Source organism: Vigna unguiculata, chromosome 7 (genome assembly GCF_004118075.2).
Source record: "Vigna unguiculata cultivar IT97K-499-35 chromosome 7, ASM411807v1, whole genome shotgun sequence".
Taxonomy (NCBI): domain Eukaryota; kingdom Viridiplantae; phylum Streptophyta; class Magnoliopsida; order Fabales; family Fabaceae; genus Vigna; species Vigna unguiculata.
In genome coordinates this window covers 21,334,695-21,390,180 of record NC_040285.1, presented here as the reverse complement: position 1 = coordinate 21,390,180, position 55,486 = coordinate 21,334,695, and the positions used below count along the sequence as shown (strand labels likewise).

The 55,486-nt window shown below is 31.1% G+C and overlaps 4 protein-coding genes across 5 annotated transcripts; 2 read left to right on the top strand and 2 right to left on the bottom strand.

Annotated features, from left to right (window-relative positions):
* Positions 1-1,470: 1,470 nt before the first annotated feature.
* LOC114189522 (RNA-binding protein BRN1) lies at positions 1,471-5,973 on the top strand. 2 transcript variants are annotated; one of them, XM_028078113.1, is made up of 9 exons: positions 1,471-1,872; positions 1,958-2,040; positions 2,969-3,020; positions 3,134-3,259; positions 3,356-3,435; positions 4,603-4,782; positions 5,008-5,284; positions 5,448-5,591; positions 5,667-5,973. In XM_028078113.1, the coding sequence occupies exons 1-9, from the start codon at positions 1,701-1,703 to the stop codon at positions 5,792-5,794; spliced, it is 1,242 nt and encodes a 413-aa protein (XP_027933914.1). In that variant the 5' UTR covers positions 1,471-1,700; the 3' UTR covers positions 5,795-5,973. The 2 variants fall into 2 exon arrangements, with proteins under 2 accessions (XP_027933914.1, XP_027933913.1); XM_028078112.1 differs by having other exon boundaries at positions 1,472-1,872; positions 4,960-5,284.
* A 10,358-nt stretch (positions 5,974-16,331) lies between these two features.
* LOC114191285 lies at positions 16,332-32,183 on the bottom strand. Its single transcript, XM_028080455.1, has 2 exons — positions 31,703-32,183; positions 16,332-16,438 (listed from the first exon to the last, which is right to left on the bottom strand). The coding sequence occupies exons 1-2, from the start codon at positions 32,181-32,183 to the stop codon at positions 16,332-16,334; spliced, it is 588 nt and encodes a 195-aa protein (XP_027936256.1).
* Positions 32,184-38,547: 6,364 nt separating this feature from the next.
* LOC114191284 lies at positions 38,548-39,006 on the top strand. The gene has a single exon (XM_028080454.1). The coding sequence runs from the start codon at positions 38,548-38,550 to the stop codon at positions 39,004-39,006; it is 459 nt and encodes a 152-aa protein (XP_027936255.1).
* Positions 39,007-51,088: 12,082 nt separating this feature from the next.
* Positions 51,089-54,070, bottom strand: LOC114189981 (rho GTPase-activating protein 2-like). The gene is made up of 4 exons (XM_028078713.1): positions 53,584-54,070; positions 52,798-52,918; positions 52,349-52,699; positions 51,089-51,933 (listed from the first exon to the last, which is right to left on the bottom strand). Exons 1-4 carry the CDS (start codon positions 53,907-53,909, stop codon positions 51,367-51,369), a joined length of 1,365 nt encoding a protein of 454 aa, XP_027934514.1. The 5' UTR covers positions 53,910-54,070; the 3' UTR covers positions 51,089-51,366.
* Between the last annotated feature and the right edge of the window lie 1,416 nt (positions 54,071-55,486).

Here is a 55,486-nt window from a genome sequence, read left to right as displayed (position 1 = left end):
ATTAATCCAGTTATGATTAGGCTATTTTTTTATTTATTAAAAGTTAGTTTTGTAATTTTGAAGTTTTATTTAATTTGTGCAAATTAGTTTTTATTTTATACTAATATAAGATAAAAAAACATTTTGTTAATGAATAAGTAACTGTTTGTTTAGTAGGATTTTATATTTATTACGCTTATATCATTAAATGGTTATCTGAAATGTAATAAATATGGCTAAAGTAAGATACTTTGTAGCATTAAATTAAATCATGAAATATTAAAACAAATGAAAAAAAAAAAACAATTTTAAGTCTATAGTTGAAACTATAGACTTTATAACAACAATTTAATTAGTTTGTTTTATATTATGGGATTCATCATCAATTGGCTTCAACAAAGTTTGGAACTTCTACTCCTTATTTGATAAAAACGAAAATAAGGAAGAAAATATGAAAATAGTGTGGAAGATAAAATTTGAATTGCTACCTGTGACGAATTAGATAGGAGAGAAGATAAAAGTGATGGTCCCATAGTAAAATCATATTATTTAAATAGGCTGAGTTAGATTAAAAAAACAATAATTTGAACCAAATAATTTTAATTTAATTTACTCCGCAGTTCAAATAGATTTAAGTGAAGTTATGTTTTTAGAAGTAATGATTATAATTAAAACAAATAAAATAATACATTTTTTATTTTACACATCAAACTTTTATATATAGGTTGAAATAAACTTCATGACTGAATTTGTTTTTTATTTTTTCTCTAAATTTAAAGTTAAAATTACATTTTTAATTTCTTAAGATCAGATGAAAACGATTCCAACATTGTTTTGACCTATTTAAAAAAATAGGTCTAACCCGACAAAAAATTTGAAAACACTATTTAACATACGTATACTATAAGTAAATATTTTACAGGATATATTATATCACAAAGAAATAGCAACATTTCACTAAAAGATTCTGTTAAACTGAAAAAAAAAACTGTTGTTAATTAATCTATAAGAGTTAAAAGTATTGAAAAATAAATTTTGTATTTGATCTATTATCAATTTATCCGATCCCTTTATTCCGCTACACAAAAACCTATACATTAGGCGATAACACGGTGTATTATTATTATTGTTATTCACGTGATTGTTTGGAGAGTGGTATTATTATTAGGAAGAAAATGATTAGCATTTGGATTAGATTAAATGATTAGATTAGAAGTTTGATTAATAAGTTGAGTGAGAATAAAGATTGAAGAATGAAGGGCACCCACCCCACCAGCAGCACCCACTACGCCACTACCACCACCACCACGAACCAACAAGCCCACTTCATCAACAGCTGTACCTCGTGGCATCTTCGTAAAATTCTCCACATTCCAGCCCTTACTCAAACCATTATTCACTCTTAACAATGCCATCGTATTTTATTTTCTAATTTCAAAATAACTATTATTTATTAATAATAATAATAATAATAATATTATGGAAGATCTAAGTTCGCGTTTGCTATTCCTATTGCAATTGCTGTTGCTATTTCCCTGCGACCACTCCAATCCAAACCAAATCACACGACACGTAGAGGCACAGGCGCCCAAATTTTCGAAGCTACACGCCAAGGTTTTGGAGAAAGAAGCGTAGCGGAAGAAGAGAAGCAAGAGAGAGTGTTACTCGGAGAAAACCAGAGAGAGAGAGAGAGAGATTGGTGGTGGTTGTGGCTGTCATTAATGGCGGAGGTGAAGGAAGAGAGTAAATCGAGTAGCGAGGAGAGTGTGAAGCTGTTCGTAGGTCAAGTGCCGAAGCGCATGACGGAGGATGAAGTGCTTGCAATGTTCAAGGAGTTCGCGTTGGTTGACGAGGTCAACATCATCAGAGACAAAGTTTCTCGTGCCTCCCGAGGTAGTAACCGTCCCAAACTCCAATTTCAGTTCAAATTCAAATGTGCGTGGTCGCATGCTTCGGATTTGTGTTTGTTTGCTCGCAGGATGCTGCTTTCTGATTTGTCCGTCCAGGGAAGAAGCGGATAAGGCGGTCAATGCCTGTCACAACAAGAAAACGCTGCCTGGGGTGAGTGGGCTTCCACCGAGCATCTTCGTTTTTCCTCTTCTTCTTGTTGTCTGCTCTTTGAGAGTGTTCACAGTGGAATGTTTTGATGGCATGGAATTTGAATCCTAGTGTGGAATAAGTGGCTGCTTCTATAAAAGTCGCTGATGCTGACCACCACCTCTTGATTTGCCCACTACATCTCTCTATTTTTAGCAATTTGTATCTATCTATTTATCTAGCACTTGCTATGTTTGATATTTGGGCATCCTACGCACACTATCACGGTTTAACTAAACACCTAATATTATTAGGGTAGGCCTCAATCTATGCTAACTTTGAGAGATCGAATAGAAATCTAAATAAGATTTTTTTTATAATTTATTTTTATCATTATGAAATACATGCCCGTTAAACTGATTTAAGCGTAGGGAAGATTGGTCGTCGAAAGGTTTGCACTTTGCAACTAGAAGTTGGAGTCAGTCGTGTAATTATTTATAGTTGTTCTGAGATTATATGCACACAGGTCAAATTTGTTTTCAAAGTTGCGGTCCGGTGAGCAATACGTGTTCATTATTTGCGAGTCCATGTTTGTTGTTTTTCTGTAAACTGAAAAGGTAAAAGTAAGTGTTAATGAATTGTCAATGATGTCTTTTAGAAAACATGCTTTTATGCATCTTTGATATTTTTAATGGGCAAAGGTCCTTCCACTTTCAGTTGGTTGCTTAGGCATCCAGGCTGGGTATCTACTATTCTGTTTAATTCTTGGTCCAGATTGTTGCGATTGAAACATGCATTACAAGCTGAATCAAATTTAAAATATTTGAATTTTTGACTGGCCGCACGAGTGCAATTGATGACAAATGACATTTTTACTTTAGTTACTACGATCTGACGATAATACTATTCTCCTTCTGATTGGTAAGCATCCTATTTCTTGTGTCCAATTCAGGCTTCCAGTCCGTTGCAAGTGAAGTATGCTGATGGCGAATTGGAAAGATTAGGTTTGATATATCTTCATGTTGTAGTCAAATATTTTGTTCCGCAACTCCTTTGTTATGCACTATGTAGACGAGTATAGTGTCTCCATAAATAATATTCTGTTATCTGTGTCCAGAACACAAACTCTTTATTGGCATGCTTCCAAAGAATATTTCTGAAGATGAGGTCTCGGATCTTTTCTCAAAGTATGGAAACATAAAGGATTTACAGATTTTAAGAGGTTCCCAGCAGACAAGTAAAGGTGCCTAATGTTACAGATGAAGCTATCCTTTGTTCCTTTTGGGATTTGGTGCTTCTTAATAGCAAAGCTTTATTGTAGCTGTATTCCTTTGTGTAGGGTGTGCATTTTTGAAGTATGAAACCAAAGAACAGGCCGTAGCTGCTCTTGAGGCCATCAATGGAAAGCATACAATGGAGGTTGGGGTTTGTTAAAACCATCACATGAATATTTCACAGTATTTATTGATTTGGTTACTGGTACTAGTGGAACACGTGTGTAATATTATGAGTGTTTAGGCATTTTTCGTTGATTACTATGTGATAGTTATGTAGGGAACGTGAGAAATTGATTTAATGCACCTTGTGAATGCAACTATATGGTCAGTTAATTGATGATAATGTCCAATTTGGAGACAGTATTTCAATTTTGCCCATACTGTCGGCTAAATTGTAAATTAGAACTGACTAATATTCAGCTTAATGGATTGGACATTATTAGTCATTCTTCTCATTGGGAGCTGTTTTAGATTCATGAGCATATTTGTTGTTCCTAATGTCGTAAAATGGAAAAATGCATGCTCTAAAACTAAGTTACAATTTTAGTGTTAAATGGTTATTGCAGCACCCTTCAAGCAGCTTCTAGCCACAAAATCCTGTTGGTGAGGAATGTGAACATTTAATTATGTGTCTCAAATTTTGCTGCTGGAGCCCAGTACTTGGTTTATTATTCTATTTTTTTGTCCCTTCTCTTGATTTAGTAGTGTAGAGCTGGTTTTGGGCCCAGCAATTTTATGAAAGGGAAACAAGCCTACATTTAGTTTGTGTAAGATCATTTGTAGGCTTAGGTTGACTCGATGTTTATATGATGGGGTTGGACAGAATTCAAGCTTGGCAAATCAGAAAATTCAAGCCCTGGCCTGTTAGGCTTGCTATATGTTTGCATTAAAAGAGTCCTATCTGAATGTAGCTGAAACTTGGGATTGTTATATAGAAACACACTTGTGCTCATATGCAATCACACGTATGACGTGATAAATATACAGAAGAAGCTAACACACTTGCAAACTAGCATTGTGGTGGAGCTATACGTGCATTTCATTCATTCAGAACTAATTGGCATATGATGTACTTCAAATTTACATTTCCACTCCACCGCCACTAATGTTTCAGACGTTGACTAATGAAATATTATCTTCATTTAGAACCTAATTATATTTTACCATGTTACCACAAACAATAGAACTTTTCTTCCTTAGTGGTTGATATTTTTGCTACTCATACATGGTGAAAATTGTCAATGAAATGGCTAACTGAATTAAATGAATTCAGACAATTGGAATGTGATGATTATTTTTCCTTCTGCAGGGTTCAAGTGTTCCTTTGGTTGTTAAATGGGCAGATACTGAAAAGGAAAGACAAACTCGAAGGGCTCAAAAAGCGCAGTCCCAAGTTGCTAACATGCCTCATGCTGATCCTCAACAACCCTCATTATATGGAGCCGTGCCAATGGGTTATGTTCCTCCATATAATGGATATGGTTATCAGGTTAGTTTTGTTGCAATGCGCTAGTAGAATATGTTCATTTTTCCCCCAGTGAGCTTTCTTCAGTTTAATCACAATGCCTTATCTGATATTATTACATTTATGAATTAATGTTTGCTATTTGCCATGCCTAACATCTTGATGAAGGTATTTGTTTGAATAATCATGTTTTCTTAATAGGCTCCTGGGGGTTATGGGCTCATGCCATACCGTTTTCCACCAATGCAGAATCAACCAGGTTTTCATAATATGAACATGAACCAAGTAAATGCAGTGAGGCCTGAACTTGGTCACAGTATGAACCCTAGAAATTATCCTGCCCCTCCTGCAAGTTACATGGGCTCATATCCTGCCATGCCAGGTATACAGCATCCAATGGTATATCCCAGAGGAATGGCAAGTCCGAGGCCAGTGAGTAGTTCTCTTGGTTCTGTTTCACCTGGAGGTGGGAATAGCAACTACTCATCTTCAGGTGCCAGCAAAAGTTCCAATGGTCAGATTGAAGGTTGTTATTATCTATATTTTTTTGTTGTGCACGTTGTGTGTACATAACATGCATGCATTTGTATGAACATATGATAGGCCTTTTCCTTATGTCTTTCCTTAGAGCGGGAAATGTTAGTTCCCTTGATAATTGAATTTATTTTCATTATTTCAAATTTTCTTAGGACCACCCGGTGCCAATTTATTTATTTATCACATTCCTCAAGAATACGGAGATCAAGAGCTGGCAGATGCATTTCAGCAGTTTGGTAGAGTTTTGAGTGCTAAAATTTTTGTTGATAAAGCGACTGGTGTAAGCAAATGTTTTGGTAAGACTGTTAGGCCTGTTAATGAATTTGATGAGTTTTGGGTGGAGCTTGTATCTTATTAGCTCCCGTTTGCAGGGTTTGTTAGTTACGATACTCCAGAAGCTGCTCAATCTGCCATTAGTATGATGAACGGTTGCCAATTAGGTGGTAAGAAATTAAAGGTTCAGCTTAAGAGGGACAACAAACAGAGTAAGCTTTACTGATGATGATGATGGATAATAGAAAGCTGTATAATTCTCATTTCTCCTGACCCATCTGTTGTCAATACAATTTGTAATTTTCTGTAACATGGAAAATTCATTTAGACATTGATTATTAATTTATTGATTTTTCCCATAGAACACATATTGATTATATTAGAAGTTCATTTCTTTATTGGTTTCATCCGGTATGAGAATATCAATATTCTGGGTCTCGCATAGACACAAAACAGTAGTATGTTTCTGTGTTGCGCTTAGTTCACTGCTATTTCTTTTCAGTGTTTACCATGTAGGAAGCATGAACTATTGTTTTCACCTTCCATTATTTGCTAATTATTTCCAGCTGGATCAGGTTAGTGGCACAGTAGTCGACGGGGTGAGGGATTCGGGTTGGTAATTTTTTTTACTCTTATTATTGCTTCCATTCTACTATATTGATATTAATTGTTAATGCATGCAGGTTAATGAATACTTTGATTGAAGTAAAATGTTATTCCATTCAGACTAGAACAATCTTATTTAATCTCATTCTTTGTGCTACATTATATAGTCATTATTAAATAGGAAATACGTAAAAAGAGAATTAATGATATTTTAGTTAGAGTTGAACACCTGATCAGCTTGACAAAATAAAAATTGAACAGAACAAAAATTAATAAGTTGGATTGAGTTGAGAGGTGAAAGTTAGGTTTCCCCCTTTTTTTTCAATTTAGCCATTTTGATTAAGTCATGGGTTAAAAGAACGAAAGTTGGATCTGACCTGGTTGTTCTTTAAATCAGAAGAAAATTTACATGCAGCATTATAAAAGTTATGGGTGTTCTCTAATTAGATTTAGAATTTCATTTCGACAACAAGTAATGACATTTAATGAATGTCTTTATGTTATACTTGATTTTTATTTAGTTTAAATATTTCTTCACCGAATAGGAAGGAGGAAATATGATAAAACCATTATTTTTTCCTTTGTTTCGATTGATTCCTTAGAAAATAGAAATGAGAAAAAAAAAAAAAGGTTACGCCCTAAATTTAAAATCTTTGCAAAACGTAAAGTAGGGGAGGAAGAAGACAGTTTAATCATTAAATACCTAAAACAGCCTTACTTATGCGTATACTTTTCGTACAAAAGGGTATGGATAATGTTTCACAGGCATATTTAACTTTACTTTCTTTCATTTTTTTTACTAAATAACTTCAGAAAAGCCATCTCTTGTTCTTTTTTCTTCTTCTTAAACTAAACATAGTACGTGAGGCTATGAATATTTGGTAAATATTGGAATTGAAGTGGACTAGACTATTTTACCCCATTGAAACCTTGGCTTGAGAGCTGAAACCTATCAAATCAGGTGAATTCAGATTAAGAAAAAAAAGTTAATGTCAATAATTAAAAAAAAAAAAACTAAAATACAAAATATAAGGAATGAAAACCATGTTGTTATTGTGGCAACGAAATATGCCTACTTAAAGTAATAACTAGGGATGGCAACGGGGCGGGGATGGGTTTCACTATCCCATACCCATCCCCGCATAAAAAATTCATCCCCATACCCAAACCCAAACCCAACGGGTATCAAACTTTTTTCCCATCCCCATCCCCACCGGGTAACGGGTATAATCTCGTACCCATACCCGTATCCATGTTCTAACTACTTCAATATTAATTTTTATAAAAGAAAAAAAATTACGGTAAAGAAAACATAATATTATGAAATATTCAATATTAGGAGGATTTTCTTCGATGCCAAATACAATAAAATAAATTATAATTGTTTATATTTTATATTAGAATACCAAATAAAATTTCATGTGAACCAAAACATTTATTAAATTTGCAAACTACAACATTGATGAACTTAGTTGATAAAATTAAAAAATATTTCAAAAAAATATAAAAGGAAAACAAATATTCAAATTAAAATATATTTTAAATGTTTGTTTACTTCAATTTTTTAAATTCTAATGAATTTCTTTTTTATACACTAATAAAAGTTATAATATATCACTTGATCAAAATGATACAAAGAACAAATATTCAAATTAAAATATATTTTAAATATTTGTTTACTTCAATTTTTTAAATTATAATGAATCTCTTTTTTATACACTAATAAAAAGTTATAATACATCACTTGATCAAAATAACACAAAAAACAAATAATAAACATAATAATAAAATTTTGACATAGATTTTGTATCTTTTGAACTTCAATATATGTTGCATAGTGACAAAAAAATATTCATAGAAATTACATTAAATTTGTATATTGTAGTAAATAAAAGTTATTTATACAATTAAAGTAAAAAAAAATTACAGTATGATTAATAGTGAGTTATAAAATAACAAATAATTAGATAGAATATATCGAAATATTTTATTCTACATGATGAAAATAAACAATAAATAAAAATATTAAAAAACTAACAAATGTGTGTTTTAGAAATAATTTGAGAGACTATCGAAAGAAATCGCACAAAGGAAATCAAATGTATTATTAAGGTATGATAAAATGAAAAAAACCTTAGAGAACTAATTATTAAATTATGTTTGAAGTGGTTAAAAATAAATAGAAATATCATTAGTGACCAAAAAATTTGTCATTAAATTACAAATAAATTAGTAATTAAATTGGTCACTAAATCAAGTACCGATTCGATCATTGAATCAGTCACTAATTTAGACAATAAATCAACTACTACCACCAATGACGAAAAATAGTGACTGATATGGGTTACTGACTAAATCAGTCACCATTTCATTTTTTCTTGTAGTGAATTATCATATACTATTCCTAAATATCATTATATATATATATATATATATATATATATATATAAAATTTTAACCACTTCAAACAGAATTTAAAGTGAAACAATTACATTATGATATATTATTCTACATGATGAAAATAAAAACAATAAATAAAAATATTAAAAAACTAACAAATGTGTGTTTCAGAAATAATTTGAGAGACTATCGAAAAAAATCACACAAAGGAAATCAAATGTATAACTAAGGTATGATAAGGCGAAAAATATCTCAGAGAACTAAGAAAACTTTTCAAATATCAACATATATACTTAATGGTTGAAAAATAACGAAAATTATTTTAATGAAACAAAAGAGTTCTTCAAATTAAACAAAAATTAATAATAATAATAATAATAAGTAAAGAATTTTTTTTATATTACCTTAAATTGAGAGTATAAACATTCTCATGTGAAAGGAAAATTTATAATAAATAAAAATATTAAAAAATAATATAAATATTCAAATGTAAGGCATAATTTTTTTTTTATTAACATACATTATTTTAACATAATTACATAAAGGTTATGATAAGATAAAAAATATATTGGATATGAGAATGAGTTTAATGACAAATGAAATAATTAAAAGAAATAAAAAATAGAATATATATATATATATATATATATATATATATATATATATATATATATATATATATATATATATATATATATATATATATATATATATATATATGGGTTACTTGATTAATTGTGAATATTTTAATAATTTAAACGAGAATAAAGATATGGCGGGTATATGTACATCCCCATACCCATCCCCATACCCAATTGAAAAAGTCGGGGATTCCCCATACCCATACCCATACCCAGTCAATGCGGGGATTTCCCGTCAAAACGGGGACGGGTTCGGATAATACTCACGGGGACGGGTTTATTTGCCATCTCTAGTAATAACATAAAAATACTTTCTTTATATCATTATTAACAAAATTATTCTTCTTTTAACCCGCCTAAACAAGACGCTATGACGCTATAATATTGTAATATGATTAAATTAATATATAAGTAAATATATATATTAAAAATAAAATTGAATAAATGAAGAAAAAAGAAAAAATAATTGTTAATGAATTTGAAAAAAATAACGGTTAGAATAATTTTATAAAAAACATGTAAAAATAATGGTTAGTCTTTAAAAAATAAATAAATATTTATATTGTAAAGGGTAAATAAGGAATAAATAAGTGTATACATAAAAGAAAAAATTATCTTTATATATAATTATAGAAGTAAATTTATATTTATTAAAGATAAAGTGAAAATAATGAAGAAAAAAAAATAATTGTTAATAAATAAAAAAACCATCAGAATAATTTTAAAAAAAATTTAAGAATAATTATTAGTCTTTAAAAATACAAATAAAGAATTATTTATAAAAAGTAAATTAGAAATAAATAATTGTTAACATAAAAAGAGAATCTACTTTATTAGACTAATCATAGAATATAGTTACTTAACACAGGAAAACCACCCGTACAAAATTAAAATAATTTTATTTAATAAAATTGATTAAAAGTCATGATAATATTAACAAGTTATTTTAAATATATATGTTTATTGGTAGTTTATCATGAGAAATATGTTTAAGATTTAAAGTATGTCAACAGTAAATCTTCAAATTTAGTTGACTATTTTCAGTGAAGTTTCGTTCTCATTTTAATTATCCACGATATTTAAATATAAATCTTATTCAAAGGAATCAAGTCAATTACCGCTCAAATTATTATATAATTTTATAAAGTTAGAAGCAAAATATGTCAAAAAATATAAATGAATGTAAAACTTTCAAACGAATAATAAATAGATTGGGGGAAATATAATTAAGTTGAAAACTGTTCTGAATTATTAAAATATAGTTGAAATAACGGACACGTAAACATAGTGCATATCCTTAATAATTAGTAATCTCTCGGCATTGGCGGCTACTTTTTGGAGTTTGGCGTCCACTGCCCTATTCTACGCATGCATTCCATAAACTATGATTAGCTATGATTGCAAATCTTTTATATCTATGGATAATGTAGTACTTTAAACATAAATTTAATAAATAATTCTCTATAAACTCTAAATTAAGTTTTAAGTTTATAATTTTAATAGAATTTTTATTAATTTTTACTTGGTTTCAAATTTTTATATTCTCGATTGGGTTTTTATTTTTATTTATTTTTGGAGATTTAGTGTTATGTTATTTTATTTTATTTTTTACGAATTAATATGTGGGATTTTCTAATTAATAAAATAATATTGTTGGATAATGTAAAATTATTAGTAGTTTTTATTATTTTAAAATTTACAAAATCTTATAATTTTTAACATGGATTAATATAAAATGATTAATAATTTTTATTATTTTAATATTATATTTTATTAATTACAAAATTCCATTTTTATTAATATGTGGAGTTAAGGACATAAAAATGGCAGAGTAAGCTATAGTCACATAATTTGAAAAAAAAATAAAAATTAAAAGTACAAACTCAATTGAAAAATATAAAATTTTTGAATGACAGTTAATGTACTTCTTGTATAATTAGTAGTTGGTAGTTATAGTCTTTAACTCATGTAGTTATACCTGCATGCATGGTTATATATTGTTTTTCCTTTCTTTGTAATTACAAATAGTCTTTTATTATGATAACATTTTCGCTTTTCTCTCTTCATCTTTCTCGACATGCTTAACCATCCACTACAATATATATATATATATATATATATATATATATATATATATATATATATAAATATATAAATGTTACAATTTGCGAAGTTAATATTTATACACATATTGTTTAAATAGCATGTTACCAATTAACATTTTTAGATATGTTACCAATTAACATTTTTACTGACATTTAAAAAGTGTTATGAATTTAATTTTTTTTGTAACATTTGAAAATGTTACCTATACATTTTTTAACATTTAAAGAAAATGTTATTGGTGTATTTTTTATCGTTTTACTGAATATTATCAATTATCTTATTTTGTAATAATTAAGAAATGTTACTAATTGTTTTTTTTAACATTTTTAAATTGTTACCTATTTATCTATCTAGAAATAAGAATAATATTTTGTGAAATTCAAACAATCCTTAGACAAGATTTAGGTAAAAATCAATTTTATTATACCATAAAATCTTCATACAATTCTAGTGCTTAGCGGGAGGAAGTTATTGTTTTATTAGAAAAACATTGGCCAAGTGGTGTTAACTTCATTGTATGTTACTTCTTGTAGTATTTGAGTACCAAAGAACAAAACAAAGAATATTTTCAGATAAACAAGTATCCATCAAAATACAATATATTATTCCAAGCAAATAACATATAGGATATCTATATTTTAAAAACGTTTGCCCCAGGAAAAAATTAAATGAGTTTAGCATGCAAATTTTTTATCAATTGATTCAATTAATGGAATTAAGCATGATACTTGTAATGATTTTCTTCTTGTGCTTGCAAGGAATATATATAAATATATATAAAATACATTTAATAAACAAGAAATTTTAAAGAAAAAAAATTCTTACCAATAAATTTTGGGATTTCATGTCCCCATGACAAACTCCAATCACGACGTGATGCAAATAATTTAAACCCCGATATATCTACAAGAGTTTTAGCATGATCATTCAATAAAAGTACAAAAAAAATAAGCTCAAAGCAAATAATTGAATACTACACTCAAAGAAATTCATAACCAAAATTTAACAGAAAAGGTCAATGAATAACTTCAATTCTATTTCCTAAAACAGATTGCTACCTGTTATGCTTCCTCTGCATTTTCTTGTTTTACTATTGCTCCATTTCTCTCTCGATAGTTTCGTGAAATGGAAATAAAACTAACTATTGAAAATTATGCAGAAATTTAAAATCATCATTTGCACCACTCGATAAACTAATCTAGAACACTACTAAAATGAGTATTTAAAACTGAAACAAGCCTAATACTATTAGAATTAACTAGAAACAACAACTAAAAAATGTCAATTTCATCTACTAAACAACTTTGTTGGTATTTATAAAATTAAAACTGAAATGCAAACATTTACTATATATGCCTAGAATTATACTACAAAAACAAAACAAATTTAAGGTAAAATTAATAGAAAAATAAAACAGAACATAATAACAGGAACAAACTAAATTTTCCAAAACCAACTGTTTTGTTATACACGAAGATTTATAATTGGCAGGGCTACTTTATTTAAGGTTTCATTATTCGAATCATATTCATTTTGGTTCGAAAATTTCAAAATGGTACCACTTTGAACTTTGTCTCAATTTAGTATCCAATTTTGATTATTGCATCAATGTAGTACCCTCCGTTAAGTCTTCACAAACGGCGTTAACTACCTTGTCACGTGTCAGCCTCCGGATTTTTAAATTTTTTTGAATTTTTTTTTGAATTTTTTTTGAATTTTTTTTGAATTTTGAATTTTTTTTTTGAATTTTTTTTTAAATTTTTTTTGTCACGTGTCAAATCCTTGATGTGACACGTGGCAAGGTATCGCCACGTGTCAAGGTACTTGGCAAGTGTCATTGTCTTCAGAGGTGCGGAGTTTTCTGGGTTTGACAGGGTATTATCGACGGTTTGTGGAGGGTTTCTCCAAGATGGTGAGTCCTCTTACACAACTTACGAGAAAGGACCAACCTTTCTCCTGGACAGATGGATGTGAAGCTTGCTTTGAGGATATGAAGAAAAGACTGACCACCGCACCAATATTGGCAATCCCTGACACGAATAAAACATTTGAGGTGTACTGTGATGCCTCGTATCAGGGGTTAGGTTGTGTGCTGATGCAGGATAAACGGCCTGTCGCTTATGCATCGAGACAGTTGAAGGTGCATGAGAAGAATTACCCGACACACGACTTGGAGTTAGCGGCAGTCGTGTTTGCTCTTAAGACATAGAGGCATTACCTGTATGGAGCACAGTTCCAGGTATTCAGCGATCATAAGAGTTTGAAATACTTGTTTGATCAGAAAGAGCTGAACATGAGACAGAGGCGTTGGATGGAGTACTTAAAGGACTACGACTTTGAGCTATTGTACCATCCTGGTAAAGCTAACGTCGTAGCGGATGCCTTAAGTAGGAAGAGAATTCATGTATCAGCTATGATGATTAGAGAGTTGGAGCTGATAGAACAGTTGAGGGACATGAATCTGGGGATGGATATGGGGCCTGGACAGATACGATGCAGTATGTTGAGGATCACGAATGAGTTCCTAGATGAGCTCCGTGTGAAACAGGGTAAGGATCAGGAGCTGCAGTTGATAATTGGTGAGTTGGGCACTGAGAAGAGGAAGGATTTTCGGATGGGCAGAGATGGGATTCTACGGTTCAGGGAGAGAGTGTGTGTTCCTAACAGCAAGGTTCTGAGGAAGATGCTCCTAGATGAGGGGCATAAGAGTCGTCTTAGCATACACCCGGGTATGACTAAGATGTACAAGGATGTGAAAGCCTCTTTCTGGTGGACGGGTATAAAGACGGATGTGGCTGATTATGTCGCTTCTTGCTTGGTATGTCAGAAAGCGAAGATAGAACATCAGCGACCGGGTGGTATGTTAGAACCCCTGGACATTCCACAGTGGAAATGGGACAGCATTTCCATGGATTTCATCACTCACCAGCCGAGATCAGTGAGAGTGCACGACTCAATATGGGTGATAGTAGACATGTTGACGAAGTGTGCTCATTTTCTGCCGATTAATCAGAAGATGAATATGGATAGGCTGGCGGATTTGTATGTGCGAGAGATTGTCAGATTACATGGAGTACCGACGAGTATTGTGTCAGACAGAGACCCGAGGTTCACATCGAGGTTCTGGCAGTCGTTGCAGAACGCTTTGGGTACTCAGCTTAGGATGAGCTCCGCCTACCATCCTCAGACGGATGGACAGTCTGAGCGGACTATACAATCATTGGAGGACCTGTTGAGAACATGTGTTTTACACCATCTGGGTACATGGAGTGATGTGTTGCCATTGGTAGAATTCACGTATAATAACAGTTATCATACTAGTATTGGAATGGCTCCCTACGAGGCCCTGTATTGTAGGAGATGTAGGACGCCATTGTGTTGGCAGCAGGATGGCGAGGCAGTGGTTCTTGGACCAGAATTCTTACAGCAGACCACCGAGAAGGTGAGGGTGATTCAGGATCGGATGCGCGTGACTCAGAGCAGGCAGAAGTCGTACGCGGACAAGAGGAGGAGGCCGCTTGAGTTTGAAGCACGGGACCACGTATTTCTCAGAGTTACCCCTACTGCAGGTATTGGCAGGGCACTTAAATCGGGGAAGCTGACACCTCGATTCATCAGACCATATCAGATCATGAGGAGGATTGGTCCTGCAGCGTACGAGATGGCATTGCCACCACACTTGGGAAACTTGCATAATGTTTTCCATGTGTCACAGTTGAGAAAATACATAGCTGATCCTACACATGTCCTGGAGGATGACGATGTGCAGATACGGGAGGACTTAACCATTGGAGCCGGACCAGTAAGAATCTTGGATTCTCAAACAAAACAGCTCAGAGGGAAGGAAATCAAAACCGTGAAAGTCCTATGGGATGAGGCAACTCAAGAAATGACATGGGAGATGGATGATGTCATGAGGCGGTCCTATCCTCATCTCTTCACTGGTAAGTTCTCTTTTTCGAGGACGAAAAATTTTAAAAGGGAGGAGTATTGTAAGACCCGTAGAATTTAATTAATTAAATAATTAATTAATTAATAAATACGGGAGGAGAAATAATTATAATATTAATTATGGTTGGTATAATGTGGAAAAGTGCTAGCTCATGTGGTAGAGAGCACTTTGATTGTGCAAAAGGACTTGGGTTCGAGTCCTATGTATGCTAACTTTTGATGATTATGGTTTTATTATTTAAATCTATGAAAACAGGTTCTTCTATATTATGATAATTGAATTGTGATTTCTAGCATGAAATATGAATTGGCATGATGGTTTGATATTGATTTGGCAATTGCATGGTTATGGGTTCAAGCCTTGGAGAACTTACATTAAACTTTATATTTTTGGCATTTTTGGTTTTGACGTGAATATGGAAAGGTGGGAAGGAAACCTAAGTGAGTGGGCAGCCAAAGGAGACTGGAAGGGCAGCCATAGGGAGGGATTGAATGGCACATTATGTCTTATTCAATGCCATTTTCGTTTTGGTAATTAATCACTTAGTTTAGGCACACTTTAAAAAGGAAAATTAGGTTAAGGACTAAGGTTTGATAAGCTGGGAAACTATACCTAAAGAGAGAGCGAAAATCTGAGAGAGTGTGAGAGGTTCTGGTGTGATTTTGCGTTGCCGAATAGTGAGGAAGCAAGGAAGGTGGGTGATCAAGGGGGAATCTTACAAATTGTCAAGCTTAAGCGAATGAGAACCAGGTTAGGGGAGCTGGACTCCGTTGTTTTATTTTAAATAATGATAATATGTGATGTATGTTAAATTGAATGTCTATCTGCTGATGTGTTCATGAATTTTTGCATTTCTGGAAAATTTCCAGAAATCGCCTGGCGGGTGATGAACCACCGCCAGGCGACTCATCTGTGTAAGCTGGTTTTGGGGTTCTGGAAGGGAAACCACCTGGCGGCACAATCCCGGCCGCCAGGCGACGTATGGCGTTCCTATCATTTTCTGGGTTTTGGGATGAAGAGCCTGGCAGTGTTGATCCATCCGCCAGGCGACGCAAGCGTTAGGTCTCGAATTTCATAATTTTGGGGGTTCTGGGTGATTTCCAAACGGGGAAAACTCTAGGATAAGTCATAGAGAATGATTGGATGTCGAAATTCTTGTTGAATGCTGTGATATAAAAGTTTAATCGAATAGAACAGTACAACTAGGTATTAAGGTTGAAAGATTGGGAAAATTTGGTACTGTGAAGTGCGGGTGAGTGAAAATTCTGAAAGGAAAATTTATGGAGTAGGTACAGTCAGATAAAAGGCTTTATATATGTGAGATTGTGAGGACAGAGTGTGGTCTGGAGTCCGAATGGTGTATTGCAGAAATCTGGAAATTTCCAGATCTGATGCACCGCCTGGCGGCATGAAACTTGCCGCCAGGCGACGGCGATGGTAGTGCAGGAGTGGCGTTTTCCTGGTTGAAGGGGGGGAGCTGAAGGTTAAAGGAAGTTTTGTATGATAATGAGTTCAGTTAGAAGACAATTGGAGTCACTGGGGATGGAGAGTTTTTATGAAATGAAATTTACCTAGATGGTGGGTAGGTTATGTGAAAAGGAGTACATGAGAATAACAGAGAACCAAAGTAAATTAGATCGTGATATGAGTTAAAATTGGTGTGATGGTAATAGGTGATTTTGAGTTAAATAAGTTAGAATTCTGTTCTATGTGCGACAAGTTGAATTGTTGATGAAGGATTAACTTGTTCCTTTTTTAAGATTATTGAATATGGTGTGAGTTGATTAAGAAAGCTAAGTGAAATCCCCACTGGACATTAAGATAGCAAGCTATCTAGATGTGAAGGTTCCTTTCACAAAGCTCAAGAGAAGAAGATGATGGATTGATTCAAAACAAAAAGGAAATGGAAAGCACATAAACCATAGAAAACCAAGAACAATTAAAGGAAGAAGAAAACATAAAATGGAAAGGAAAGAAATGGTAAAAATGTGAGAAGCACGCCACTACAAGGTTAGGCTAGAAGCCATGGCAACCTTGAAGATGAGTGGATGTGTGCCGCCACTTGCTATGCAAGATAAGGCTTAAAAGTATTCACTCCCTAGGGAGGAAACTCTCACAAATGGTTGAGACACAAGAGTGTTTTTACTTCAAAATCTTCAACCCTTTTACATGTCTAGGAGCACCCCTTATATAGAAGAGTTTAGGGGTCTCTAAGCAAATTAAAGATACCTAAGGATGTCTCTACAAAAACCTAACCCTAGCTTCTAGTAACTAGGTCAAATAAGGTTACAAAAATGAGAGACAAAAGAGCTAACTATGGTGTGTGCAAGGCTAATTTCGTTCTAGCACAAAAGGAGACAAAGAATGTGTCTCATATGTCTCCAAAAAGTGGTCAAAGTGTGCTAAAAACAAAGGAGACCAAAGGTACATAGGTACACTTGCTTCATGCCTTTTACTTTATGCTTTATGCCTTTGCTTTACTCTCTCTTCCACATCATTTATGCTCCCCAATCACCATGCGCCACCTAGCATTGCTTTCTTACTCCTAATTAACCTACAAAGCAAATAAACATAGATTAGCATGTTGGCTTAAGTCAAGTCAAACCTAGTCAAAGGTCAACAAGTCAACTAAAGTTGATTCAACTAAGTCAACTTTGGGAATCAAAAATAATAAACACAAATGAAAAAGGGATGAAGGATTAATGAACTTCCTTTCTAAACATGCTTAGTCTTCTTAAGCATGTGCCTTCATCCTTGGTTGGGGTCAATCCTTCATCATCCTCCCCTTCTTGGAGAGAATTTGACCACAAATTCTTGAAGCCTTTGTGGATGGAAGTTGACTTGATTTGGGGGAGGATTTGCACCTCCCTTTTATGAGCTTTTGTTCCATCCTTTCTAAGGGTATTACCCCTAGCTTTGGTTAGGCCATCTTTATTTTCTAGACTACTCTTCCTCTCTTGCTTATGCTTTGGGCTTTCCTTTTTGGCTTGGGAAGAGAAGGAAGAGTGATGCACATCTTGCTTTGGAAGAATTTTTTTGTAGGCAAGTAAAACCTTGGTGAAAGCTTGCCCCTTTTCTTTTTCTTCTTTATCTTTTCTTATTATATTTCTATCCTTATTAACTTCTTGAGGTGATAGAGGTAGTAAAGTTGTCTTTTTCCCATTTTTGAAGAAAATGTATTGGTTGGTATAGCCATCATGTAAAGTTTGTTTATCAAATTGCCATGGCCTACCTAGTAAGATATGTGTGACTTCCATGGGAACAACATCACATAGCACCTCATCTTTGTAGCTTCCTATAGAGAAGTTAATTAGGACTTGTTTATTGACATTTATTTCTCCCTCTTTACTTATCCAAGCAAGCTTGTAGGGCTTAGCATGAGGAATGGTCTCTAAGCTAAGCTTTTCCACCAACCTTGTGCTAGCTACATTGGTACTACTTCCTCCATCAATAATTAGAGAGCAAACCCATTGGTGCTAGATTGAAAAATGTTTTCTCTTTGAGTTGGTTCAAGCTCACTTTGATCTTGACCTATCATGCGCCTTAATAACATAGGGTCTTTCTCAAAAATTTTAGTTTTACTAGAGGAAGAAGATTCTTTTGAAAGAGAATGGGGAGATGAGTGTTCACTTTCAACATCATTACTCTTCTTTAAGATCATGGTCCTCTTGGTTGGGCAATTTAAAGCAATGTGATTATAACCCAAACATTTAAAACATTTAATGGAACTTGATCTTGAAGAAGTGGAATGGTGAATGTGATCACTTGGAGACTTACTTTTACTTGGTGGTTCTTGATGAAAGTTAGAAGGGAACTTATCATGTTTCTTTTTATCCTTTCCCTTCCATGAGTGACTAAAGTAGTGGTTGGGTGAGTAACTCTTCCTTGCCCTTCTTTTTCTTTTCAATTGAATTTCAATCCCAAGGGCAAGTGTGAAAACATTTTCAAGAGTGGAGTACTCATACAACTCTACTTGGTCTTGTATGTCTCTCCTAAGACCACTCACAAATCTTTTTATTTTCTCTTTGTTAGTCTTTTTTATTTCAACCCTACGCATTTGAGACTCTAATTCTTTAAAGTACTCACTCACACTCATAGAACCTTGGTGAAGCCTTTGAAGCTTCAAAAGAAGTTCCTTCCTATAGGAGGGAGGAACAAATCTAGCGCGCATAAGAGTTTTAATGTCCATCCAAGAAGCCGCGGGTGGCCCTTGGTCATAATTCTTACAAACTTTATGCCACCAAGTATTGGCATACTCCAAAAATCCTAAAACTACTAGATCAACTTGTGTTTGATCCTTTACATCATTTTCATTGAAAATTTGATCAACTTTAGCTTCCCAATCAAGGAAGACTTTGGGATCACTTCCTCCATAGAACTTAGGAATCTTTGGAGTTTCCATCTCTTGTGATGGGTTGCGCCTAGAATGCCCTCTTTTCCTAGCCTCTCTTTCTTGCTCTTTAGCTTCAAGCCTTTTAATGTGCTCTTGGATTCTTATGTCACTTTGCTCCTTGTCTTTTCTCAATTGTTCAAAGGACTCCTTCCTAGACAACTCCAAATCCCGAAGCAATCTCATCAATGTATTATTTTTGTTTGGAGTAGGTGCATTTGATGAACTTGCCATGATTCCTACAACAAAAACACTCAAATCTGAGACAAAATAAATGGATTAGAGGTTAGAAAACATGAAAACCGAGACCAAATCCAACCCAAAATTGCAACCCAAGTGTTTAGATCACTCTCCCAAAGTAACAAGGCAAGGCTAGCACTCAAAATCCACCAAAGGAGTGAAGCAAACACTTTTAAAAACTTGTTCAAAACCTTTCAAATGCAAGACAAGTGATTCGGCCACAACATCCCAAGAGTTTCAAGAAAAGAAAACTACTAAGACACAACAAAGAACACCTAGTGACAAGCAAGAAAAGCACAAAAACAAGAAAGTTTAACTTCTAAGGAAATTTTGTTTTAAAGACAAAACTTGAACAAGACTAAAGCAATGAAAAACACTTTTAAAGACTCTATGGAAAGCATTTGAAACAAGCCAAGATTATACCTCAATTTATGCATACACCAAGAAAGATCATAACCAAGTTAAAGCATGGAACTAATTTGTCAATATCACCCAAAATCCAAGTATAAAATTTGGTAGCATAACACCTAGTAAAAATGGCCAAATGGATTCACCAAGCAACACATTAGCTCTCGGCCAAACTGTTTTTGGTCATGAAAATAATTTTTCTTTTCAAAACTAGGTACTTAAGATGATGAGAAGGATATTTTAGGGTGTCTTGAACACTTAGTTCCTTAAAAATTAGGTCAAAATCAATTTCAAGGAGCATGCTACAACAAAAGACATAGATCTCATGCAATAGCTCAAATACTTAGAAACAAGAATAAGAAAACTCAAAGAACAATATGACATGACTCAAGCAAAAGTTAGACACATTTAAAGACTCAACATGACATACACAAAGACACAAACATGTAGCTATCATGCATTTAAACTCATGGATTTAAGGCTCAAAGACTAAGCATCCAAAGACATGTTATTCAACCACATTTAGGAGTAAGAAGAGTAACAAAAACAGTAGCCAAAACTGCCCAACATAACCTGAAAAACGTTGATTCGCGGTGATCTCGGCAGCTCTGACCTTTGCTCACTATTTCAATCATAACTCTCTCCACAAAACTCCAAATGCATTGGTTCTTTTTTTGTTAGAAACTAGACTAACAGAGCTTTCTTTTGACATCAAGAACGTAATTTTTGGATCACTGAGCAAGTGCAGTTTAATCTTTTAAAATCGTGAACAGTTTCTACCAGCATTGTTTTTCTGTACAATGGAAGTAGATTTGAACCATACAAAGATAGCTACAACAAGACAAGGTTAGCACATGAAAAACACCATATTCAAGATAACCTAGGCTCTAGATACCAAATGATGAAGGATTAACTTGTTCCTTTTTTAAGATTATTGAATATGGTGTGAGTTGATTAAGAAAGCTAAGTGAAATCCCCACTGGACATTAAGATAGCAAGCTATCTAGATGTGAAGGTTCCTTTCACAAAGCTCAAGAGAAGAAGATGATGGATTGATTCAAAACAAAAAGGAAATGGAAAGCACATAAACCATAGAAAACCAAGAACAATTAAAGGAAGAAGAAAACATAAAATGGAAAGGAAAGAAATGGTAAAAATGTGAGAAGCACGCCACTACAAGGCTAGGCTAGAAGCCATGGCAACCTTGAAGATGAGTGGATGTGTGCCGCCACTTGCTATGCAAGATAAAGCTTAAAAGTATTCACTCCCTAGGGAGGAAACTCTCACAAATGGTTGAGACACAAGAGCGTTTTTACTTCAAAATCTTCAACCCTTTTACATGTCTAGGAGCACCCCTTATATAGAAGAGTTTAGGGGTCTCTAAGCAAATTAAAGATACCTAAGGATGTCTCTACAAAAACCTAACCCTAGCTTCTAGTAACTAGGTCAAATAAGGTTACAAAAATGAGAGACAAAAGAGCTAACTATGGTGTGTGCAAGGCTAATTTCGTTCTAGCACAAAAGGAGACAAAGAATGTGTCTCATATGTCTCCAAAAAGTGGTCAAAGTGTGCTAAAAACAAAGGAGACCAAAGGTACATAGGTACACTTGCTTCATGCCTTTTACTTTATGCTTTATGCCTTTGCTTTACTCTCTCTTCCACATCATTTATGCTCCCCAATCACCATGCGCCACCTAGCATTGCTTTCTTACTCCTAATTAACCTACAAAGCAAATAAACATAGATTAGCATGTTGGCTTAAGTCAAGTCAAACCTAGTCAAAGGTCAACAAGTCAACTAAAGTTGATTCAACTAAGTCAACTTTGGGAATCAAAAATAATAAACACAAATGAAAAGGGATGAAGGATTAGTGAACTTCCTTTCTAAACATGCTTAGTCTTCTTAAGCATGTGCCTTCATCCTTGGTTGGGGTCAATCCTTCATCAATTGTGAAAGCTTAGGGGTAATTGGTACTCTCAAGTAGAGATTTAGGACAAGGATGGTAAGTTGTAATGGTGAATTATATTAGCCTTGGTGACATTTTAGTTTGTTTTGAGGATATGTGGAAAAGGATTGGAGAGAAATTATAGGGTGAGGTTTGGGGAAATTGAGTCATATAGTCTGGTTTGACTGGTTGGAACTCGTGCTGTGCAGCTACTGGTATGGCGCCTGGCGGCAGGGTTGAGACCGCCAGGCGATAGTCATCAATACAGAGGACCACTGGAATGAGTGGTGCCTGGCAGAGAGGTAAATTCCGCCAGGCGGACGGAGCAGTGACAGTGGGGAACGGAAGCGTCGGCGCCAGGCGGTAGTGATTGACCCGCCAGGCGGTTGCGACTGAGGTTACGTGTTTTGACGCACTTGGCGCCTGGCGGTACGCGACACCCGCCAGGCGATCTGGGAGCTGGCAGTGCTTGGCGGCACGTGTCACCCGCCAAGCGATTTATACTGCTGCAGCTTTGAGTTTTATTTATGAATTTGTGATCTACGGTGCGTCTAGTAATGCTTTAAGGGTGAGATTGCTGGTGTTCCTTGAGTTGTGGCTCGGAACGTATCCCTTGAGTTGTGGCTCAGGATAGGGGTTAAGCACGTGATATTCCTTGAGTTGTGGCTCGGAATAGCATCTCTTGAGTTGTGGCTCGAGATGGCGGATGAACACGAGGAACCCTTGAGTTGTGGCTCGGGTTGGCGAGTGTTGCTGGTGTGAGTGTGCTGGTTGTGGCCAGTACGGATGGGTCCAGAGAGATTGCCCTCCTCAGTTGTTGGCTGACGAGTTTGGTAGTCTTGGGACGATACGGACTGTGTTCGTATACGGGAACTCTACTTGGCGTTGCAGTGTATGATCTGTAGCATGTTTTTCCCGCACGTGCTCTATCGGTTGTGGCCGATAGGTATGGCAGCAAGTCACCTTGAAGTAATCATTAGACGATGTAGAACACGAATAAACTGATTGGGGGTCGGATTGCAAGAATAAAAATATAGGGCAATGTGGAAGTTAAGTTAAGTGTTGTGATATGTATGCATGTTTATATATATGTTTATAGCATTGTATATATATATGATTTATCTGATAAGCTCACCCTATCTGATTGTGTGTGGCGATGATCGTGTACGCGGTACACGGGAGCAGATGTTGATGATGCAGGTGGCTCTGGTGTAGCTTAGTCGCGGAGAGGGGTTCAACTTGGGGAACTCTTATGTTTATCTATTATTTTTGAAAACATTTGTAAACCCTGATGGGTGACTTGATAATATTGAGGTTTTGGTTTTGTAATGGAAGTTGTAAACTTTATCCGCTCATTTAATAAAGTTTTAAATTTTCCCGCGTTTTGGGAAAATGAGGTATTATTAAACGCGCTATGTTATTTATTTCATTTATTTATTTATAAATCAGTAATATCTTGGCGGGATGTTACATAAGGGATATGTTTGTTTGCACCCATCTAAAAAAATATATATTTCTAGGAATGTTCTCTTTAATGAACAAATTTTTTCTTAGAAACACAATCCTAATTCGTTTAAGCAGCATTCACCATCCACTAAGACATCTACCTCCATCTTTTCTCCTCTTTTGATTCTTCCCCCTTTATCTAATCCAGATATTTCACATTATACTTCTTCAACCTCTAATATACCTACTACCACTCCTTCTACCCATCCCACTTCTTCTCCCTTTCATATACATGAATCCTCATCCATCATCCCTCTCCCTACTACTACACATTCTAATATACCTCAACCTTTATCTACTATTCATGTCCCTATATCTTCTTCATCTATAAATTCCCTTCAAAATGTTCACCCTATGAAAACACGTGCAAAATCTAAAATTTCAAAACCTAAAATGTGGACCTATGTTCTTGTAGATATTTTTCCATCCACTGTTAATGATGCTCTCGCCACTCCCGAACAAAACGATGCTACACAACTCAAATATAATGCTTTGCTTACCAACAACATGTCGCACCTTATTGATCCTCCTCCTCATTCTCACATAATTGGATGCAAATGGGATTTCAAGAATAAATTTCATAAAGATGGTTCTCTAACGGAGAAAGGCTCGTTTAGGGGCTTGTGGATATAGTCAAATTAAAGTCATTGATTATTTTGAAACTTTTAGCCTCGTGGTGAAGCCTAAATGATACATGTTGTTCTTGTGAGTAATGAAATGGTAGTTTAAGCCAAGAAGGGAGGGGACGGGGTCGGTTGAATTGACTATATAAAAATAAAATCAATAGGTTAATATGTTCATACATTATGAATCAACAGATTAAAATATGAAATCAATAGGTTAAAATACTAAGAAATGATGCAAAATGCAGAATTCACGAATCTCACTCAAACAAGATGCTTTCTTAATCAAGAAACGTTCCAATCAATATATCTAACTAGATAACACTTCCAGATAACAAAAAAAAACACATGCAAACTAAACAAAGATTGATTTGCTTGATTTTCTTGAGATTTTAAGGTTGATTAAGATGAGAGAAATAAAATTGCACGATTGTTTTTTATACTGGTACACTCAATCACAAAACTACATCAAATTTACCAAGACAATCTAAGTCTGGTTTCCACTATTATCAAAAGTTTTACAAAACTCACACCAACATTACACTTTTGAACAATAGAAACACACTAAAACACAATAAGAGGCACAAGAATTACAAAACCTGATGGTGACTCTTCCTAACCAACCAAAATCGAGTTCTTCAAGCTCCAACCAAGCCAAAATGCCTCCAAGATAAACCAAAATCTTCAAACAACCACTTGCAACTGTGTGATTCAGAGAAAGAAAGAGTTTTCTAGAGATGAATGATTATTTTTCACGCTTAAAAACTCTAAATTGTGTCTCATCTCTCTGAAAACTAGCTTATATAGTTTGGTCTTAAGTGAATTCAACAGGTTAATTTGTTGATTTCACTTGACTTAAGTGAAATCAGTTGATTAAAAAATAATTCAATTAATTGAATACATTCATACAAAAAACTGTATACAATAAGTCTTTTAACTTATTAAAACTCACTTTTAATAGATTGAAAAGGACACACTAAGATTAAAAATACATCTAACCTTTGTCATATAGCCTACGAATATAATACAAGATGTAAACTTCATAATCTTCACTTTATTTCCAGATTTAACACAACAGAAACATGATCATAAATGGATCTTCATCAATCTTCATCAACTACATGTGATCTCGTACACTTTGCTTTATCAAATCCTTGCAACAAGGTTGTTGTTTGTGCTAATAGTTCTTTCTATTACTGAACAAGATTTCATGGAACAACCTCCCAGTTTCTCTACTAATACAAATCATGTTTGTTGTCTCTATAAAGTGATCTACAGTCTCAAGCAAGTATCTACTATCAAAAACTCAACAACACCATGGTTAAACTAGCTTTCTCTGCCACTATTAGTAATCATTATCTCTTCACTCAATTTATTGATAATTCCGTTTTATTTGTGTTAATTTACGTAGATGATATTCTTGTTACAAACTCTTCCAAACATACTATTTAGAATCTCATTACCACTCACAATCAAACTTTTTATTTCAAAGATCACGGGGTTTAATTCTCTATATTTTAGGTCTTTGAAGCAACTTGGTCTTTTGATGGTGCTCTTCAGCTTACTCAAACTAAATAAATCAACCAAATTCTACACAATGCACAAATGGTTGACGCTAAACCTCATCCAACTCCCTTCATTACCCCACCTTCATGAGCTAGATATCGGATACTGAGTTAATAAAGTTTGTGAGTACATGCAGAATCCTCAGTTTCATCAACTGATGCAGACTAGGGGCTTGATTCCTAATTATTGTAAGTCCACTATAGGCTACTACATATTTCTTGGTTCTAACCAAAGAAACAAAAAGGTGGTACCACGAAGTAGCACCAAAATCAAGTATAATTGTGTTACCTTTGCTGCCACTAAAATCTCCTAGTTTCTCTCTCTTCATCTTATTCAACAGACAATAAACATTTTTTTAATAAGGATTCAATTAAAAAGTATGAGAATCATAATTTGATTAAACTTTACATAAATATATGCATCTCGTAATATATTGAGTTTAAAAGAAAAAAGTAATTTATTTCTAAAAAATTAAATAAATTAATAATATATGATTTAGATCCAAAATTTTAGTTCAACTTTGGTTCTAATATTAACTTGACTAAAATGGAATTATTGTTAGAATGACTATTCATTATTGATATTAATCAAAATTTTCTTCTAAAAGATGTTATTTTATTATTGAAATTATTATAACTTTTTTTAATTACTATTGTTTATATTTGATATAAGTTAGGGTTTTATTATTGGATAAACTATTTTTTATATGTAAATTAGATTTCCTTAATTAATATTTGATATAATTATCTTTTTATTGATATCAATAAAGATTATTATTTTTTAATATAAATAAAAATATTGTTTTTTCAATCAATATTGCATAGAAATAATTATTTAGCTGATATTAATAAAAAAATTAGAAAAAAACATCAATTATCAATATCATAAAATTAACATTAATAGATGTTAACATAAATAATTAGAATTAACATCTAGTGTAAACTTGGTTAACTATCAATAAAAAGATTACAAATATCAATTATCGGTTTTACTAACTTTGACTAAAAAGTAAAATAAAATAAAAAATCTATTAAAACAATTAGTTGTGACTAAAATAGAAAACTAGAAAAAATATTTATTATTGTTATAAAATAAAGGTAATAAGAGAGACAAAGGAGAGGAAGAATAGAGAATGAGAGAGTAGGGAGCAACTTCTGGTTTTTATGTGTGTCAAATTACTGATAGGACGAGTCCTATTTATAGGTACAATATGGTAACCCAGAAAGGATATAAAATCAAATAGTAAATACAAAATATTACATCATAAAGAGTAATGAATAATATGATTATCAATCATATGAGTAATTGTATAAATCAATGGACGACCATTAATTCATAACACTCCCCCTTGGGTGTCCATTGATAAAAGAATGTGCCTCGTTAAAACCTTACTAGGAAAAACCCTTTGGGATAAAAACCTAGTGAAGGAAAAAGAGTACATCATTCTATATAATATTGTTCTTTGCATCTTCTAATTTCTCCCCCTCATGTAAACTTACATCATTAAGATGGCGGAGTCCAATCCTATGAACCAATTGCTCAAAAGTTCTCCTTGGCAAAGACTTTGTAAATAAATCTGCTAGATTTTCACATGAGCGAATCTTTTGGATCTCTACATCACCATTTCTTTGAAGATCATGAGTGAAAAAGAATTTTGGAAGAATATGTTTTGTTCTGTCTCCTTTAATATATCCTTCTTTCAATTGAGCAATGCATGCACTATTGTCTTCATATATCGTTGTTGGTTTCATTTTTCCCAAGGATAAACCACAAGTTTGTCGCACATGTTGAATTATAGACCTTAACCAAACGCATTCACGACTTGCCTCATGTAATGCTAAAATTTCTGCATGATTTGACGATGTTGCTGTTATTGTTTGTTTCACAGATCGCCATGAAATCGCTGTGCCACCACATGTGAACAAATATCCTGTTTGTGATCGACCATTATGAGGATCTGATAAATAACCTGCATCTGCATAACCCATTAGATCTAATTTTGAATCATTTGGGTAAAACAAGCCCATATTCATAGTGCCTTTAAGGTAACGGAGTATTTGTTTTACTCCATTCCAATGTCTTCTTGTTGGTGAAGAACTATATCTTGCTAACAAATTTACAGCAAATGCTATATCGGGTCGAGTATAATTAGCAAGATACATTAGTGCTCCTATAGCACTAAGATATGGTACTTCAGGACCAAGTAGTTCTTCATCTTTTTCTTGAGGTCTAAAAGGGTCTTTATCAACATCTAATGACCTCACCACCATTGGAGTGCATAGTGAATGTGATTTGTCCATATAGAACTTTTTAAGAACTTTCGTTATATAAGCTTCTTGATGTACAAGAACACCTTTGTTTAAATACTCAATTTGTAATCCCAAACAAAACTTTGTCCTTCCAAGATCCTTCATCTCAAATTCTTTCTTTAAACAATCAATTGCCTTTGTGAGCTCATTAGGAGTTCCAACTATGTTTATGTCATCTACATAAACAGCAATTATGGCAAATTCATTCTCGGATCTTTTCATATAAATACAAGGACAAATAGGGTCATTTTTATACCCTTCCTTTAATAAGTACTCACTTAGACGGTTATACCACATACGTCCTGATTGTTTCAATCCATAAAGGGACTTATTCAATTTTATTGAATAATCCTTTTTAGAATTTGCTTTGTTGGGCACATTAAATCCTTCAGGGAGTTTCATATAAATATCATTTTCCAAAGAGCCATACAAATAGGCTGTAACAACATCCATGAGGTGCAGATTCAAACCTTCTTGTGCAACAAGGCTAATTAAATATCTAAATGTTGTTGCATCCAATACTGGAGAATATGTCTCCTCAAAATCAATACCAGGTCTTTGTGAAAAACCTTGAGCAACTAACCGTGCTTTGTATCTAACAATTTCACCATTCTCATTTCGTTTTTGTACAAAAACCCATCTGTACCCAATAGGTTTTACACCCTCAGGTGTGCGAACTACAGGTCCAAAAACCTTTCGTTTAGCAAGCGAATCTAATTCTGCTTGGATTGCATCTTTCCATTTTGGCCAATCATTTCTTTGCCGACAATCTTCAATTGTCATTGGTTCTTGATCATCATTGTCACTTATGACATCCTTTGCTACATTATATGCAAAAACCTCGTCAATATTGACTTTATTTCGATTCTATATTTTATGATTCATGACATAATTTATTGAGATCTCATCATTTTCAACAATTTCAGGTACCTGAGGTTCTTCTGGAACCGAATCATTGATTATGTTAAAAGAATCTTTTGGGACTTTTACCCCCTCGATTAGGCCATCTTGCCTTTTTTCCCTTTTTCTCACACGAGGATTTTTATCTTTGGAACCCAAAGCCTACCACGCTTTAGGCGTGTTTGAGATTCATTTGCTATATTAGATTGTCCAACAGGAATATCAATTCTGATTGGAGTATTAGCAGCGGGTATATGCGACTTAGTTACCCTTTTTGTGTCAGTAAAAGCATCTGGTAATTGGTTGGCCAATTTTTGTAAATGAATTATCCGTTGAACTTCTAGTTCACACTCTTTTGTACGAGGATCAAGATGAGATAATGATAATTCATTCCAACCAATATCTTTTTCCAGTTTCTTTCTTTCTCCCCCTAACGTTGGAAAAATTGATTCATCAAAATGACTATAGCAAATCGAGCTGTAAATAAGTCACCTGTTGATGGTTCAAGATATTTTATTATCGATGGAGAATCATATCCAACATATATTCCCAAACGTCTTTGAGGACCCATCATAGTCCTTTTTGGTGGGGAAATTGGGACATATACAGCACACCCAAAAATTCTTAAATGAGAAATATTTGGTTGTTGACCAAAAACCAACTGTAAAGGAGAGTATTTGTGATAACTTGTTGGTCTGATGCGAATCAATACTGCAGCATGCAGAATTGCATATCCCCAAGTAGTCATTGGAAGATTAGCTTTCATAAGTAAAGGTCGTGCAATCAATTTTAGACGTTTTATCAATGATTCTGCAAGTCCATTTTGAGTATGAACATGTGCTACTGGATGTTCAACTTCAATTCCAATTGACATACAATACTCATTAAAAGCATGAGATGTAAATTCACCAGCATTATCAAGACGAATTTTCTTAATTGGATAATCTGGGAAGTGGGCTCTTAACTTGATCAATTGTGCTAATAACTTAGCAAATGCTTGATTTCGAGTTGATAGTAAACAAATATGTGACCATCTAGTGGACGCATCAATTAATACCATGAAATATCTAAATGATCCACATGGTGGGTGTATTGGACCACAAATATCACCTTGTATTCGTTCTAAAAATGAGATTGACTCATTTCTAATTTTTTCTGGTGATGGTCTTATTATCAATTTTCCCTGCGAACATGCAGTACATGAGAAATCATTGGACTGAAGAAGCTTTTGACTTTTAAGTGGATGTCCACATGAGTTTTCAGCTATTTTTCGCATCATGATATATCCAGGATGACCCAACCGATCATGCCAAACATGAAATTCATTCTTATTTGTAAGCTTCTGGCTTACAATAACATGCGTCTCAATCGCATTAATATATGTGTAGTACAAGCCATAAGAGAAGGCTGATAATTTCTCCAATACACATTTTTTATTTGACTCAATTTGAGTGATATAAAGATATTCAACATCTCCTTCATTATTTGTCTCAATATGATATCCATTTAGACGAATATCCTTGAAACTTAATAAGTTTCTATTGGACTTAGGAGAATAAAATGCATTTTTAATATGCAATCTTGTACCTCTTGGCAGAAGTACTGTAGCTCTTCCAGAGCCTTCAATTATATTTGTAGTACCAGAAATAGTACTAACATTGACTTCTCGCATTACCAAAGTAGAGAAAAATTTATTACTCTTGAGAATTGTATGAGTTGTTGCACTATCAGCAAGGCACAGATCCTCATCATTGGTGTTAATGCCAATATTCATTCTTCATATAAACATAAATATCAATATTAGAGATTACTTTGTAAGAGGAGAGAAAGAAAAAAAAAATAAAATAAAATAGAGGATTTTATTCATAAAAACATAAAAACTTGTACATATAAAAGCAACATGAATTAAATATAAAACATTGTCTTAAAAATTAATCATAAAATAAAATTATTTTCTAACACTCCCATCACCAATAAGGTGATCAATGCTTCCATCGGGTTTAGAAAAGAAATCACTAATATCAAGATGAGTAGTATCCATATGACCATAATCAGAATCACCATCTTCATAAGCAAAGTGTGTTTCTACATTCTTCTTTTTAAGTGATTCTTGGTAGAGTTCAACAAGATGCTTTGGTGTATAACAGGCACGGGTCCAATGACCTTTACTACCACAACGGTAACATATATTTTCAGCCTTTTTGCCATTATTTTCACCCCTTTCTTTTTCCTTTTTCGCATTCTTGTTCCACTTCTGTTGATGAAGTTTCTCTTTGAAATTTCCTTTATAACCATGTCCACGACCATGATTAATAGCACGACCACGACCACGACCATGGCTACGACCACGGCCAAAATTACGACCACGATTATTATTATGGTCTTGACCTCGTCCATGATTATATGGATCAGATGTTGCTGCATTCACTTCTGGGAATGGAGCAGAACCAGTTGGTCGGGCCTCATGATTTTTCATCAAGAGCTCATTATTTTGTTCAGCCACAAGAAGGCATGAAATCAATTCAGAATATTTGTGAAAACCTTTTTCACGATACTGTTGTTGCAAAAGCAAATTAGTTGCATGAAAAGTTGAGAATGTTTTTTCCAACATATCTTCATCAGTAATTCTTTCTCCACATAGAGTCAATTGAGAAGTAATTCTAAACATTGCAGAATTATATTCACTTACAGTTTTAAAATCTTGCAACCGTAAATGCATCCAATCATAACGAGCTTTTGGCAAAATCACGGTCTTTTGATGGTCATATCTTTCTTTTAAATTTTTCCATAGTACAGAAGGGTCTTTTATAGTAAGGTATTCAATTTTCAACCCTTCATGAAGATGGCGACGAAGGAAAATCATAGCTTTAGCTTTATCTTGTTCAGATGCTTTATTTCCTTCTTTAATAGCATCACCCAGACCCATTGCATCTAGATGAATCTCAGCATCTAAAATCCATGATAAATAATTGTCCCCCGAAATATCAAGGGCCGCAAATTCAAGCTTTGCAAGATTTGACATGTTTTAGAACTAGCACATAAAATATTAATATAATCAAATTTCATGTATGAAATTATTAAAATCAAATAATAATAATAATAATAATAATATGACAGAGAAAAATAAATCAAACAATTATCATTACACAAAAAAAAAAAAATGAGATAAAGTTTGTGAATGAGAAAAAGATTAGAAAGAACCTCGATTAAGGAATATAGAGCGTTGTTCTTAGGGAGAAAGAAAAAAAAATATGCCTTCACGCTCAGTTGGATAACCCTCGTGCTGATAACGTGTTATAAAATAAAGGTAATAAGAGAGACAAAGGAGAGGAAGAATAGAGAATGAGAGAGTAGGGAGCAACTTCTGGTTTTTATGTGTGTCAAATTACTGATAGGACGAGTCCTATTTATAGGTACAATATGGTAACCCAGAAAGGATATAAAATCAAATAGTAAATACAAAATATTACATCATAAAGAGTAATGAATAATATGATTATCAATCATATGAGTAATTGTATAAATCAATGGACGACCATTAATTCATAACAATTATAGTTATATCGTGGGTTTTATTACCTTCTTTAAATTTGACATTGTGAGTTGAATATGAACCTAACTTTCCCTATTGTTAAATCATGCACCTACCAAAGTAAAACCACTAAAGTAATCGACTATTAATTAAGCCACGTATGAGATCGACTTGTTTTTATTTATATTGAGTTACGAAAGATTGTCCATTGTTATAAGCCTATTTATGAAAATTTAATTTGTTTTTCATATTCATCATGATTTAGGTCTTTTCTTCCTTCATAATATTTGCAGCAAATGTGGTTGAGGGTAGGGATGAGAAAGAAAATTGTATATTTTGTATGTTTGGGATAAAATATATGTGATCAGATACTAAATAAATATTTTAAGTAAACATATTTAAATAGATGTTTGCAAATAATTAGTATGTTTTATTGATGAAGTGGATATGGATATCATATCCAATACGTGAATATCCGCTATCCATTTAATAATAATTATTAAAATGTATTTAGATGTTTTTTTTTTAAATTCAAGTGATAAAGAATAGAATTATTATTGAAAATATTAATCATACAATAATGGTTTAAAATTTATCTTTATATACTTTTTTATTTAAATTTATGAAATTAAAATTATTTTTTAAATTTATAATTTGGTGCAACGAATTTATTTACATTGATATTTTATTAAATTATTGACTTAAATACTGATTTGGTGCTAATATCTACTCAATTTTTTTAAATTTAGTTCAAATATTTTTTTTTCAATTTGATCTTAATATTCTTCAATTTTTTTCAATTTGGTTCTTTTGCTAACATCATTAAAATATTTAACGGAGTATCAACCGTGACTGTCACCACATGTTATTTCATGTTTTTTTTGTTTTTTTTTTAAATTAATTATTATTTTTAATTTTTTTATCTTAAAAAATGTCCATGTGTCAAGCTAATATTATGTCACATGTCAGAGTCATTTTTTTGTATTCAATTGGATCATGATATTCGACATTTTTGTTCAATTTGGTTATTTTTTTTTAATTAAGCAATTTTGTCTTTTTCCAATTTGAGACAAAATTTAATTTTTAGAACCTAAACATAATATAAAGTAATATAACTGATTAGTACAATGGTTATGTGATTTGTAATACTTTATGTGATTTTTAACCTTTTAAATTTTTAAACCAATGTTGTTATTCTCTACTTTTAAGATTTTCGTTCTAATTTTAAACCTTCTCTAACCTTAAACAAAAAATATTTAATAAAATATATGAATTTAAAATAAAATATCAATATAATATTCATATAAAAATTAAATTTGGTCTCAATTTGGAGAAATACAAAATTGTTTAATTTTAAAAAAAATGGAACAAAATTGAACAAAAATAACATACCAAATCAAATATGGAAAACTGACTCAAACACGTGATATGATATTGGTTTGACACATGGACATTTTTGTAAATAAAAAAATTTTAAAAATCACAAAATGATAGGTGACATAATCCTTTAACTATTTTAACAATGTTAGGAAAAAAAACCAAATTGAACAAAATTGACGAATTTTGAGACAAAATTGAACAAAAATAAAATATTAGGATCAAATTGAAAAAACTGATTGAATATTAGGACCAAATGAATATTTAAATCTAAATTATTTTATCTAGATTGCATTTAAAAATTATTTTTATCTAAATTTATATTCTAAATATTTATTTTTAAAATTAAAAAATATAAAATATAAAAACATCTGTAAATATACCGGAGTATAGTAAATATAAAAAAATATGTAATTTTTTTTATGGATATCCAATGACAGGACAAGAAACGAAGTATTTTTTTTTTAAACATACGAGCAATAGATAAATATTATTTATATTTTATCCGATCCATTGTGATTCTTATTTGAGATCATTACTTTAATGAAAATAATAAATTTTTACTAAAGTATAAGCAATATTTATAAGAAAAATAATAATAATACTTGTATGTTGATTAATTTTTATTTTTTTTCAATACTAATTATTAGAATAATGATAATTTTGTTTTAGATATGTGGTGTTGAGTATTTTTATAGATAAAATAACAGCAACATCTTATTTAATGTGCGAAATTGGTAAAAGCACATGTTCATGTGTTGGAGAATGGTACCTAAAATCTCAAGCTAAATTGGTAAAAACCTGACAAAAGTAAAATAAAATAATTAAAAATATTAATTTTAATGTAAAATTTCGTCCATTTTGAAAATCTAATTATGATTTATCAAATAAAAAAATGTTTAGAATGATATTATATTTGTATCTTAAACTATTTAAAACAGAAGAAATATTTTTTACAATCTAGTTACAATCTTATATTTTTTACAAACCTTCCTAAACCCTAAACAGAAGAAGATGTACTTTTACTATCTTGTTACAACTTCATTTAATTTATCAATTATCTATCTGCATAACCTTTATATATTAATAAGAATTAAATATCTAGTTAATGTTTCTACCAACCACAAAGAAAACTATAAAATGCGATTCTTCTTTCTTGTCATATAAGATTAGAAAACAAAACCACCTAGGGATATATCAAATTTCAGACCTAATTAATTTATCAAGTTGGAATAACCTTATTTTAATTCACTCGTGGCCATAATTTAACCTCAAAATGTGTACATCAAATGCAATATTTATGAAACAAAGTAAAGTATTACTGGTAAAAGTTTAATATTTATAAACTATAGCCGTTTTCCTAAAAAAATAGCAGTTAAGTTATAAAATACTTTTCCATGTTTTAACGATAAAATAATATATTAATTATTTATTGTCATAATAAAAAAGGTTAAAGATTTGAATATTTAATTTAAAATATTTGTAAACCCTTTTACAACGTATTTTACAATTTTTTTTAAAAAATAAATGTGTTTGGAAAATGGTAGAGTCGTAATTGTAAGTAACGTTGAACCAAAGAAGACGCGTGCAAGTGTGCAAAGAAGCATTACAAAAACATGTTGTTTTCATCTTATCTCCTTTCAACCACGTAAAACACGTTGCGGTAAACTAAATATCGCCAATTTTCTTGAAAAATTGGGATCGCCAGAAATTACACATTAAACATGTTTAAGGCAAGTTAAAAGAATTTAGCCTTCTTTTATACGATAATTTTAAAATTTTTTGAGTTAAATAGATAAATGCTATCGATTTTTTTTTCTTTCATCAGAAATGCTACCGAATATACTTTTTTTTCAGAAAACATAAATTATTGTTTTTTAATAAATGGATCAAGTTAATTAGACAAAGGTGAAAAACAAGTTATCATTTTAAATATTAATAATTTTCATCAAAAGAGTAATCTAGTCGTATTAAAATATTTTCTGTTAAAATACTTTTTAACTATTCACATTAAATAAATTATTCACAAACTTTTCTCTCATTTATTTATTATTTTCTTTCTCTTAATTCAAATAATTTTCTTTTCTTTTCCCTTCTTCAAAATCCGTCATTTTCCACCTTTTAATATCCGTCTTCCGATCTAAAAAAAGTCTTATGCTTATTATTAGCAGCAGATGTTGCTAAAATATAATAGGAATGCATTTTTTTTTTATTTTTTATAAATGTATACAAATTTGAAATTGAAAAAGAAAAATTTGCCTTTGTCTTTCTCTATGGTTTCGGCTTTCCTTGAAGGACTTGTATTCTACTATTGGCTTCAATGATGAAGTAAGATATAAATAAGTGAAAAAGCCCTAAGAGAGGTATCCCAAAATTTTTCTACCTTCCTCCAACGTTTCGTGCAGCCCATAACTTTGCTTTACACTTCCAACACGAAACTCCACAAACTTTTTTACATCTCATGTAATCAACCTAACATTTATCCTTCCTATTAATTTAAACAAAACCATCTTCTTCTAAGTGCTAACACTTGTAATTGTTACGTATACCTAAAACAAACTCTATTTTAGTAATTACCAAAGTTATCAATAGTTTATTCATCGGCTGAATTATTTTTCTTCCACGTATATATTTCATCATTTTACTTTACATGTAAATAAAATATGTAGAATATTATTCTTAATCACCAACAAAATATTACAAATTATATATCTAACCATAGTTATCAAACTTATTAAACTTTACTTTTACTTAACAAAAGTATGTATACAACTTTTGTCCAATTAAATGAGAAAAAAAAATGAACAAGTTTAATTTTTTATTATTTCATACATGTATCTCGATTAGTTGACCCACCGCTTGAATCAATTAAGAGAATATTTTTGAAAAAATATCTATACTTTTTTTTTCAGTTAATTTGAGTGTCCAAATTAATTTTCAGTTTTAAACATTTTGTTTATATTTTCACATTTCTTATATTTAACTAAAAACAAATTTCACTTTCAAACTCTAACTAATTTAAAAGATACTTTTTTCAGTGATAACCTTTTCAGTTTTACTTAACTTCAATATAACTTAATTATTTAATTAAAGCTCAACACATACACACAATATTTAAATGTAACTTTTTTATTTAAATATATAATTTGTAAAACATAGAGACACACCAATAACCTTAAGGACTCTAATATTAGGATAACTCATAAAGACTCACCTAATATTAGTATTCAAGTTCAATTATACTAACAACAAAGTAATCCATAAAAGAAATAAGGGTTAACTTCAGAAGTGACTTCCTGAAAATAGAATGCACATAAAGAGATCCAACTTCTAACTAACATTTAATTTGGTTTTTGATAGATTATTATTCAAGTAGACATCAACGAAAATTGCTACACAATTGAATACCTTCTGAATTTTTCTTTTTTTATATATATATATATATATATATAATATCATTTATCCATTAGATTTACCATTCTACATTGATTTGTTCGTAACTTTTTGCATAATATAAATTTAGTATATATAAAATGATGATAACCTGTATCTTAAGAAATAATTAATGATATTTAATTTCATCCAATTTTTAAATTTTTTTTAAGTAATATCTCTCTTAAAAAAAATAAAAATTTTAAAATTTTAATCAAAAATATTTGTGGAGATACAAGTTTAAATTGAGTATATTATTTAAAAGTTTCGATAATTAAATTTTTATATTATTAACTTTATATCTTTATAATTAATAATTTTATATATTAAAATATAATCTGCTTCTTTAATATATTTTGTTAATTTAAATTTTTTATATTTAATTATATTTTATTTTTAATAATATTAAAATATAATATTTTATTATTTTTAAATTTTTAAATTTTTTATTAATGTACATTAAATAAAATATTAAATACAATTATACAACTGTCAAAATTTATTTAATATAATAATTAACTATAATTAATTTTTTAAATTTAATACATATTATCGTGACTATATGAAATACTTAAAAAAGTAATATTAGGTCGTTTTCACTGGTACAGCAGACACCTAGGACACAACAAAACCAACAAATGAAAAAACAACATTCTAGAATACGAGGGGTCTCTTTTAACCATCACGCACACCACCCAACCGGTACAAATCACCTCAATGAACATAATGAAGATAAGTCTTGTTTGACATTTAATGATAGAGTATTGTTCTAGAAGTGGGTTCAAAAACAAAAGAAATGAAAGAAAAAAAAAATCCTTATCGTCTTGTATTGCTTTTGGGCATGCGGCATGCATTAGTTTACTCAGTTACTGTGCTTCTAGAAGACCATCACAACACAATTAGAAACACAAGCTTATTTGAGGCACCACCTTCCTCTTTCAATAATGACAACTTCCATTTTGGAGAGGCAAACGCTGCAAAGATTGGCCACCCTCTGTCACCAAAAGTGTCAATCTAAAGACCCCACCTTTTCTTCCTCTGTGAAATGCCCTTTTTCTTAGGATCTCATCTCATCGATATCGGAACGATAAAGCACAGAAACAACCCTCCTTTTCTTACTGGGGCTGCCATGGAGAGGAAGGAGCCTCTGGATTTCTCTTCTTACTTTTGTTTCGAAGCCTCCGGCGACTCTGAAGAAGCTGACCCTCATGAAATCACCAGAGCATATGGTGGTGGTGATGATGATAATGATGATGCTCTGTCTTGCAACTACGAAGGATCTGGTGCTGCGTTGGACGGGGAAGAGGATGAGTGTTGTGACGATGAGATTGCGAAGGTGGGGGAGGATGAGAAAAGTGGCGTTTATGGAATGTCGTATTGTGAAGATGATGATGAGATGGAAGAAGAACACGTGAAGTCCCATGTTTCTTTCGATTCAGCCCAGGAGTTTGTGGATGAGATGGAAAAGAACAGGCTCTTCTGGGAAGCTTGCTTGGCATCTTGATCATTGTGTTTCTTAATTTGTTCAACTTTGTTCCTTTTTTTTTTCTAGATCACTCATGTACCTTAGATTTTTATTTGATTTGTTAATGTTATGTAAATATTGAACCGAAGGGTTTGGTAGGTATGTTACAATAAATTTTACGAACCGAATGTAGATGTGTAAGTTTCTGTGCACTGCTTCAATGATTCTATGTATAAGAAGGAGTTACTTTTAATTTAAAAAAAAATTACTTATATATGATTATTGATTAAAAAATGATTTTGAAGGAGAGAAAAGAGGTGGGTGGTAAGAGGAAAAGGATTAGTGATTAAAGATGTGTTTGGTTCCACGTTGGCTGCTGTATAATATGTGAGTTTGACCCGTGTGTGTGGTCCTTCGTTTCGGTCCCAGTGGCTGTCAGCACTTTGGTTAGGTCAATTGCTTCATACAATCATTTGTTTTTATCAAAAACTCACATGCGTTTCATAAAAATAAACATGTTAATTTTTCGCTTATTTAATTAAAGGTGGTTGATTAAATAATAACTTTTAACTGCTTCTTTATAAAGTTTTAGCTTATGAAGCGGGACCAGTCTTGCAGACCCACTAGTGCCAAAAAAAAATTATAATAATTTTTTATGCCTATTATAATCCATTCTTAATCACATTTTTAGTCCCTTAATTTAATAAAAATTAGAATTAACTTTTTTTTTAACTTTGATTTAATTTAATTCTTTAATTTTAGAACTGAAAATTATGGTCCGGTAAGCCGGCCCTTAAATAATGTGTGAGGCAGAGATATTGAACATTCAAGTTCACTAAATTTCACAATCCGTGCATGCCGGTTCGTAACCCGCATAAAAAAAACGTGGACATGTGTATATGGATTATTTTCTTTCTAGACTCCTGTAAGAACGTTTCAAATTATTGTATGACTGAAAAAGATAAATGTTATGTATTTTTAAATGTGTTAAAATTTGAAGAATACATCGTGTATGTCAAAGTACGAATATGAATATCATGAAAACGTTGAATTATCAATTTATCATTTAACTCCTCAAAATCTTTGCTTACTTTTATGAACTTGTTAAAATTTTCCAATTTGTTGAATATTGAAAGTTTTATCATAAGAATTAAAAAATAAATAAAAGTGAGCTGACCTGCGAGCCCGTGAGCTCGCACTTATGTAGGGCGGACCAGGTCTAAATGGGTTGGGCCGACTCGCATTGTCACCCCTATTTAGAACTACATGGATTTGGTCATTTTAACCAATTTTTTTAAAGTTTATTTGATGTTTCAAATGCGTTTCATGATTGCATTTGAGTTATTTACAACGTTTGATACATTTTTTGTTTAATGTGAATTGAGAAACACATTTGAAATGTCAAATAAACTTAGCAAAATTTAGTTAAAAGGACTAAATTCATACAGTTCTAAAATTGAGGGACTAAATTCAGCCAAAGTTTCGAAGAGAGACTAATTTCAATTTTTACTAAAAGTTAAGAGACCTAAGACTAGGGATGTCAACGAGACGGTTAGGGGACGAATAGTAGCTCCCTCGTACTCTACCCGCTGGATAAATATTTATCCCGTACTCGTACTCATATTCGTCGGGTATCCGTTGTGCGAGTACCCGCCTATTTTTTTCATATCTGCGGATATCCACGAGTATTTACAAAATTATTTAAATAACAAATATTTAATCATAAATTCAAATAAAATAAAATAAAATATATCATTGTCATAAATTTTAAATAACATTCAAATAAACTCAAGTTCATACAAGTCCAAATAATTATAAAAAAAATATATAGAATGACATTCAACACAATAGAAATTCTTTAATTAGTATTTTGATCAACAAGTTCACTTTCTCCAATTGATTCCTGAAAAAAAAACAAAATAAACAAATAATAAACCTCAATTGTCATGTGCCAAGTATTCTTATTTTGATTGCATCATTTGACAACAAGCATACCATAAACGTCACTGCCTATATAGGGTTTGATGTATATGACCAATTTCAAAGAAAGGAAAGAGAAGAATGTCAAGAGGTGTACCTGGAATAAGACAACGTACCAATACTTGGAGCTGGAAGAATGAAGACAAAAGACAAGACACGATGTGCAACTTATAAAAAATTAGGTCAGAATGTTTTTTATTAATATATATATATATATAATATATGAGGGAATTTTTGTGAAATAAAGTTTAGCGGGTACGGGTATCCATGGGTACAGATAATATAATACCCGTACCCGTCCCGTTAACATGCAGGTATAAAAAATACTCGTACCTACGGGTAGCGAGCATCCATTATTAATATCCGTTTCCTACCCGCTGTGGGTTTTATCCGCGAATTCTAGCGGGTACGAATTTTTTTAACATCCCTACCTAAGACATATTTAACCCTATATAAAAAGTGGTGCAGTAGTATAAAAAAGAACATTCTATACCGATTTTAGTTTCAATCGGTATAAAAGTAATTTCTTATATTTTTAATCAAAAAAAGTAATATATAAGTTAAACCTTGTAATCGGTATAATATGTTTTATTTCATACACTACAAGAAAATGCTTTATTAGTAACCAAAAGTTGTTAGTCACTATAGTAACAAATTTATATACCAATTTATAAAATAAAAAATTATTAATTACTAAAATTAGTAATTATTATAAATAAAAAGTTATAATTAATCACTAAATTATGAATATTGGTCACCACTTCACTTTCTATACTGATTATAGGTCTAAACAGTATAGAAAGTCTTCCACTCAATTACCATAATGTCACCGAGAATGTTACCACACCAACTCTCGGTATAAAAAGTCTTCTTATCTCGATTCTTAGTTTAATTGTTTATAATACTAGTAAACCCTCTCATCACCCCTAAAATCTTTATGACAAAATCAATTATATAAAAACCATAATTTCACTTGTTCTGATTCTTACAAATTTTGCTAATAAACCTTAAACGGATTATACATTTCATTCTTTCATATATATATATATATATATATATATATATATATATATATATATATATATATATATATATATATATATATATATATATATATAATTTATTGATTGAGCGAAAGAGAAAAATAACGATTTACTAATGCTTTTTTTTTCTTATTCATTTTGTAAATCGGAGTATTTAGCACAAAATGGGAATATTAACTATACTTACGATTTATTTATTAATTGCTTGAACTAGTAATTATTAATATATAATGAATATTTAGTAATTTATAAATTAGATTTAATCTATAACAGAAAATTATTTTTAATCTAGTTTTATTTGAATAAAACTACTATTATATATATATACCTATTCATTTTGTTTTTATTATATTTTTTTTAAAATAAAATTAAAATTATTATTACACTTTATTTTATTACTTAATTACATCTTTTGGTTGTTAATTTAACTTTATTTACAATTTTTATTTTATTTGTTGATTAAACTATTAATTATTAATTGAAATTATTAGTGTTATTATAATTAATATTTAGTAATATATAAGTTAGTTTAATCTTTTAATTTAATTTTGTTTGAATGGAATTATTATTAATTACATATCTATTAATTCTAATTTTATTGTATTTTTTTATAAAATTAAATTAAAACTATTATCATAAATTAATTTGTTTTTGGTTGAAAATATTAACTATATTTACAATTTTTATTTTATTTTTCAATTAAATTATTAATTAAAGAAATTTGAAGGGATATGTTTTTGAACTTTTTGTGATTAGGAAGTATCATGTGTAAAAAATTATTATTTGTGCTTCCTAATTTATTACATTTATAAATAGAAATTATAATGTTAGTTGTTTACTTACTTATTCCAAAACTCAGTCCTTTTTTCAAAACTATTTTTCTCTATAATTTCTTAGTCTTCTGTCTACGCTTCTGAAATTGGTTTTAAATAATATGTATACTCAGTAGGTATACTGTCAAACAAACCCAGTATTATGTGAAGTTTTAGTTTATATGTTTAAACTTAAAACTAATCCTCAATAAATAAATAAATAAATATATATATATATATATATATATATTCGTATCTTTCATTTGTGGTAGTTAGTGGGTGTAATCTTGATATGATTTTTATTTTTATTTTTTATATTGAAATGAAACAAATGATCATACGTACCGGCACTAGAGCTGGAGAAAATTTATAGATATTCTGACGTACTTTTGACTTTATTATATGTTGACTATGCTGTAAGCAGTTTATATGTAATTTATATGAATAAACGCATCTTTGAGGATGTTACAATATCAATATTTAGCGATATTTATGACTCCTAAATATAAAATTGTCAATAATTTACTAAATAATATGCACTATCAAGTACATGGCATTTGACCATATTTAAAATCACGGAGTTGAATAAACAAAGATTGTATTTTTCATTAGTTTGGTATGGTTTTGTTTTGTTTTGTTTTTTTTATAAAGAAAAAAAATATCATATTAACATAGTAAACCGTAGCATAAGTCATACCAAACTTATATAAAAAGAATTTTTACGATATTGGTTTAAGCTTAGATTCTTGAACATATAATCTTTATTACTTTGGTTTGATTTTTCTATTGGGCATTATTAATTTTGCTTAAGCTTTTTTTGTATGTGATGTTATGCAAATTGTTTTCGCGAAGAATTTCAAAGATGGGTTTTTTACGATGTTATTGGCATACTTAATTTCCTATTTAAATCTCTAACCTGTTACTTTTTAACAAAATTATCTCTGATGAAAACAGGATTTGTTTTATTTCTTAAATAATACAAAGTAATTAAATTTAGATAATATTTTTGAATTAAAAGCAATTTAGACTGTGATTTCAATAAAAATCAATTTAGAAAAATCTAAATCATTTAAAATAAAAACCATCCAAACACACTTTCTTGGATCGTGATGAATTTTGGAAGCTATGTATTGTGTTCCATATTTTTAGATGTGAATATGTTAGTTAGTATTTCATCACAACGTTAAAGATTTAAATATATAACAATTATACTTTTTTTTTCTTATTATAATAAGAAGATTCCACTACCAACAAAAATTGTCTCAAATCAAATTATATTTGCTAACTTTTCATAACTTGCAAAAGTGTCTTTGTTAAACTTTTATTTAAATACAGAACTTTAAAAATTCAATAATTTCAACAAATTGCAATACTGATACTTTCTAATAGTTTAAAAATTGCCGATTAACTCATTATTTACAATAATTTTTTTAATATAACTAATTAACAAGTTTTTATTGCTATCATAACTATTGCTATTTTTTCTTGAGCTCAAAACGAGCCTTTAGACATGTGGTAATATCTTGACAACTTGATGAATCACTCAAGTCAGTAAGAGAGTAAGGATTTTTTAGAAGAAATAAGTTTGACGATTGTTTCAGAATAAGTATTCCACAAATGATATTATGTGTATTTATAGGATCTTTCTGAACCTTAGACCCATATGATAAATAGGGTAATATTAACAATATAATAGTTTACTGGATATATTACTTAAAATAAATATAATAATAAGGTGATATATTATCCTATATATTAAATATTTTGTTAATATTTATTATAAAGAAATATTAAAATGTAGTATGTTAATATTTTAGAAGTAGAACTTGATCAAATTGTCGAGGTTATAACGATGGTCGTTAATATAAAAATATATTTTCGAATAGGTAAATGTATTTTGTAATCATGAAACTGAGTGGACCTTATTAGAATATGCACTTATTTTGCGATAAATAACCATTAATAAACATGTACATTCAAAATAAAATGTATTAATAAGTGTGGTTAAAAGTTGCCGCAAGCAATTATTTTGAATACATCTTATTGAAAATTCAAAACTGTTAGCACAATTTAAAAAGAAATGAAATATCACGATAAAAAAATCTGTAACATTTGAAAAAATTGGAAACCAATCTTAGAACTAATTAGATACTGCGATTCATGTGAAATAGATGAAATATGATTTAATAAAATTGAAATACGAGAAGTTATAAAAAAAAAAAAAAAACTTTGACATTAGGGTTACTCGTTATTATTAACCATCAAGAAAGAGTGTAAACAAAAAAGAAAGGCAGATACATATTGAAAAACGAGAAGAACTTATTCTTCTTGGGTCTCTGATGAATCAAGGTATGTCTCTTTTACTTGTTATAATTTATTTGAAAATTATAGAACCTAAGATCCGTATGATGCTCAATAGTATTCTTAAATTAGGAATACATGAAACTACAATTTACCTGTAACATCAAAGTAAGTTGCTAAATTTGTGATTCTTCATAATTGATGTTTTTTATAAATGGGTATGAACCCTAATTTTAAAATTATGAATTTTTAGTGATTAAATTATCGTGAGATTTACGATTAACTATGAGGTTTTTCCGTTGTATTATGAATTGATTTCAATTCCAATTTTTTAACGTTTCCGATGTGCCACTGGAATTTAATTAGAACCATTCTAGTGTGGCATTGGCATTCAGTTAAAAACAAATTCTAAATACCGATTATTATGAGGATGTCTTGAATTGAAACGTGAAATCAAATTTCTTCGATTATAATATTCTAATCGATAAAGAGCCGATGTTACTATGTTTATATATATATATATATATATATATATATATATATATATATATATATATATATATATATATATATATATATATATATATATATATATATATATATATTTATATTGTTCATGGATAATGCAGATGTCTTATTGAATATTGCATATGTATTACTAAATAATGTTAATATTATTAGCATTATTATGTTTGCGTATTAGTATCATAAAATGTTTCTTTGGTGTTTGAATTTATATTTATATTCTGTTTTATTTATTACTCAAAGTATTAATGTTAAACATGTATTAATTACAGTTCTTGTATCTTTACATCCACATGTTACGCCTGTTCCAATATTCAATAGGTTAAATTTCTTTGATTGGAGTGAACATGTTCAATTTTATTTGGGTGTGTTGGATCTTGATTTGGCTTTCCAAGTTGAAAAGCCTACTACTATTACTGATATTAGTAGCAATGAAGAGAAAGTCCATTATAGGGCTTGGGAAAAGTCAAATAGGCTTAGCCTAATGTTTATGCGAATGAGCATATCAAATAACATTAAGTTTGCCCTTCCTAATACTGAAAGTGCAAAAGAATTTATGAAGTTTGTGAAAGAGCGTTCCCAAATCGCTAATAAATCTCTTACCGAGACATTAATGAGTACTTTAACCACCATGAAATTTGATGGTTCTCGTACTATGCATGAACATGTCATCGAAATGATAAATATTGCAGCAAGACTTAAGTCTCTTGGAATAACGGTGGATGAGAATTTTCTTGTGCAATTTATTTTGAATTCGTTACCATTTGAGTATGATCCTTTCCATATGAACTACGATATCATGAAAGACAAATAGAATGTACATGAATTGCACAATATGTTAGTTCAGGAGGAAACCATACTTAAGAATCAAGAAAATCAATCCATTCATTATGTGAAAAATCAGAGAGCTGAAAAGAAAGCTTATAAGAAACACGGAAAGGGCAAAAGACCATTAGAGATTGTTAAGGCCTCTAGTAAAGTTCAAAAGAAATATGACAAAGGTCATTTATGTGGGAAGTCTGGACATTTCCAAAAGAACTGCTCATAACATAAAGTTTGGCTCGAAAAGAAAGGTGTGTGTAATGCTTATGTATGTTTTTAATAAAATTTAATCGAAGTTCCCCATAATACTTGGTGGATTAATTTTATATGTATAACTCATGTTTCTAATATGATGCAGGGATTCCTTTCAACCCCAAACTATAAACCCAAATGAGAAGTTTGTCTTCATTGGGAATAGAGTGAAGGTTCTAGTTGAAGTTGTTAGGGCTTATCGCTTGATCCTTGACACTAAATTTCATTTGAACTTGATTGATACTTGTTGTGTACCTAGTATTACCAGGCATTTAGTTTATTTGTCTAAACTTAATGTTGTTGGATACTCTTTTACATTTGGGAATATGATTGTTTTGATTTATATAAATGTACTTGTATGATTGAATCTGATACACTTTAGATTGATTTATATAAATTGAATCTTGACAATTATATGTTGAAACTCTTATGACCTTGCACCATAATGTTGACATTAAACATAGTTTGATGAATAAACTATTTGCTTACTTATGGAATAAACATTTCAGACATATTTCCAAAGAAATAATGAAAATATTAGTAAAGAATGAAATCATTTTAGATCAATTTTGTTAATCTAAATGTATGTGTGGGTTGAATTAAAGGCAAATAAACAAAACACATAGAGAAAGGAGTCACGAGAAGCATACTTCTTGAAATTATGCACAATGTATGTGTGGATCATTTGATGCAAATTCTTTCAATAAAAAGAAATATGTTATCAATTTTAATGATGATTTTTCATGTTATATGTGTGTCTATGTACTAATGAGAAATCTCAAACATTGAATGCCTTGAAAACTTATATAAATGAAATGGAAAGATAATCAGATAGAAAGGTGAAAATTTTCAGGTTAGATAAAAGTAGTGAGTATTATGGAAAATATAATGAAAGTAGATAACACCCTAGTACTTTTGCCATGTTTCTAGAGAAATGTTATTTTTATGCTTAATACACAATGTCAAGCACACCATAACAATATGTTGTGTTAGAAAGGCATAATTGTACCTTAATAGATATGGTTAAAAGCATGTTACATAATTCATCTTTACATATATCAATGTGGATGTATACTTTAAAATCTATCCTATATTGAGCAGGGGTTCCTAGTAAAATCATTCAAAAGACACATTTTAGGTTATAGACAAGTAGGGAACCCAGTTTGGGACACCTTCATGTTTGGGGTTGTCAAGAAAAAATTAGAATATATAATCTGTAAGAAAAGAAACTAAATGTAAGAACAATTAATGGATATTCCACTAGTCATCTAGAATAATTAAAAGGGTATATATTCTACTATCATACCCATAATATAAGATTTATTGAAACTAGAAATGTTTAGTTCATTAAGAATCGTGAAACCAATAGGAGTGAAGTTTCACAAAATGTAGAGATTAAGGAAGATAAAGTACAAGTTCTATTAATTAGTAGTTTTTCTTCAAGAATTGGTGTTCCTCATGTTTTTGAACAACAATAGAAAAGAACAACAAATTAATAATGTTAAGGTTAACAACGAGCCTATAGTAGAACAACCACAAAAATACTATTAAAAATATCCCACAGAGAAAGAAAACCTACTATTTCAATTGATTATGTGATTTATCTATAAGAGTTAAAAAATAACTTAGGGATTGATAATGATCCAAATTCATTTTAAGAAAACATTAATGGTGATAATTTTTATAACTTGTTAGATGCCATGAAAGATGAGAGTAAATCAATGGCATAAAATGATGTATGTGACCTTGTGGAATTGCTAAAAGGATGCGAAAGAGTTGATTGTAAATGAATATTTAAGACTAAGAGTGACTCTCATGGAAATATAAAATGTTATAAGGCTCAACTTGTTTACTAAAAAATATGGCATTGACTATAAGAAAGCATTTTTCACCTCTTTCTAAGAAAGATTCTTTTGAATTATCATGACATTAGTAACTTGTTACGATCTTAAGTTGCATCAAAAAAATGCTAAAGTCGTCTTTTTGAATGAAAAATTAAAAGAGAATATTTGTATGGACCAACTAGTAGGATTCATTGAAGAAATCAATAAATGGACTTAAGCAAGTTCTCGGTAATGGTACTTAAGTTCAATTATCCTATTATGTCCTTTTGATGTAAGGAAAATATTATTGATCAGTGTTATATATCTAAGGATCAGTAGGAGCATGCAATTAATGATCTTGGTCTATTAAGTGAGACTAAGAAGTTTCTCTTTAACAATTTTGAAATGAAAGATATGGGTGAGACATACCATGTGATAGGTATATGAGTATTTTGTGATAGATTACAAAGACTGCCAGGTTTGTCTTAAAAAGCATATATTAATAAAGTTTTAAATAGATTCAGAATACATAAATATTCAACATTTCCCATTCCAATACAACAAGGAGACAAATTTAATCTTATGTAATGTCCAAAGAAAGATATGGGTGAGGCATACCATGTGATAGCTATATAAGTATTTTGTGATAGACTATAAGGACTATTAGGCTTGTCTTAAAAAGCATATATTAATAAAGTTTTAAAGAGATTTAGAATAGATAAATGTTCAACATTTCCCATTCAATACAACAAGGCGACAAATTTAGTCTTATGGAATGTCCAAAGAATGATTTGAAACATAAACGAATGGAAAACATCCCTTATCTATAAGTTGTTGAGAGTTTGATGTATGCTCAAACATGTATAAGGCCAAAACTAGTTTTGCAGTTATTATGCTTGATAAATACTAGAGTAATTCAGGATTGGATAATTGAAAAGTTGCAAAGGAAATTTTAAGATACTTGCAAGGAACAAAGAATCACAAGCTTAAGAGATTTTATCATCTTGAGGTGATTGGGTATACAAATTCAAATTTTGCTAATTTTATGAATACAAGAAAGTTTATATTTGGTTATGTGTATCTTTTACTCGGAAGAGCGATCTCATGCAAAATTTTGAAACAATGAGTCATTGTTGCATCCATCATGGAGGCTAAATTTGTGGCATGCTTTGAGGCCACAATGTAGGCTAATTGGTTACGGGATTTTATCTTAGAACTTGGAATGGCTGACAGTATTGTCAAACTGCTAAAAATGATTGTGAAAAGTATGTAATTGTCTTTTTTTTTTAAAAATAACTAGTATTCCAAAGGAGTTAAACATGTGAAATTGAAATACTTTGTAGTTAAAGAAGAAATTCAAAAACATAATATCAATATAACATATTAGCACTGATTTTATGATTGTTGACCCTTTAACAAAAGTGTTACCTCTCTAAGTGTTTACTGACCATATAGAGAATATGGACATTATGTCTACTAATAAATGTTAAATATTTAAAGTTATTATTATTGCCTATTTAACACTTTGAGCTTAATAATAAGTTTATGAAATTTATGTTTTTTAATTTTTGTATATACATGAATAAATTATTTTATTATTAATGGTTATAATATTAAGTTTGAACTCGGTAAGGATTTGACATTTTGGAAAGGATGTTGATTTTACATATAACCATAATGAATCTTGTTATTTTTTATCTTTAATTGTGATTAATGGTGGAATCAATTTATTTATGATCTTTTAATATACATTATGATTTATGTAATTATTATACTATAAAGTATTATAGCATCATATGAGTCAAGAAGAAAAATATTAAAATTAATTAAATAATGTAACTAATGTGAAATATAATAATGGGTATATATATGATTTAATAAAATAAAATAACGAATTGTTTAGTGTAGAAAGTTATCTTATAAATTTGACGGTAACCAACTTGAAGAGATTTGGCATAATACACATAAGGTTATGACTCTGACACTGGGGTTACTTGCTATTATAAAGAGTGAGAGAAAGAAAGGTCAAAAGTTGACGTAAAAAAAATAATAGTTATTGACATTAGAGTTATTTGTTATTTTAGAGTGAGAAAAATAAAGAAAGGTAAAGAAGAGACAAATTGGAAAAAAAAATGTAAGAATTTATTTTCATGAATCAAGATATAATTTATTTGGGAATCATAGATTTTAAAATCCTTATGATTTAGAGTAGTATTAATGACTTAAGAATGTATGAAAACTACAACTTATAACAAGTTAAGCAAGTTAAGGACAAAAAAGTGCATTTGAACCAAATATTAAAGAAGAAAATGAAACATTTTCAGGAGTATACGGTGAAGGTAGATTTACTTGTCTGTTACAAAGTAAGAGTTGGCCTTCTTCTCGAATTGATTTCGTAATGATGGCCACTTTGATAGCCAACCAAACTTGTCAATGTGTTCCCGCTGATGTTCCAAAGAACAACACATATGATAGCAGTAGCAAGAATTCCAATCTTTCTACCATGTGATAGGTATTCAATATAGAATCGAGAATTCATCAAATTGTGATCATACCAAAAGCATTCATGTCAAGCTAAATTAATCTTCCTATTCTGCAGGAATTCACTGGTTTCACCTTAGCCTGTTCTTTCATCCATTTGGCATGGTTAGAATTGTCTAGTACAAGAACATACAGAATCAGGTAAAATTCAGCCCTAAACTGAACATAACCTGTCCACAATACACAACAAGAAAACGGTTCCTACTCCATCTATTAATTTACACAAGCAAACCTGCTGCTTGTAGAGACAAAATCAGGAAAACATTGTACTAAAAATCTCGTAGAAAACAAAACCAGTTCTTAGCTAGAAGCAAGGAGTGGTACAGGTGAAATAGAATCAGAATACTTATCGACCATCTCCACATCTTTGGTACTTGTACATCCTATTGATGAAGTACTTGTGTCAACACTTGAGGCCAAACCTGTCAGTGTTGTCCTCAAACAGGAATTCCCAGCTTTGTTATCAGTAACAGAGATAGAAGGTTCCATGCTATAGGCAGAGTAACTTATGGTGCTAACGTACTTGTCCAAATGAACAGCAGGTTCTTGTGAGAATCCCTTTGTGTTGTCATCCAACTGCTTCAATAAGCACTCCTCTATCTCGCTTAATGATTCAGCTTCCCCTTCACTGCTGTGGCCATAGTGAGCATCATAATCTGATTTGGTGCCTCTCAATTCACCGCTAGTGTCCATTTCTCGCTGACTGTCATATTCATCCTCTGAGTGGCGTCCCGATGAATGAAAAGACATGGGAGAATACCCACCTGTTGTTGTTTCTTCACGTTCTCGAAGTGTCTTCATGATTAGTGTCTTGAGGAAGTTCATCACTTGAACCGCATGCATCAGGGCAGTTAGAGGATCAGACATCTGCTCCAGAAAACAAAGACGAATTAAAACATGGCAGCTTGTTTTGGTAACGAAACTTAAGGTTTTCTTATGTGATTGAAGACAACATGTCTGTGTAATCTAGGATTTAAAACTGTTGTATTCCTAAATATCTGCGGTTTGAAAATGAATGCTTTGATTTTTAAGAATTTATGTAATGCTTAAACATTATTATGTTATTTATGTTTTTCTGGTGTCACGGATACTATTCAAGAGATCTATTTAAGGGGTTGATCCCTTTCGACAAATATTCTTTCACACAAACAGACAACCTTTCACCACATGCTCAAGGAACATGGTAAATATAGTTCGATTTTAGAGCTGGAATGTTGTTCCTATTTGAATGTGTTACACTTTAGCCCATAAATAAAAGTTCAATAAACTACTCTCTGCATACCTGAGTCATGTTTGGTGCAAAAACCATTGCAATATTTCTTGCATTCATTTTGTTAAATTCCTCCTCTTCTACAACATCGGCCATGAGATCAATGGCCCAGCTGAGTAAGGCAGACTCAGTTGGCTTTAGCTGCTTCACAAGATCAACAGATTCTTCTTCTGTGTTGCATTGAAGAACTTGCTCAGGGGAAAGTCCATCTAGCACTCCTGAAGGAAGTTCTCGGAACCAGGCTTTAATTAGTCCCGCTAAGCAGTGCACATCAATGTCATCAGGCACAATGCCCCTATTCAACTGGTCCCTCACATGCTCCTCTTGACTATTTTCTGGGTTTATGCGAAATATACCCTCAGCCTGCAAAGAAAAAACAAAAACAAAGTTAATCTGAAACTCACTGGTTGCAAGAGCTTGCTGTTACAAAAAAAAAAAAAAACACATCATACACGCAGTACCTTTAAGCCTCTCTGTGAGTATAGCCGGTCCTGCATTAGCAGGAGAATAGTGGGGACACTGTTTCCTTTAGAATCATAAGAACACTGCATAGATTCTGCTGAGACGCCGAACACACTTACACTGCAAGCATTGGTGACAAGAAATCGCAAGTTAAAATGATGCTACAAACATAGCAAAAGACGGAAAAAAGAAAAACCCTGCTAAATTAAGTTCACCGAAGAATTAGAGTAAGAAAACAAGGCTGGATTATAACTTGTGAAAAATGAAATAGCAACAACATACCAAAATAAGAAACTCTAAACAAGATTGAACATTTCATTCTGTGGCTAACCAGGAACTTGTACAAGGAATTTCGTGTCCTAACATGTGCCCCAATCTCTATTCATCCCGTGCCTAACGAAGCATTTAACCAACATGTGCCCCAAATCCCAAACAATGAGAAGTTCCCCATTTTGCAGCTATTTATACAAGTACAAGACTCTACAGGATCAGAACCAAAGTGAAGCCAATAACGAACAACCCGAATGCACTAGTTTGAAACATTCTTGTGTTAACGAACTAGCAAATACGCATAGAAGTTCTGGCCACATTCTTCACTGCCCTTCATGAAAGTCTAACCCTTTCTTTTTCTTCCACATATACACACCAAAAGCTCGTCCAACAAAAAAAAAAATAAAAGCAAAAGAAAAAAAAAATCTTGATAGCATTTCAAAGAAAACCCATTTGAAATCTAACAAAAAGAATAGTCCCCATTTAGAAAGAAGAAGAGAAGCGGTAGTGGTTACCTAGCACTGGGGACCCTAGCAGGGATCTCAACTTGGAACTCGTAAGGAAGACCGAGGAAACCGTTGAAGCGGTCGAAGGTGACATGAGTGATGTGCTGAACGTTGGTAGGCCATCCGATCTCCATGTTGTGGACGGTGGAGATTACATCGTCCGGCGGGTCCACCCTGCACGAAACCATCGATTTTCTGATGGCCGCCAAGAGAAACGCCACGAGAGAGAGCTGGTTCTGCTGCTCCTCTTCTTCCTCGGCGGTTCGCGCCGCCCTCGACCGCTTCCCACCGCCGCCGCATCTACCACCCTTGGTAACCATGACCACTCCGGTCATTCTCTCTCTCTCTCTCTCTTTTGCCTTGGAGATGTGAGAGTTTTTCAAAAATTTGAGGATGAATGAAACAATGAACTGGAGTTAATGGGTTTTGTTGGGTTGCATTGAATTTGGTTTTGTTTTGATGCTCTCTATGTTTAAAGTTCAAACTTCAAACGGCCATTCTTTTCTCTTTCTTCACTTTATGAATCTACTCTACCCTCTCTTTCTTACCTCCATGTTTGCATTAATTACCACTCATGCCACTCTGCTTTATTAATTAATTAATTAATAACTTCTTTCCAATCCAAACATCAAATAACGCCACCTGCACAAGATGTCACATTATTATCTTTTAATTACAGTAACTACTTGTACTTGTCCATCATACTTAATAACTATCCACATATGCTTTCACTTTCCAAATCCATACTTTCAACTAATTCATACACATTCAAAATGTTAGTTGATTTAGTTAGTAGTCATAAAATTCATACTCAAGTTTAAGGATAATGCTAACCGATCCTCGTAGTGGTTAAGATATGATTAATAAATATTAATTTTTATAAAAATTATTAATTATAATATTAAATGAATTATGATTGTAATAAATATTAGTCCAATTTTATTTTATTCAGAAGATAAAATTATTCATAAATATTATACATTTATATTTAATCATTTATTTATGTAAGAAAATATTAAAAATAAACAAATAATATAATAATTATATTTTAATGTTATTAAAAATTAAAAAAAATGTAAAAAAAATATAATTAAAAGAAAAGAAATTATTTTTTATCTTCTTTATTAAAATAATAAATAATATTTTATTTTTTATTAATTTTTTTCTTTTATGTTTAATTATATTTTAATTTTAAATAATATTAAAATATAATCATTTTATTTTTTATTTTTATTTTAACTTTATTAGGGTAAAATAAATAAATTATCTACTTATGAACAATTTTATCATTTAAATAAAATAAAATTTCATTAATAATTATTAAGATTTAATATTATATTTAAATAATTCAAAATTCATTAATTACACCTTAAAAATAATGTCTCAAAACATTGGTCGATAGACTCCTTTATTTAATTATTTTTACCTAATTAATAATTAACGTCTACTAGTTATAATAATTAAAGCAGTTAGAGATATTTTGACAAAAATAATTGATCCAAAAGATAATTTAAAAAATCTTTTGGCAAAGATAATTTCAATCTAAAATAAAACCAGTATTGAAACCCGTATTATATTTTAATATCCAAGTTTTTGGGTTTACATTGAAATTAGAATATAAATAAATGAAAACAGTTGAAGTGATAAATTTAATCAAAATGAATAAATATTAGAATATTTTATAAGTTATATCAGGAGAATTTTTTATGCTTATTATTTGGAATTGGATTTATCATTGTTATTGGAGAAGTTTGAGAGGGAATCACACAGTTTAAAAAATTTAGTTAGTAATTTTCAGTACAGATATGGATTTAAGGATTTTAAGTAACAGAAAATCGACAGAAAACTAATTTTAACAAATTGTAAAAGTAAAAATGAAGAGATCAAAATGCAAATATCATAATTTAAAAAA

Excerpts from the sequence above, each read along its gene's own strand:
- LOC114191284 (XM_028080454.1), top strand. The coding sequence starts at position 38,548 with ATGCCCTTTTTCTTAGGATCTCATCTCATCGATATCGGAACGATAAAG.
- LOC114191285 (XM_028080455.1), bottom strand. The coding sequence starts at position 32,183 with ATGTCAAATCTTGCAAAGCTTGAATTTGCGGCCCTTGATATTTCGGGG. Across the intron at positions 16,439-31,702 it reads ACAACAGTATCGTGAAAAAG|CATTCAACAAGAATTTCGAC; the intron begins GTTTTCACAAAT and ends TTTATATCACAG.
- LOC114189522 (XM_028078112.1), top strand. The coding sequence starts at position 1,701 with ATGGCGGAGGTGAAGGAAGAGAGTAAATCGAGTAGCGAGGAGAGTGTG. Across the intron at positions 2,041-2,968 it reads ACAAGAAAACGCTGCCTGGG|GCTTCCAGTCCGTTGCAAGT; the intron begins GTGAGTGGGCTT and ends TGTCCAATTCAG. Across the intron at positions 5,285-5,447 it reads TTCCAATGGTCAGATTGAAG|GACCACCCGGTGCCAATTTA; the intron begins GTTGTTATTATC and ends AAATTTTCTTAG.
- LOC114189981 (XM_028078713.1), bottom strand. The coding sequence starts at position 53,909 with ATGACCGGAGTGGTCATGGTTACCAAGGGTGGTAGATGCGGCGGCGGT. Across the intron at positions 52,919-53,583 it reads GCTAGGGTCCCCAGTGCTAG|TGTAAGTGTGTTCGGCGTCT; the intron begins GTAACCACTACC and ends CAATGCTTGCAG. Across the intron at positions 52,700-52,797 it reads ACTCACAGAGAGGCTTAAAG|GCTGAGGGTATATTTCGCAT; the intron begins GTACTGCGTGTA and ends TTTTCTTTGCAG.